This window comes from Leucoraja erinacea, chromosome 24, assembly GCF_028641065.1.
Source record: "Leucoraja erinacea ecotype New England chromosome 24, Leri_hhj_1, whole genome shotgun sequence".
Taxonomy (NCBI): Eukaryota; Metazoa; Chordata; class Chondrichthyes; order Rajiformes; family Rajidae; genus Leucoraja; species Leucoraja erinaceus.
In genome coordinates this window covers 26,368,884-26,422,926 of record NC_073400.1, presented here as the reverse complement: position 1 = coordinate 26,422,926, position 54,043 = coordinate 26,368,884, and the positions used below count along the sequence as shown (strand labels likewise).

At 46.7% G+C, this 54,043-nt stretch overlaps 2 protein-coding genes across 3 annotated transcripts in view; both read right to left on the bottom strand.

Moving 5' to 3' along the window:
* Positions 1–1,551: 1,551 nt before the first annotated feature.
* elk4 (ETS transcription factor ELK4) lies at positions 1,552–36,011 on the bottom strand. Of its 2 annotated transcripts, none has more exons than XM_055654868.1 (5): positions 35,464–36,011; positions 16,300–16,524; positions 12,112–12,960; positions 7,628–7,744; positions 1,552–3,817 (listed from the first exon to the last, which is right to left on the bottom strand). In XM_055654868.1, the coding sequence occupies exons 2-5, from the start codon at positions 16,504–16,506 to the stop codon at positions 3,719–3,721; spliced, it is 1,272 nt and encodes a 423-aa protein (XP_055510843.1). In that variant the 5' UTR covers positions 16,507–16,524; positions 35,464–36,011; the 3' UTR covers positions 1,552–3,718. The 2 variants fall into 2 exon arrangements, with proteins under 2 accessions (XP_055510843.1, XP_055510842.1); XM_055654867.1 differs by having other exon boundaries at positions 16,300–16,521.
* Positions 36,012–54,034: 18,023 nt separating this feature from the next.
* LOC129708843 (uncharacterized) overlaps positions 54,035–54,043 on the bottom strand; it is a 3,646-nt gene continuing 3,637 nt past the window's right edge. Inside the window, exon 2 of the mRNA XM_055654866.1 lies at positions 54,035–54,043. This exon is cut by the window's right edge and continues 2,309 nt beyond it. The gene's annotated coding sequence lies outside the window, so the exon portion shown is untranslated.

The window sequence follows — 54,043 nt, the reverse complement described above, 5'->3', positions numbered from 1 at the left end:
TATCGCTAGTCACCCGGTGAGCCTGTTACCGCGCTGTGTCTCTAAACTAAACCAGACATGTTACCCTGTTAACTTTCCACCAGTTCGTTGATTCACGTGTGACCACCACCTATGTCCCAATGTCCTTCATCCATGCAGCTAGCTTGCCCTCCTCCATAGGTTTATTGGCCAAAAAAATCGATTTCACCATGATTTACAATTCATTGCCAGCCGAAGATGCTTCTTGGTTGGATGGGGTTATGGTCATCCATTGCTGCATCTTCACATCCCAACAGTATCCGCCAATTCTAATCTACAACAAATATTTTTTTGGAAGGGGGGGGAAACCTGATGCCATCTGTAACGCTGATGACATTTGCTTTGATTCGGTGTTCAGAAAGTGTTTTTTTACGTGGCTGATTCCTTTGTGCAGCGCGGCCCCAGCAGTATTGAGGGTGGATCGGGCAACACGTTCTGTTCTCGTGGCCTCGAACAAAAAGCAATGAGATGAACAATCAGTTTTTGGGGTTTTTGTTTTAAGAACTTTTGTCCCTTGAAATGGGGGAAGGACAGGGAACAATTCCATGCCTCGTCCCCAAATTGTACCAAAGGGACCTCTTCCAATCCATTTGAGTCCAAGTCAGCGAAAGGGGTTTTGGTTTGGCATTCCATGGCGACTTTACCCCAAGAAACCAGAGCAGGCAAAACCCTCCAAGAATTGTTTAGCGGTTTGGATTGAGTGGTACAAAGCAAGTTGTGGCCATTTGACATTGGGGCCATTGGGATGATGGTCATTCTCCAATGCACTCGAAAAGCATCTTATTATTCTCCTCTTAGATCGCATTGAAGGTGAACTTCAGAAAAGCATCATTCAGGACTTTAACAAATAAAATGCCATTATTCCCTTTACCCTGTATCTGTACACAGCGGGCGGCTCGATTGTAATCCTTCTGAACCTTCTGATGTTGTAGTCGGCAGGGCAGGACTCTGCATATCGCCAACTTGGACAATTTTAACTTTTTTTTAAAAATCAAGCCAATGAACCTACAAACCTGTACGTCTTTGTAGTGTGGGAGGAAACCGAAGATCTCGTGTACAGTCTTTCCGCTGACTAGATAGCACATAACAAAAAAACTTTTGACTGCATCTGGGTACACGCGGCAATGAACTAAACCAAACGTGGATACAGACCTCCACGTATCCAATAGGCGGACATGAACCAAAGGGGGTGTACTCTATTGAAGTAAGCCAGCATCAGCCGAGATCCACAAATAGAGAGAGTCGCCATTCAAGGTCTTCTTGGAAGGATTCACAATGCACAGTGCACAAATCACATACTAAATCACTTCTGGTAATTGTCCCATAGAAACATATCGCTGTACGTGAAGGGATTCCACTCATCTGGGGCCAGGTGTGGACGGCTCGATTGTAATCATGTCCTGTCTTTCCGCTGACTGGTTAGCATGCATCAAAAGCTTTTCACTGCACCTCGGTACACGTGGCAATAAACTCAACTGGATCAACAGAAACTGCTTTGGAAGAGTGATTATTTGGAGGGGGGGGGGGGGGGGGGGGGGGGAATGGCTTCATACTTTCGCACGATTCCCTCGCGCGATATTAGTGTATATCTGGAACCTGTCGTTTGAACGCAAGAGTGTTTTAAATCTTGCTTATGGACAGAGGCAGAGCGGGAACCAGCCTGGACTACGACTCGTGGTGGAGGGAATTAATGCATCGAAAGGTCCCAGATTGAGGGTGAGACGCACTGGGTCAGAGCCAAGGACACTGCTAGTATATTTGGTCAGAGCGGGGAAACGTGGCGGTGGGTTTGGAAATGGAAAGGCAAATAAACCAAGAACGGGATGGAGGATAGAAGAGCAAAGGGGAGAGCCGGAGGGACATTGGGGATGGAGGGGTGAATGCATTGGAAGCTAGAAGATGGGGGGAGGAGCCCATTGTGAGTGCGGCACATACTATATCAAGGGGGATTAGGGAACAGAGAATAACATGGGTTCTGGAGCAAAACACAGTCGATATTCAGAAATTTAGAAGAAAAAAAAACTGGTGAAAATACTCAACATGTCAGCAGCATCAATGGAGATAGATAGCGCTAATATTTCATCGAGCAGAAGCTTGAGGGCTGGCTGCACAGTGGCGCAGCGGTAGAGTTGCTGCCGTACAGCGCCAGAGACCCGGGTTCGAGCCTGACTATGGTGCTGTCTGTGTGGAGTTTGCAATCTTCTCCAGTTTCTCCCACAGTCCAAATGCGTTCGGATTTGTAGTTTAATTGGCTTCTGTAAATTATCCCTAGTGTGTAGGATATGACTCTCTCTCTCTCTCCCTATTAACGCTCCTGACGTGCGGCATGTCTCCAGGAGTTTCTGCTTCAATTGTCCGAGGTTAATGCTGTTCCTGGAAACGTGGCGTGATATTCCGCTTTTGCATATCTGCCCTGTCTACTGTGTGACCTTCCACTGGCTATTTGGCAAATGGAGTTCTCCAGCCTTGCACAGCAAGGTTAGCTGTATGTCTGTCTGTCTGTCTGCTGCGAAAGTGGCGTTGACGAATTACCAGGCGAGGGAGCTCACATCGTCCGCAAGGCTTTGAGCAGAAGGATCCCAGCGCAGACTGCAGACAGGCACCAGTTTGTCAGCTCTGGTTTCTTAAACGCATGGGGGTCCTCAGACAGACATGCAGAGGAGAACTGCAGCAATGATATGTGCAGGAAGGAACTGAAGATAGATTGGTAAACGAAAGTGCTGGAGAAACTCAGCGGGTGCAGCAGCATCAATGGAGCGAAGAAAATAGGCAACGTTTCGGGCCGAAACCCTTCTTCCAACTGATCTTCAGACTTCTTCAGATACATGCTGGCTTAAGCCGAAGACAGACACAAAAAAAGCTGGAGTAACTCAGAGGGCCGGACAGCATCTCTGGGGAGAAGGAACAGGTGACGTTTCGGGTCAGTCTGAAGAAGGGTCTCGATCCGAAACGCCGCCTATTCCTTTTCTCCAGAGATGCTGCCTGACCCGCTGAGTTACTCCAGCTTTTTGTGTCTATCTGCAGCCATGTTATGTGGTCGGGCAAATGTCATCCAGACTCCTGAAGTCAGTGGCATGTTTGAGAATGACTGGGCGTCAAGCACAGTTGCTCAACGAGGGAGGCGTCAGTCTTGTCGTCAACTCCTCTTTGTCTTCCAGTTATCCACGATCTTCCTCTCCAAAACCCCACGAACGAGTGAGTGAATGAAAGCCCGAGAGCAGCAACAAAGATCTAGATACCCCGTCACCGGCTACTTGGAGATACATTCCTCCACCGCACACGAACGGTCTGCGCTGCGGGAACTTCGAAACACAATGAAGGGACTTGGCACAAGGACACAGTGTCGCTGAAATCACGAGATATGCAAAAGTTGTCTCCCTCTTATCGCTTGTATCGATGAACCACCGGGCAACGTCACTGTTGTTCGAAAAAGTGAAATCACTAAAGCAAGCGGATCCCAAATCGGATCCTGAAAGAAACAAAGTGGATATTGTCACATCGGCATCTGGCCAGGATTAAGGCCATTCCCCTCCATGATCACCGTTGCCAAACGAGGAACTCTCAAAGACCGGGATGCTGGAGATAGCGGGTTACGTTGGCAGTTGTCACCGCTGGATCTCGCTGTCTTTCACGTAGTGAGTGAGTGGACCCTCCGGTAGCCTTGGCGGAGCAGATTGTCCAGTTTTGACCCTTCCCCCGATCAGGCCTTTTGAAGATCTGGAGACAAGGAGGTTGGCGTCGAAGAGCCGTCCACACTCGAGAATGGGATCTGCATGTGGCTGTTGCCTATATTAGGAAACTGGAAGAAAAAATATATATATAATGCTTGCATTTTTGGGAGGCATAGTCGCACGGGCGTCATTTACGCGACATCGTTTACGCGTCACGACGCACGACACGCGCGTCGTGAAGCGCCCGTGATGCGCGCATGGTATATGGTGACGTAGGCAGTGACGCGCGGTCGCACGCGGCGCCCCAGGATTTTGGGATGTACAAAATCTTTGCACGCCATCTGCATGACGCGCAAAGAACGCCCAAGTGGGACAGGCCCTTAACATTTACATCTTCAACAGAAACATGCATTTATATGACGTGCGTTAATATAGTCAAGACATCAGGAACATTTAATGCATGTCAGGATCAACTTCAAACAAAATTTGATATGGTTCAACCATGTGATCTGAAGGCTTTCATTTGGACTAATGTTGATTTGGACTAATGTTGCAAACTATTGTTGCAGAGTGTTCTGTTCAGTTCTGGGCACTGTGTTATAGGAAAGATGTTGTCAAGCTGGAAAGGGTACAGAGAAGATTTAAGAGGATGTTGCCAGGACTAGTGGGTCTGAGCTATAGGGAGACTGGGTCTCTATTCCCTGGAGCGCAGAAGGATGAGGGGTGATCTTATAGAGGTGTATAAAGTCATGGGAGGAATAGAACAGGTAGATTCACAGAGTCTCTTGCCTAGAATAGACAAATTGAGGACCAGAGGACATAGGTTTAGGACATAGACATAGGGAAGATTTAATAGGAATCTGAGGGGTAAGTTTTTCACATAAAGGGTGGTGGGTGCATGGAACAAGCTGCCAGAGGAGGTAGTTGAGGCTGGGACTATCCCAATGTTTAAGAAGCAGTTCACCAGGTACATGGATACAACAGGTTTGGAGGGATATAGGCCAAACGCAGGCAAGTGGAACTAGTGTAGCTGGGACATGGTGTTCAGTGTGGGCAAGTTGGGCCCCAAGGGCCAGTTTCCACGTTGTATGACTCTCAGACTCAGAATTAAAGGATGTTCTTTTAGGAAGGAGATGAGGAAACATTTCTTTTGTCATAGGGTGGTGAATCAGTGGATTTTCTTTTGCCACAGCAGGGATAAGGATTAAGGCAGAGATAGATAGATTCTTGATTAGTACGGGTGTCAGATGTTATGGGGAGAAGGCAGGAGAATGGGGTTAGGAGGGAGAGATAGATCAGCCATTATTTAATGGCAGAGTAGACTTGATGGGCTGAATGGCCTAACTCGACTCCTATCACTTATGACCTTATGACTCAAAGGCAACAGCGAAAGTATTCTGGCTTGCTCCTTAGGCTAGGCTCATACCAAGACGTGGAAATTCAACTCACAGATTCAGGTCTGAACCTACCTATCTCTTAGCGACAATTTCTCTCTTATTGCAACTATCCAAGTCACAGAGAAGTTGATAGAAAAATAAAATCGGATAGTGAGCTGGACCCACTGACTTCCAGTTTATTCCGAAGAGGGGTTTGAATATATTCTCCAGGATAGTCTAAAAGTTATACTGAATAAATCGGGGAATGGGACCAATTGGAAAACTCCTTCTAACAGCTACCATGGACTCAAGAGTCCAAATGGTATTTTCTCTGTGTCGTATGTTTCTATGTCAGGGGATCATAGATTAATAAAACTGATTTCTACTTTTTTTGTTTCTTAACAATGGTGGCACAGAGGCGCAGCGGTAGAGTTTCTGCCTTGCTTGATCCAGACCACGGATACTGTCTGTACGGAATTTGTGCATTCTCCCTATGATTGAGTGGGATATGTCCGGGTGCTCCGGTTTCCTCTCACACTCCAAAGACGTGCAGGTTTGTAGGTTAATTGGCTTCAGTAAAGTATGTAGGATAGAACCAGATCGTTGGTTATGGCATGGACTCGTTGGGCTGAGGGCGTGTTTCCATGGTGTATCTCCAAGCTAAGCTAAATTGAAAGACTCACCTCAGCAACAGATCACTACGAACCACCTGGAAATGTTCAACACTAGAGGGCGTAGTTGTAAGGTGAGAGAGGGAAAGTTTTTATTTACACAGGGAGAGGTGGAGGCCTGGAGTTGGTAGTAGATACAATAGTGGCGTATAAAAGGCTTTTAGACAGGCACATGGAAGTGCAAGGAATCGAGGGATATGGATCATGTGCAGGCAGATGAGATCAGTGTAACTTGGCATCATGTTTGTTTCGTTTAGTTTAGAGATACAGCGCGGAAACAGGCCCTTCGGCCCAACGGGTCCGCGACGACCAGCGATCCCCGCACATTAACACTATCCTACACCCAACTAGGGACAATTTTGAAAATAACCAAGCCAATGTAACTACAACTTGTAACTCTTTGGACTGTGGGAGGAACCGAAGATCTCAGAGAAAACCCACGCAGATCAGGGGGAGAACGTGCAAACTCCGTACAGACAGCGCCCGAAGCCGGGGTCGAACCCGGGTCTCCGGCGCTGCATTCGCTGTAAGGCGGCAACTCTACCGCTGCGCCACCATGACCGCCCGTGAAAGCCCTGTTCCTGTATTGTACTCTTCTATGCTTTCCTCTGGCCCTTTTCTAATTGATTTTTGCACTAATGTCTTCTTTTTCAACAAGTTTAGTTTAGGTTAGAGATACAGCGTGGAAACAGGCCCTTCAGCCCATCAATCGCCATACTCTAGTTCTACCCTACCTACTGGTAACATTTTGTTTTACACAAAGGGCGGTAAGTGTAATGGAACGAGCTGCCAGAAGAGGCAGTTGAGGCAGGTACTATCTCAACATTTTAGAAACCGGTACATGGATAGGATGGGTTTAGAGGGATATGGGTGAAAGGTAGGCAGGTGGGACTAGTGTAGATGGGACATGTTGGCCGGTGTGGGCAGGTTGGGCCGATGGGTCTATTTCCTAACTGGATGAGTCTACAATTCTATCTCACCATGTTAACACATCTTCCTGCCATTTACTGCACGAACTCAAGGACCACAAGGGTTGTCGGACATTCGGCTAGGTATTATTTGATGATGATTTTGGAAACCTAGTCATCCCTTTGCCCCTCCTTTCCAACATCTCTAACAGCTCAAACTACTGTGTGATGAAGAGGCAATCCAACCAAGTCAATGGGTTTGGTTGCTGATAAGATTTTAATACAAGTGCAGTCTTGAGGAGCCAAAACATCTCAACTTGCCACCATGTACATGTAGCGACTTGTGGTCCTTGTGCTAAGACAGGTGTGGCACGGTGGCGCAGAGCCAGAGACCCGCGTTCGATCCTGACCATGGCTGCTGTCTGTACGGACTTTGTATGTTCACCCCGTGACCTGCGTGGGTTTTCTCCGGGTGCTCCGGTTTCCTCCCACACTCCAAAGAACTACAGTTTAGTAGGTTAATTGCCTTTGGTAAAATTGTAATTGTGTGTGTAGCGTAGTGTTGGCGTGTGGGGATCGCTGGTCGGTGTGGACTCGGCGGGCCGAAGGGCTTGTTTCCACAGTGTATCCCTGAATTAAACTAGGAGGACAATTGGTACGTACACACACATATACTCACACACGCGTATACACACACACACACACGTACATACACACACACACACACACACACACACACACACACACACACACGTGCACACATGTACTCACACACGCGTATACACACACACACGTGCATACACACACACACGCGCACACACATACACACACATGTACTCACACACGCGTATACACACGCACATACACATACGCGCACACACACTGAGTATTCTGGCCTGAGGTATCAGTGCACTGTAGATCTCAGTGCTACGGCTTTGACCATTTTGCTTCAATCGATCAGTAGACTCACCGCCGGTACTTACTTGAAATAAAGTGCTGGCTCCTGTCATCCGAGCTGGGCTGAGGGTGGCCACAGGGCTAAGAGTGCTCCAGAAGTGTATGCTGGAGAGCAGCGGGCTAGGAGTCAACAGGAACGGAGTCTGAAACAAGAGGCACAGGATTAGAATCATCACAATCAGCACACCATGGATCACAGGCTTCATCCTGTGATGGTCAAGGCTTCTGCTGTGTTAAAATCTAAAGTTTAGTTTTGTTTAAGTTTAAGTATCGTTTAGTTTATAGATACAGCGCGGAAACTGGCCCTTCGGCCCACCGAGTCCGTGCCGACCAGTGATCCCTGAACACTATCCTACACACATTAGGGACAATTGTTTTTAACAATTTTACCAAGCCAATCAGCCTTTGGAGTGTGGGAGAAACCAGAGCACCCGGAGAAAACCCACACAGGTCACGCGGAGAACGTTACAAACTCCATTCAGATAGCACAGCGAGCGAGGCCGAGAAAGTGAATACAAGCTAGGTTAATCTTATTTTTTAAACCGTGAGTTGTTTTAAAATAAATTTTATCTTTAAAGATGGCGAAAATGAAGCAGTCAGTATCAAGCGTTGCAGAAGTTGATGTTGAGTCGACCTCAAAAAGTGCAAAAGTGACGGTTGGGGAACTACATTTTGGTGGTGGAATATTCTGTTTCACCCTGATGTCACTGGATGGTGGTGGAATATTCTGTTTCACTCTAACATTGGGGGGGGGGGGGGGGGGGGTGGGGTTGTGACGTCACTGGAAGGTGGTGTTTTAAAAGGTGGTGCTTTTGGCTATCCATTGTGATTGGACGTCTTTGAGTGGCATTGTGACATCATCATTTGAAGTTGCCGTTTCTGCCTTTTTTTTCTCATTTCAACGATTAATAACTTTGGAAATATAGTTGGGAATGTGACGGGGAGATGTTTACCCCCACAACGGGGAAAAATGTGAGTAGGGTGTGTGAAAATGGGAAGGCTGTGGCCTAGCGTTTGGAAGAAGATAGGAATTAACCAGATTGGCACACACACACACACACACACACACACACACACACACACACACACACACACACACACACACACACACACACACACACACACACACACACACACACACACACACACACACACACACACACACACACACACACACACACACACACACACACACACACACACACACACACACACACACACACACACACACACACACAATGAAGACTTTTGGTTATATAGAGATTCAAGTCAGCAATCTTGGCAGCAAGCCCAATGTTGACTTCAACAAGGGAGTGAGGGTCGGGCAGGAAGAGGCAAGGACAGATTACCCACTGATTTTATGGACTAGAGACTTGGGTTAATAAATTGCACCTTCAAATTAAAAATAGGTTTCGTAGCTTATCCGTTAAGTTAAGAGATGCAGCGTAGAAACAGGCCCTTCGGCCCACCGAGTCCACGCCGACCATCGATCACCCGTTCACACTAGTTCGACACTATCCCACTTTCCCATCTCCCTCACAGGGCAATTTACAGAGGCCAATGAACCTACAAACCCACACATCTTTGGTATGTGGGTGGAAACCGGAGGACCCGGGAAAAACCCACGCAGATCATAAGCAGAACATACGAACTCCGTACGGACAGCACCCGTAGTCGGGATTGAACCCGGGCCTCCGGTGCTGTAAGGAAGCAACTGTACCCCTGTTCCACCGTGCCGCTCCTGGGCCATTGCACCGCCCACCATTAGTTTACAACAGCTTAATACATTTTTCCAAAGATTGCTCTTGAAATTTCTCCCATGTATAGGGTTGGGTTTTTTCACAAACGCTTGCAGCTTGGGTGTAATCTCGTTATTGCGTGTGCATGGATTTTGTTTCTCTAGACTGTTTTGAAGGGCTCTTTAGATGATTTATGTTGTCAAAGGTACTGTGTAGGAACAAGCTGTTATGTCTTTCATCAGAACTCTTTCTCAATCCTGGCAAAGGATCTTAAATCTTAACTAATTTGAGGAAGGACATCCTTGTGACTGAGGCAGTGCAGCGTAGGTTCACGAGATTGATCCCTGGGATAGCGGGACTCATATGAGGAAAGATTGAAAAGACAGTTAATCTTGCCTGTATTCACTGGAGTTTAGAAGGATGAGGGGGATCCTTTGTAGAAACATATAGAATTATAAAAGGACTGGGGAAGCTAGATGCAGTAGAAATGTTTCCAGTGTTGGGCAAGTCCAGAACCAGGGGGCCACAGTCTTAGAATAAAGGGGAGGCCATTTAAGACTGAGGTGAGAAAAAACTTTTTCACCAAGAGAGTTGTGAATTTGTGAAATTCCCTGCTCCAGAGGGCAGTGAAGGTCAAATCACTGGATGGATTTAAGAGAGAGTTAGATAGAGCTCTAGGGGCTAGTGGAATCAAGGGATAAGGGGAGAAGGCAGGCACGGGTTATTGATTGGGGACGATCAGCCATGATCACAATGAATTAGCGGTGCTGGCTCGAAGGGCCGAATGGCCTCCTCCTGCACCTATTTTCGATGTTTCTATGTTTACTCTTTTTCTCTTTTCACGGAGGCTGCCTGACCTATTGAACTTTTAAAGCATTTTTCTGTTTTTTTATTTCAGCTATGCAGTATCTGCAGTTTTCTTTTAATTGACATTGTTGTTCAAAAAGTTTATTTTCAGTTTCTGGGTGCAGTGTGCTCCTGATCTCTGCTCTGGGGGTGGGGTGGGGGTGGGAGGGGGGAGTGCGGAGAATGAACCAGGTAACTCAGACATCAAGCCTAACAAGCTTGACCAAGGTGAGATCAAATCATTGAAGCATGAATGGAACCACGGAGGCATGGTGGCGCAGCGGTAGAGTTGCTGCCTTACAGCGCTCACAGCACCAGAGACCCAAGTTCGATTCTGACTGCGGGTGCTGTCTGCTCCGAGTTTTTAGTGACGTTCTCCCCATGACCTGCGTGGGTTTCCCTGGGTGCTCCGGTTTCCTCCCACACTCCAAAGACGTGCAGGTTTGTAGGTTAATTGGCTTCAGTAAAAAAAATTAAATTGTCTCTAGTGTGTAGGATAGTGCTAGTGTATGTGGATCGCTGGTAGTTGTGGACGAAGGGCCTGTTTCTGAGCTGTATCCTTAAACTAAAGTAAACCAAAGCAATGTCAATGGACAACTGTCTTTCAATGCAACAGCCCACCCTTCTCCCACAGTCATGTTTGTGCCACTAAGAATCTTGAAAAGGAGCATGCAATCTACAACGATGTGTCTGACACTATCCTAAACTGATATCTATTGAAGGATCCTGATGGATTTCATCCCAGGGCCATAAAAGAAGTGAGCAGTGGGGTAATTAATGCATTGGTTTTAATTAGTTCAGCACAATGCCGCAGCGAAGAGCTTCAAGGACGGTCTCGACACCCGAAGTCACCCGTGCCTTCTCTCCAGTGATGCTGCCTGTCCCGCTGAGTTACTCAGGCTTGTTGTGTCTTTCTTCCTCACACCGCCAGAGACTCGGGTTCGATCCTGACTACGGGTGCTGTCTAAGTGGAGTTTGCACGTTCTCCCCGTGACCGCGTGGGTTTTCTCCGCGATCTTTGGTTCCAAAGACGTCCAGGTTTGTAAGTTATTTTGTTTGGTGTACGTAAAAAAATGGTCTCTAGTGTGTGTAGGGTGGTGTTAATGTGCGGGGATCGCTGACCGGTGCGGACTCGATGGGCCGAAGGGCCTGTTTCCGAGCTGTATCCCTAATCTAAAGTAGTTCTAGTTTATGGACACACTATCCTGGCTTATGGATAGACAATAATTTAGCTAATGGAATGACACTACCATAGCTTTTGGATGGACTACCCTAGCACATGGAAGGACAATATCCTAAATTATGGATAGACTCTACCCTTGTTTATGGATTGACAATCCAAGACTAGGGTGTGACGGTTCCCTAGTGCATGAACGGACAACACCCTAGCTTATTATGGGCAGCCAGTATCCTATCTTGCGTTATTCCTATAGAAACTTACAAAATTCTTAAGGGGTTGGACAGGCTAGATGCAGGAAGATTATTCCCGATGTTGGGGAAGTCCAGAACAAGGGGTCACAGTTTAAGGATAAGAGGGAAGTCCGAGATGAGAAAATCATTTTTTACACAGAGAGGGGTGAATCTGTGGAATTCTCTGCCACAGAAGGTAATTGAGGCCAGTTCATTGGCTATATTTAAGAGGGAGTTAGATGTGGCCCTTGTGGCTAAAGGGATCAGGGGGTATGGAGAGAAGGCAGGGATGGGATACTGAGTTGGATGATCAGCCATGATCATATTGAATGGCGGTGCAGGCTCGAAGGGCCGAATGGCCTACTCCTGCACCTATTTTCTATGTTTCTATGTTGCGTTCGAGAGACTGATGTACCCGACCACTACTCCCACCCTCTTATGTCCTTGATGAGACTATCATCAGAACCGATGCATGTAAAACTCTGCTGTGAGAATGGTCGGGCAGGTTTGCTGACCTGAGTTAGGTAGGCTGGCGTGAGCGATGAGGCTGGCAAGGGGGGGCTGGGTAAGGCGAGGGGGCTGGGGTCACTGCTGGTGATGACCAGTGTGGGCGTGAGTTCCAGCTCCCTGGGCTTCTTCGACCGGCCCTTCTGGTGCCTGGCCTCCGCGCCGTCCAGCGACAGGTCCTCGCCGTCCGACGAGGTCACGGGCCCCGGGGCCGGGCCGTCTGGTGGCTCCGCGGCCAGCTCCGCCTCGACGGGCAACTGGGAGGGAGCGTCGAAGGAGGAAGCCAAGAGCGGGGAGCCGGGGCTCAGGGGGAGAGGCGCCGAAGGCGAGTCGGAGGAGACGGGCGGGGCGGCGGTGAAGGAGGTCACCACGGTCGGCACGGAGAGCGTCTCTTCAGCCGCCTCTGGCGTGGGCGGGGCCACCGTGAGGGCGGGGATCACCGAGGCCTCCGCCCCGGGCGGCGGAGACAACCTTTTTGGCGGGTTGGTGACAAACTTAATGACCGTCACGGGCTCCTGACCCGGGGGCTGCTTCTTCTCCTCCAGCATCTTCTCCGCAGGGTTCTCCACCTTGATGGACTTGAAGATGTTCGGGTTGGCTTGCAAGGAGTTCAAGGTGAAGGAAGAATAGAGACCTGAGCGGATGTAATCGTTGCGGCTGGAGACCTTGGAGGAGGACGGAACTCCTTTCTCCAGGGTGAGGTTCTCCTTGTCCTTCTGTGGTCTACTCATCTCCGGCAGGTTGGATTCGACCCCGCTCTCAGTCTTGCCCACCACATTGCCATCCATCTTCAGAATCTCCGGGTAGCACACGAACTTGTACACAAACTTCTGCCCGTTCACCTTTTTAATAATGTTCTGTGGATTGAGCATTAATAAAAAAACAAAAGAGTGAATAAAATATACATCTGGCTGTTTGTCAAATCCCAATTAGCCCCTTGTAAAAACATATGGTTGTAAATTCGGAGTTAACCAGACCACGGCTGTTATCAGGCACAGTGGCGTAGCAGTAGAGTTGCTGCCTTACAGTGCTTGCAGCGCCGGAGACCTGGGTTCGATCCCGACTACAGGTGCTGTCTGTACAGAGTTTGTACATTCTCCCAATGACCGCTTGGGTTTTCTCCGAGATCTTCGGTTTCCTCCCACACTCCAAAGATGTACAGGTTTGTAGGTAAATTGGCTTGGTAAATGTAACAATTATCCCAAGTGTGTGTAGGATGGTGTTAATATGATCACTCATCGGTGGCGCTGACCCGGTGGGCCGAAGGGCCTGTTTCCGCGCTGTATCTCTAAACTAAACTGAACCATCCTACCTCAACCAGGGAAAGGTCCTGAACTACAATCAGGCTATCTATGATCAGACATTACTGGCTTTATATTGCACTAAACGTTATTCCCTTATCATGTATCACTACTATGAATGGCTCGATTGTAATCATGTGCAGTCTTTCCGCTGTCTGGTTAGCGAAAACCAACAAATGCTTTTCACTATACCTCGGTACACGTAACAATAAACTAAACTGAAACTGAATCATTTACGTGGAAAGTAGTATGACATGTAATTAAAAGGGATAGACAGAATATGATGGGGAGCAGCGGTAGAGTTGTTGCCTTACTGCAGCAGAGCCCTGGGTTCGAACCCGACCACGGGCGCAGTGTGTACAGAGTTTGTACGTTTTCCCTGTGACCATGTGGGTTTTCTCCAGGTGCTCCGGTTACCCACTACACTCCAAAAACGTGCAAGTTCGTAGGTTAATTAGCTTCTGTAAATTGTCCCTAGTATGTAGGGTAGAACTAGTGTGCTGGTGACCGCTGGTTGGCGTGGACTCGGTGGGCCGAATGGCCTGTTTCCATGCTGTATCTCTAAACTAACCTAAGGTGGGACTAGTGCAGATTAGGCGTGTTGGTCACCATGGGCAAGTTGGGCTGAAGTACCTGTTTTCACACTGTACCGGATCATAAGCTCATAACTTCGAGGGGCAGAATTAGGTCATTTGGCCCATCGGGTTCACTCCGCCATTCAATCATGGTTGATCTATCTTTCCCATTCTCCTGCCTTCTCCACATAACCCCTGACACCCCAACTAATCAAGAATCTGACAAACTCTGCCTTAAAACTATCAATTGACAGTCTCCACAGTCGCCTGTGGCAATGAATTCCACAGATTCACCGCTCACTGACTAAAGAAATTCCTGCTCATCTCCTTTCTAAAGGTACATCCTTTTATTCTGAGGTTATGGGCTCTGGTCCTAGACTCTCCCACTGGTGGAAATGTCCTCTCCACATCCACGCTATCCAAGCCTTTCACTATTCAGTAAGTTTCAATGAGGGTCCCCCTCATCCTTCTAAAATCTAGTGAGTAGAGGCCCAGTGCCCTCAAATGCTTAACATATGTTAACCCAATCATTCCTGGGATAATTCTCATAAGCCTCCTCTGGACCCTCTCCAACGGCAGTGCATCCTTCCACAGAAATTGGTGCCAAAACTGCTCACAATACTCCAAATGTCGTCTGACCAATACCTTATAAAGTCTCAGCATTACATCCCTGTTTTTGTATTCTAGCCCTCCCAAAATAAATGTTAGCATTGTATGGAGTTTGTACGTTCTCCCCGTGACCTGCGTGGGTTTTCTCCGAGATGTTCGGTTTCCTCCCACACTCCAAAGGCGTACAGGTTTGTTGGCTTGGTACAAATGTAAATTGTCCCTAGTGTGTGTAGGGTAGTGTTAATGTGCGGGGATCACTGGTCGGTGCGGACTCGGTGGGCACTCTAAAACCAAGGTGGCACGAGTGCAGATGGGACAAGTTGGCCAGCATGGGCAAGTTGGGCTGAAGGGCCTGTTTCCACCCCGTGCAACGCTGTTTACAAGAATGATCCCATGAAAGAGTAGGTTGACCTATGATGAGCGTTTGTCGATACTGGGCCTGTACTCGCTGGAGTTTAGAAGAGTTTAGAGAGGACCTCATTAAAATGTACAGAATAGTGAAAGGCTAGTGAAAGAGTGGATGTGGAGAGGATGTTTCCACTAATGGGAGAGTAGAAGTCATAGCCTCATTATGAAAGGACATTCTTGTAGGAAGGAGATTAGGTTAAATTTCTTTAGTCAGAGGGTGGTGAATCTGTGGAATTCTTTGCCACAGAAAGCTGTGGAGGCCAAGTCAGTGGATATTTTTTAAGGCAGAGATAGATAGATTCTTGATTAGCACTGGTGTCAAAGGTTCTGGGGAGAAGGCAGGAGAATGGGGTTAGGAGGGAGAGATAGATTAGCCATGATTGAATGGCGGAGTAGACTTGATGGGCCGAATGGTCTAATTCTGCTCCTACCACATATGATCTTATGCTCCGATGAAATTAAACAACAGAGCAGATAAAATACAGCACTTTCTTGCATCCGTATATATATTTTGTGTATGTTACGTAAGTAGATACATATATTTAAACAAACAAGCAGAGAACAAAAGGTGCATGTTTGATGTATAATATTTTAAAAGGAAGGTAATTCTGAATGAGTGGTTAAAATTTTGTGATCTCTGATTTTCCACCTCAAAAAGTAGCCGGCTTTCCTGGAGTATATAGTGGTAGCTAGCATTTCGGGGGAGAAAAGATCCGTTTATACTGATATTTAATTGATTTGTACTGCAATCAAATGGTCTTATAACAAGGCTGTTGCGTTAATATTGTAACTTTTCCACACATTGTGTGGGTTAAATCCATTCTTTGAATCAAATAAAATTATAAAATAAACTTAGAAACATATAAAATTATAAAAGGACTGGACAAGCTAGATGCAGGAAAAATGTTGGGCAAGTCCAGAACTAGGGGCCACTGTCTTAGAATAAAGGGGAGGTCATTTAAGACTGAGGTGAGAAAAAACTTTTTCACCCAGAGAGTTGTGAATTTATGGAATTCCCTGCCACAGAGGGCAGTGGAGGCCAAGTCACTGGATGGATTTAAGAGAGAGTTAGATAGAGCTCTAGGGGCTAGTGGAGTCAAGGGATATGGGGAGAAGGCAGGCATGGGTTATTGATTGGGGACGATCAGCCATGATCACAATGAATGGCTCGGCTCGAAGGGCCGAATGCCCTCCTCTTGCACCTAGTTTCAGTGTAAATCAATTCTTGATGGGCCGAAGGGCCTAATTTTACTCCTATCATTTATGACCTTATGACTATTATAAGTAGAAATAACGGCAGTACCTTGTCATAATAATAGCGCAACGCTCGGCTCAGCTTATCGTAGTTCATGTTGGGTTTGTTCTTGCGAAAGCCCCAGAGTTTGGCCACGTCCTCGGCCTTCAGCAGCTTGAACTCTCCATCGTTCGACGTCCAGCGGATCAGGTGGTTGTTCTTGGGCTCCAGGAGCAGCTGCAGCAAGAACTGCCACAGGGTGATGGTGTTGTCCATGGTTGGTACTGCCACCTGCTGAACACGCACAAGGGCCTGGTTAGCAACCTATACTCACACACACACACCTCAGCACTCGAACGAACCAACAAACGCCACCTGCCTCCATCTCTGCAGGGAGATATGCCTGAGGGGACTGGGGCACAATAATCAGGTGTATGAGGACACTTTTTCCAGTGAGATTGAGTCATAGTAACCATACCTTTCTTCATAGGTAGATTAAAAATGGTGGAAAAACTCAGCGGGTGAGGCAGCGTCTATGGAGCGATGGAAATAGGCGACGCTTCGGGTCGAGACCCTTCTTCAGACTGATGTGAGGGTGGTGGGGGCGGGAAGAAGAAAGGAAGAGGCGGGGACAGTGGGCTGTGGGAGAGCTGGGAAGGGTAGGGGAAAGAGGGAGAAGGCAAGGACTACCTGAAATTGGAGATGTCAATGTTCATACCGCTGGGGTGCAACCTTTCTTTATGAGCTTTCTTCATGAAGACCTTTCTTCATGATCACTGGGTCAAAATCTCAGAGGTCATAGAGTGATTCAATGTGGAAACAGGCCCTTCGGCCCAACTTACCCACACCAACCAACATATCCCATCTACACTAGTCCCACCTGCCTGCATTTGGCCCATATCCCTCTCAAACTGTCCTTCCAAAGCACTGCTGTAGGACTTGTCTCAAATATCTCCTCCGGCAGCTCGTTCTATACATCCACCACACTTTGTATGAAAAAGTTGCCCCTCAGGTTCCTATTAAATCTTTTCCCCCCTCACCTTAAACCTATGTCCGCTGGGTCTCGATTCCCCTACTCTGGGCAACAGACTCTGTACGTCTACGCGAACTATTCCTCTTTTGATTTTGTACACCTCTGTAAGATCGCCACTCATCCTCCTGCGCTCCAAGGAATAGTGTCCTAGCCTGCTCAACCTCTCCCTATAGCTCAGGCCCTCTAGCCCTGGCAACATCCTCGTAAATTCTCTCTGCACCATTTCTAACGTGAACACCAAGTTTCGGGCCGAGACCCTTCTTCAGTGCCGGCTCTGACTTGTTCTGTACCTTTTCACTATGTCGCTCTTCCAGGGAGATGCTAAATGCATTTCGTTGTCTCTGTACTGTACACTGACAATGACAATTAAAATTGAATCTGAATCTGAATCTGAATCTTCATACCTCTAGTTTCCCTCTCCCCCGACTCTGAGTCTGAAGAAAATACATCAGGAGGTGCAACACCAGAGCCAATAAAATCATGGGAGACCCCTTCCACACCTGCAATGGACTGTTCCAGCTGCTACGGTCAAACGCCTCCATTGCCATGCTGTGAGAACGGAGAGATTGAGAAGAAGCTTCTTTCCCAGAGGCCATGAGGACTGTAAACTCCTATCTCACCAGGAACTAACTTTACTGAACCACTCTACTGCTTTTTTTTTTTTAATTGCTGTTTTTTTCCCTTTTTCCTTCCGCCCACAATATTTAATATGTAAAAGAATATGTGATTCTGTTCCATTCTGTTGGTAGTTTGTCTGGTTGTTTGTTTGTTTGTCTTTTTGCACAAAGTCCGCGGGCATTGGCACTTTTCATTTCACTGCACATCTCGTATGTGTATGTGACGAATAAACTTGACTTGACTTGACTTGACTTGACTTGGTCTCGCCCCGAAACGTCACCTATTCCTTTTCTCCAGAGATGCTGCCTGACCCGCTGAGTTACCCCAGCATTATTGTGTCTGTCTGTAGTTCAGTTTCATTTAGTTTACTGTCAAGTTGTACACTGTCCAGTCAGTGGAAAGACTACACATAATTACAACCATGCCGTCCATGTATCTGAGATAACTTTCCGTTATCAGTCTGAAGAAGGGTCTCGACCCTAAAACGTCACCCGTTCCTTCTCTCCAGAGACGCTACCTGTCCCCGCTGTGTTACTCCAGCACTTTGTGTCTATTTTCCATTCTCACAGCAAGGTTAAAGCTCGCTGTGATTGCAGCTATTTGGCGCATGCATATCCATGTCCCATCTTACTAATTACCCTTGATACAAGAGTGTAGAGTCCTGGATATGGCATCCGAGGAACAGTCTACATTTAAGCACTTGGCAAATCCTCAAATATTGCACAGTTCAAGGGCAAATATCTGGCGTCCAGCAGCTATTATTGTTGTGCGGGTGACGTTGGAGTAAACATGGCCAAACTAAATATAGACCGGGTTAAACAAAAAGGTTATGTTGTGGCACGATTCATGGAGGACTCTGACCCCTCTACTTTCCACTGTGTCAAACAGAGCAGAACTCAGAAAGTGTTTGGGGCGGCACGGTGGCGCAGCGGTAGAGTTGCTGCCTCACTGCGCCAGAGCCCCAGGTTCAATCCTGACAAGGGGCGCTGTCTGTACGGATTTTGTACGTTCTCCCCATTTACGACCTGCGTGGGTTTTCTCCAGGAGCTCTGGTTTCCTACCACATTTTCTCAAGGAAACTTACTTTTAATGTATTTAGTTTCTAGTTTAGAGATACAGTGCGGAGGCAGGAACTTCGGCCGAACCGAGTCCGCAACGGCCACCGTTGACATGTGCATACTAGCACTATAATCCACCCACTCGGGACAAGTCAATTAACCTACAATCCTGTCCACGTGGTCACAGGCAGATCGGACAAACTCCGTACAGACAGTGCCTGTGGTCAGGATCGAACCTGGGTCTCTGGCACTGTAAGTCATCAACTCTACCACTGCGCCACCAATCCTTCAGCTTGATGAACATACTCTTGGTGGAAAGGATGGGGCGGGCGAAATCATTGCGGGGGGAGGGGGGGGGGGGGCGATAGGCTAGTGTCAGGGGGGAGAAAGGGAAAGTGTTTGTAGAAGTTGCCTAAAATTGGAGAATTAATTGTTCACACCAGTGGGTTGGAAGCTGGCCCAGTGGAATATGCGCCACTGTTGCTCTGGGACTCTGCCTAGTTCAGGGCAATTCCCCCTCCCCCTGGAGCAGCCAAAACCCCTTCAAATTTGCCCCCAGAGTCTCCAAGAACCGAGGTAAATTGTACCCAAGAAAGTTCCTGGGAGGCAACGGAAGAAGGGTCTCGACCCGAAATGTCACCCATTCCTTTCTCCAGTGATGCTCTCTGACCCTCTGAGTTACTCCAGCTTTTTGTGTCTATCCTGGGTGGCAATGATGTCCTCATCATTTCCTAGGTCATTTAATGTATTAAGAGTCAAACAGTGTGAAACAGGCCTTTCTGCCCACCTTGCCCACACCGACCAACTTGTCCCGTCTACATGAGTCCCAATATCCCTCTCGACCTGTCCTATCCATGTACATGTCCAAGTTTTTTTTAAACGTTGTGATAGAACCAGCCTCAACAACTTCCTCCGGCAGCTCGTTCCATACACCCACCTCCCTTTATGTAAAAAAGGTTTGCCCTGTGGTCCTTATTAAATCTTTCCCCCTGATATTAAAGCTATGTCCTCTGGTTCTTGATTTCCCTACACCAGGTGATAAACAGTGCAGTGGCCCAATCTATTCCAATTGGTATTGGTGATAAAAACAAAATTGAAAACTGAAAATAAAGGGCATTTGGAGCAGGTGGTCACACGATGGAAAATCTAGTGTCTCTATCCAGAATTAGCAATGTAATCCTACTCAACTCTCTCTCCCTCTCTCAAGCCTGAATTAATCTCGGATGGTGTGGCACAAAATGCTGGAGTAACTCAGCGGATTTGGCGGCATCTCTGGAGAAGGTAGACACAAAATGCTGGAGTAACTCAGCAGGTCAGGCAGCATCTTTGGAGAGAAGGAATGGGTGACGGGTCGGTTCGAGACCCTTCCAGGTCGAAACTGAGATTCAGGGAAGAGGGAAACATAGAGATATGGAAGGGGAAGGTGTGAAAACAAGAGATCAAAGAGGATGAGTTTGAGGAAAATGTCAAATGGATCATTGTTAGCTGAGGGTAAGGTGACAGCGAGGCACACAATCAGTAAAATTTAATCAAGAGGACAGTGAAACTAGTCGGAGAACTAAGATCGGGGAGGGATGGAGAAAGCATGGGTTACTTGAAAGTTGGAGATGTCAACTATTGGCTTGTAAGCTGTCCAAGCAAAATATAAGGTGCTGTTCCTCCAATTTGCGTTGGGCCTCGGGCTGACAGAGAAGAGGCCTAGAAAGGTTAAACTGGGAATGGGAGGGAGAGTTAAAGTATTTAGCAACAAGGGAGATCAGGTAGTCCCAGGCGGACAGAGCGGAGGTGTGGAATTCTTTAAACCATGTCACCTCACTTTTGCTCATGATAGTCGCATGTTGGCTGGGTAAATCAGTCTGGGAACTGATCCTTGTTTCCATTTGTTCTCCAATACTGAAAGAGCCAATATTCATCGGTCATCTCCTCATTCCTTAAGGGGGCAGTGAACGTTATCCCTGAGGCATTACTAATGTTGGGATAACCCAGCACTTCACTGCAATTATAAAGAAAGCCCATCAACGCCTTTACCTCTTCAGAAAATTGAGGTGTGCAGCAGAGAGCATATTGACTGGTTGAATCACGGCCTGGTTCAGCAACTCGAACGCCCAGGAACAAGTTTGCAAAAAGTGGTGAACACTGCCCGGTCCATCACGGGGGTACTGACCTCCCCACCATCGAAGAGATCAACAGGAATCTCTGCCTCAAAAAGTCAGCTAGCATCATTAGGGACCCACTCCCCCTACCAACCCTCACGGTCCCTCAGATCCACATCAGCCGGTCTCCTCTCCATCCACAAGTCCAACCTCCGCAGTTTTGGGAACAGAGCCTTCTCCAAGGCAGCTCCCAGGCTCTGGAACTCCCTCCCCCAACAGATCCGCAATTCCGTGTCCATCACCATCTTCCAGTCCCGCCTCAAGACCCATCTCTTCACCTCTGCATATCCTTAGCCCCACGTCTCCCTCCCTTTTCATCTGTGCATTAATTGCCTCATATTGTGTTTTGTATTGAATTCTGTCTTTACTTTGTGTACTAGTCATGTCTCTACTATTTATTTCATTCCCCTTACATGTTTTTCCTCTACCTGCTAAATTTTTGTAAGGTGTCCTTGAGACTCTTGAAAGGCGCCCATAAATAAAATTTATTATTATTATTATCACCTTGGCCATTCTCTCATTTTACTCCTGCCATCAGGAAGAAGGTACAGGAGCCCGAAAACAGTTCCCAACAACCATCGGGCTGTTAAACACTACATCTAAACTCCGAACTACAAACTGCCTTGTAGAAACAAATATCTGATCGACCAAAGATAGCATAGACACAAACTGCTGGAGTAACTCAGCAGATCAGGAGAACAAGAATGTGTGACGTTTCAGATGTGAAGAAGGGCCCTGACCCTAAACACCACCCATCCTTTTTCTCCAGAGATGCTGCCTGACCCGCTGATTCCTCCAGCACTGTGTCTTCAGTTCAAGATTGCATCATCTGTAGTTCCTCCAGCCTCCTGCAAGAAGTCCCAGCTGTTATCAGGCAACTGAACCATTCTACCACAACTAGAGAGCAGTCCTGAGCTACCATCTACCTCATTGGTGATCCTTGCACTATCTTTGATCGGTCTTTACTGGCTTAATCTTGTACTAAACGTTATTCCCTTCATCATGTATTTGTACACTGTGAATGGCTCAATTGTAATCATGTATAGACACAAAATGCCGGAGTAACTGAGCGGAACAGATAGCATCTCTGGAGAGAAGGAATGGGTGACGTTTCAGGTCGAGACCTTTCATTATTGTCGTTCCGCTGACTGGCTAGCACGCGGAAATGCTTTTCACTGTACGTGCACGTGTCAGTGCACGTGACAATAAACTAAACTGAACTGAAGTCGGTGTGTATTGGCTGTCAAATAAGCTAATGACTTCCTCCTTTTCCCTGCTTTCTCCTCTGCTTAATTGCCTCCACCCCACCCTACCAAGGTAGGTAGGACACACTGCGTGGACAGGAGCCAGACCAGCAGAACAGGCAAACGCAAGGGAGAGTAGATTCAAAGCAGATGGGTCTTGCAGAGACAAGTCCCAGTATTAAACTGGCAGCGTTTCAAAAGGAATCATGCAGGAACAAGACTCAGTCTCTGTGTATGGATGACTAAATATGGTGGCATGGTGGAGCAGTGATAGAGTTGCTGCCTTACAGCGCCAGAGACCCGGGTTCGATCCTGACTACGGGTGCTGTCCGTACGGAGTTTGCACGTTCTCCACGTGACCTGCGTGGGCTTCCTGCAAGATCTTCAGTTTCCTCCCACACTCCAAACTAGTACAAGTTGGCAGATGAATTGGCTTGGTATGAATGTAAAACTGTCCCTAGTGTGTGTAGGAAAGTGTCAGTGTGTGGGAATCGCCGGTCGGCGCGGACTCGGTGGGCCGAAGGGCCTGTTCCCGTGCTGTATCTCTAAACTAAACTAAACTATTGACTTCAGGGCACCTTGTGGACGGGGTACAGGAACAAGAGTTGTAATTCATCAGTCCCTGCCATCTGTGGAATTCATTGCCATAGAACGATGTGGAGGCCAATGGAAGCAATGGGGGAAGAAGGGGGGAGAAGGGGGGGGAGAAGGGGGGGGAGAAGGGGGGGGGAGAGAAGGGGGGGGGAGAAGGGGGGGGGAGAAGGGGGGGGGGGGGAGAAGGGGGGGGGGGGAGAGGGGGGGGGGGGGGGGGAGAAGGGGGGGAGAGAAGGGGGGAGAAGGGGGAGGGAAGGGGGGGGAAGGGGAGGGGGGGGGGGGGGGAGAGGGGGGGGGGGAAGGGGGGGAGAAGGGGGGGAGAAGAAGGGGGGGGAGAAGGGGGGGGAGAAGGGGGGGGAGAAGGGGGGGGAGAAATTGGGGGGGAGAAGGGGGGGGGGAGGGGGGGGGGGAGAAGGGGGGGAGAAGGGGGGGGAGAAGGGGGGGGAGAAGGGGGGGAGAAGGGGGGGAGAAGGGGGGGAGAAGGCAGACAACGTTTAATAAAGTTTAGCGGGCATTTAACATTACCAGTCGGTTTACTTACCTTTTTTTTCTCAACCAGCTTTACCTTCGACTACCTTCGATTGCCGTCGACTACCTACGATAGCATTACAACCTACCACGACCTACCTCGACTAAACCTACGAGTAAAAAAATATCGATTTTTTCCATGGCGACCTTTTTTTACTCAAGGGCATTTTTCAACAAAATGCAGCGACCTAGCTGAGGCCTCGAGTACGCGGGGACTACCCTTGAGCATGAAGGAGAGTTACAAAGACCTCCTAGGACCTCGTGTCGACCATGCTGCGAGTATGAGTCGAGGGCAAAGTGTTCTAAACTCGCAGTGGGACAAGCCCTTAAAGGTACAAAGGCTGAGCAGCAACATGGTCCGACGAGTGATGTCAGACTTGAATTGCTGGATTTATACAGGCAGAGTTACAAATTTAGCGAGATTTCCAAGCCACTCTGAGCAGATCGCAGCGTCGATGAGTCCAGACTTGGGAGGTCAGAGGTTAGAGGACGAACATCTTCGTAGAGTGCTGCTTTGACAAGTGTTATCTCAAAGGACGAGGTGCAAACAAGGCCACATGTTATCTACCATGGACCTCATCTACTGTACAGTGGGGACAACCAATGGCCTTATCTTTGTCAAAACTAACATTGAAAGTGGTTATGCTGATGGCGCTAATAACAGCCCAAAGAGTCCAGACACTACAAAAACTACGACTGGGCTACATGACCAGCAACACGAATGACATAACATTCGTTGTTAAGGACCTGATCAAACAGAGCAGGCCAGGAATGCCAAGGATGAAGATCCAGTTCCTGGCATATCCAGAGGACCAACGATTGTGTGTGGTAACACATTTACACCACTACCTGAGAGTCACGGAGCACCTCAGAGGCTCAGAACAATCGGTCCTCATCAGCCACAAGAAACCACACTGAAAGGTGTCAACACAAACTATCTCCAAATGTTTAAAGGAGGTAATGGTGGAAGCGGGAATAAATACTCATATCTTTAAATCTCACTCCACCAGGGCTGCATGTACGTCGGCAGCAAGAACGATGGACGTGCCCCTTGATGACATCCTAGCGGCTGCAGGAGGGGTGAACGAAAGAACGTTCCAGCGGTTTTATAACAAACCCATTATCGGACCAGGGGTATTTGCTCGTGCCATCTTAAGTTCTGTTACCTAGTTTTCCCACAGGTTCGGACAGGAAGCTAATAAAACATTTATTTTTCTTTATTTTAAAGCATCAGTGTCTTTACTAACTACGTTATGTCTGAATGCTTTAATAATACTCTCATCCATGGTCAATCCATTCAGTGTGTGACGCCTGGATTCGTAACCGGCGTGAAATCACAGAGCTTTGAAATCTTCACGTAGTCACTCACGTGACTCTGAAGTAAAATAGTAAGATTAAACGAGAAGTTACCAGTTTGAAGTTTGATCTCGATTTTATGAGGAGGTACGATGAGCGTTTACGTGCCCTCCACTCCCACCCTCATATTATCAAGGTCATATGGAAGTTCTAGTTTATCACAATCTTACTAATCTCGATTTAACACCGCTGCTTTGAAGATTGACGCGCACGCAGACGAACGGCCCTTCTTCACGTAATCGCTCATCGTAACACCTGCTTTGTTGTAGATTTCTTTATGCAGCTGGATATTCCATTTATATAATCTGCAATAAATCCCCATAAACTGTAACCAGGAAAATAACCCCATGCATTTTTTCCCCCCGGAATTTGCATTTGTGTGGAACGTTGCAGTAGATAATAAAGATAAGCCAAGGAGCAGCAATGTGTATATTATTGTTCAACTCCAATCCCCGGCTGTGGGACCAGCTGCAACTCATTGAGATCAGGGCGTTTCCCAGAAACACAAATGAAAACAAGCTTGGAAGTAAAAACAGAAAATGCAGGAAGCACACAGCTGCTCTGGCAGCATCTGTGGAAAGGGAAACGGGTCAGCATGGTGGCCCTGAGGATGTTTTGCTGCCTTGCACTCCAGAGACCCAGGTTCGATGCCCGACTACGGGTGCTGTCTGTGCAGGTTTGGCTGTACAGGGTATTGGTGAGACCACACCTAGAGTATTGCGTACAGTTTTGGTCTCCTAATCTGAGGAAAGACATTCTTGCCATAGAGGGGGTACAGAGAAGGTTCATCAGACTGATTCCTGGGATGTCAGGACTTTCATATGAGGAAAGACTGGATAGACTCGGCTTGTATTAGCTAGAATTTAGGAAATTGAGGGGGGATCTTATAGAAACTTACAAAATTCTTACAAAGGGGTTGGACAGGCTAGATGCAGGAAGATTGTTCCCGATGTTGGGGAAGTCCAGAACAAGGGGTCACAGTTTAAGGATAAGGGGGAATTCCTTTAGGACCGAGATGAGGAAAACATTTTTTACACAGAGAGTGGTGAATCTTTGGAATTCTCTGCCACAGAAGGTAGTTGAGGCCAGTTCATTGGCTATATTGAAGAGGGAGTTAGATGGGGCCCTTGTTGCGAAAGGGTTCAGGGGGTATGGAGAGAAGGCAGGTACAGGATACTGAGTTGATTGATCAGCCATGATCATATTGAATGGCGGTGCAGGCTCGAAGGGCCGAATGGCCTACTCCTGCACCTATTGTCTATGTTTCTATGTACAGAGTTCCTACGTTCTTCCTGTTTCTGTAGATTTGAGTATAGGAGCAGGGAGGTTCTACTGCAGTTGTACAGGGTCTTGGTGAGACCACACCTGGAGTATTGCGTACAGTTTTGGTCTCCAAATCTGAGGAAGGACATTATTGCCATAGAGGGAGTGCAGAGAAGGTTCACCAGACTGATTCCTGGGATGTCAGGACTGTCTTATGAAGAAAGACTGGATAGACTTGGTTTATACTCTCTAGAATTTAGGAGATTGAGAGGGGATCTTATAGAAACTTACAAAATTCTTAAGGGGTTGGACAGGCTAGATGCAGGAAGATTGCTCCCGATGTTTGGGGAAGTCCAGAACTAGGGGTCACATTCAACTCAGTATCATGATCAGCCATGATCATATTGAATAGCGGTGCAGGCTCGAAGGGCCGAATGGCCTACTCCTGCACCTATTGTCTATGTTTCTATGTTTCTCTGGGATCTCCGGTTTCCTCCCATATTCCACAGGTTTGTAGGCTTGGGATAAGTTTAAATTGTCCTAGTGTGTGTAGGATAGTGTTAATGTGCGGGGATCACTGGTCGGCACGTACTCGGGTGGGCCGAAGGGCCTGTTTCTGCGCTGTATCTCTAAAGTAAACTAAGAAACCGAATTAACGTTTGGTGACGAAGGCTGTTTATCAGACCAGGGGAAGGGGGAAGATCAAATGGGGGAAAATTGTGCAGCCAAAACAGGCCACATCCAGCCATGCAGCACTCAAACATCAGTCTAGTTGCTTTGCTAAAGGTTAGCTGCAGGAGGCACAACTGAGGCACTAAGGTGGACGGGAGAGGAGAGGGACGTCATGACCAAGGAAGGCAATGGCTGGAGGCCCCAGAGCAGCCTGGAGCTCGCCTGGGACGGGCCTCGCTCATCAGAACTAGAGTGCAGATTGGACTTTGGCAATGGTGCCTCTTGCATGCGGGCTCAATAGGCAGAGTTTGTACGTTCTCCCCATGACCGCGTGGGTTTTCTCCAGGTGCTCTGGTTTTCTCTCACACGTACAGGTTTGTAGGTTATTTGGCTTTAGTAAGTTGTAAAATTGTAAATGTGTGTTGGATAGTGCTAGTGTACAGGGATCGCTGGTCGGCGTGGACTCAGTGGGCAGAAGATCCTGTAATTCTAAGAAAAACTAAACAAAACTAAACTATTTCTGTACACTTTGCTAATTGGAGATGTGCTTAGATATGACAATACTTTACTGGACTATATGTAAGAAAATAATTTCACTGCGTGTTGTTTGCTGTAGAGATGCCGCCTTACAGCTTTAACAGCGCCAGAGACCCGGGTTCGATCGTGGCTACGAGTGCTGTCTGTACGGAGTTTGTACCTTCTCCCCTTGACTTTTGTGGGTTTTCTCCGAGATCTTCGGTTTCCTCCCACACTCCAAAGACATACAGGTTTGTTGGATAATTGGTTTGGTGTAAATGTAGAAATTGTCCCTCGTGTAGGATATTGTGAATGTTCGGGGATCGCTGGTCGGCACGGACTCGGTGGGCCGAAGGGCCTGTTTCTGCGCTGTATCTCTAAACTAAACTAAAACTAAATAAAAACACCGTTAACATGAAACCCACAATCCTATTGCAACGCAAAGTCTTCAAAAGCATCTCATGGACTAGAACGCACTTTGGAATATCCAGCAACAGTACAATATAAATCCTGTCTTGCTCAATGAGAGAATAATCTGATGTAATAAGTTAAGATTGGCATTAAACAATTAACATCGCATTAAAATAATCCAACAATCCAGTTGGACGCTGGTCAGAGTCCAAGAGTCTAAGAAAACAACGTTATCTCTTTGTAGAAACAAGGAACAAGGAACAGGAGAGTCCCTACCTTGCTTTGTCCCTCCCCACCTCCTCTAGCTTTCTCCCTCCCCCCACAATCAGTCTGAAGAAGGGCCACGAGCAGAAGCGTCACCTATCCACGTTCTCCAGAAATGCTGCCTGACCCGCTGAGTTACTCCAGTACTATGCGCCTTTTTAAGGTTGTGTCATTACGGGTTTCAAATTGGTCCTGTGCCGCCGAGAACGAACCTGTTCGCCTTTGGGACGTAGAAGGAAATCGGAGCACCCGGAGCAAATCCATGCGTTTGTAGGGAGAACTGACAAACTCCGCACAGACAGCACCCGTGGTCAGGATCGAACTCTGGTCTTTAGTCAGAGGGTAATTAATCTGTGGAACTCATTGCCACAGAGGGCTGCGGAGGCCAAGTCGGAGGATATTTTTAAGGCAGAGATAGACAGATATTTGATCGGAACGGGTGTCATGGGTCATGTTGAGAAGGAAGGAAATTGGGATTAGGACGCAGAGATCAGCCATGAATGAATGGCGGAGTAGAGTCGATGGGTCGCATGGCCTAGATCTCCTCCTATAACTTGTGAACTTGTCTCTGGCGCTGTGAGGCAGCAACTCTACCGCTGCGCCACCGTGCCGCCTTGAAATGGGCATTTTGTTTGTGTTTTGTTTTAAAAACACCTGGATGCCTGGAACTCTTGCCAGGGGTGGTGGTGAAGGCAGATACAATAGTGGCGTTCAAGAGGGAAGTGCAGGAACAGAGGGATATGTATGGGCAGATGAGATCAGTTCAACATGGCATCATGTTCGGCTACCACTGAAGGGCATGTCACACTGCCTTGATGTACTGTCCTATGTTCTATGTGCTATGGGACATCGAGAGGAGAGTTTTGGACAACCAACAACATTCAGAGTGAGAAAATGTGAAAGTGACAAGCAAACCATTGGAATTATCATATGGAATAACAAAATTCAAGCTAATTATTGAGATATATACTTTGCCATTTGGTCAGTGGATATTTTTAAGGCAGAGATAGATAGATTCTTGATTAGTACAGGTTATGGGGAGAAGGGGGGAGAATGGCAGTTAGGAGGGAGAGATGATTGAATGGTGGGGTAGACTTGATGGGCCAAATGGCCTAATTCTACTCCTATCACTTATGACATTATGACCTTGGGAAAAGCACACACCCATTCATATACACACACACAAAAATGTAGAAACAAAGAACTGCAGATGCTGGTTTATACTAAAGACAGACACAAAATGCTGGAGTATCTCAGCGGGTCAGGCAGCATCTCTGGAGTAGAAGGAAAACACTGATCTGTTTTGTAGTAAATGCCTACTATGTTCTGTGTGCTGAAGCAAAGCAAGAATTTCATTGTCCTATCAGGGTCACATGGCAATAAACTCACTTGAGCTTAAGATAGATAGATAGATCCTTTATTGTCATTCAGACCTTACGGTCTGAACGAAACTATGTTGCCTGCAGTCATACACAGAATCAATAATAACAAAACATACAATAAACACCAATTAAACATCCACCACAGTGAGTTCACCAAGCACATCCTCACTGTGATGGAGGCAAAGTCTTAGTTTCCATCTCTTCCCTCCTTGTTCTCCCTCTGCGCTGAGGCGGTCGATCCAGGCCGGAGATGCCGCTCTCCAGTCCAGCGGACCTCCGTGGTGATGTCGCCGCTGCCGATAGCCGGAACGCCATCCCCGCTCCGAGACGGCCCGCCACAGCATCAGCTCCGGGCCGCTGCCCCAGCTCCAGGCCGATGCCCCAGCTCCAGGCCGATGCCCCAGCTCCAGGTCGATGCCCCAGCTCCAGGTCGATGCCCCAGCTCCAGGTCGCCGCCCCAGCTCCAGATCCTGCAGTCTCCGCACCGGGCCGCTGCATGGATAGGTGACATTTCTAGTCGGGAAAAGGCTCTGAAGAAGGGTCCTGACCCGAAACGTCACCCATCCGTGTTCTCCAGAGATGCTGCCTGACCCGCTGAGTTACTCCAGTGCTCTGTCTCTATCATTCATACACAAACGGTGTTTGGATTTGAGTGACTTCCTTGCTGGCTCAGAAGCACACCACGAGGCAATGAAAGCCAGATGCAATTACATTTGCAGATTGCATGGTGCACCAAGGCTTTCCTTTCAGTGCCTCACAAGCTAGTCAGCTGGGAAATCACTGAACTCTCAGGATCTACAGCGCGGTTGTGGTTTGCCCAAGATGGCTTCATCCATTGAGGAGAATTGATGTAACACTGACAGGATTCTAAACTCCATACTGTTTGAATACGGCTCTGCATCCAATTAAACGTTTGTTCTGCTAACTGTACTCAGCCTGAAAACATCCAGGCAGGCCTGCAGACTCTCAAACTCTGTAACGGCACGGTGGCACAGCGGTAGAGTTGCTGCCTCACAGCGCCAGAGACCCGAGTGCGATCCTGACTAGGGATGCTGTCTGTGTGGAGTTTTCACGTTCTCCCTCCGACTGCATGGGTTTGCTCTGGTTTCCGCCCGCATTCCAAAAACGGGTAGGTAAATTGGCCCCTGTAAAATTGCCCCTGATGCGCAGGGAGTGGATGCGAAAGTGGAATAACATCGAACCAGTGTGAGCGGCTGATCGATGGTCGGCGTGGGCTCGGTGGGCCGAAGGGCCTGTTTCAAAGCTGTACCGTTCAACCAATTGCACACAGTCGTGGCAGGAGTGTAAAGAATGATGCCTTTGTTGTACAATGACTGCTGACCCAGTATTAGTGAGTGTAAATCTGTTGGCTTCTCATGTGAACACAACAGGGCCACTCAATTCAATGTTTCAATCCAATGACATTTTATTGTCACATATGCCGAGGTCCAGTGAAATTCTTTGTATAATTGCATTCAACCCGGTAAAATCACACAGCTGACAAAGTTTTGACAAAGTTCTTAGTTCTTATCTTGTGCAGCGGCAAACCAGGCCTCCCTGGCCGTGCTCTATGTTCTTGTCGCCCCCTCCCAATGGGTCTCCCATGGTCGTTGGCACCCCCCACCGTTCCCGCTTCCCCTCCCCCTCCGTTCCCTCTTTGGTCTTGGCAGCTCCCCACTGGGCAAATATCGGTGTGCGCACATTGAAAAAATAATAATCATTGTGGATGCTTTCAGGGCCTGTACCACTTACGTGATTTTGTTTGGGTGACTGCCGGCACCCGTCATAGTCACAGCAGGTCACCGAATATTTTCAACATGTTGAAAATCCAGCAGCGACCAGAAAAAGGTACGACTCTTTGGGCGACTACGCACGACCAAACAGGCGTCACCCCGCAACATGTCTGGGAATTGAGTCTGGTGCCAAACTGTCAACTCTGTATACTGTCTCGGTGTACCACCCACCGCTGTACACTAGCACTGTATCTGAGGTGCTTTTCTAAGATGTATCCACATGTTCATGTATAGTGACACTTGTACTGAACTGTATACAAACATGAATTTCACTGTTCCTCAGTCAGTGCATGCAACAAATAAGGAACCATTGAACCATTGTAAATGGGTGCGTGATGGATGGTTGGCAGAAAGGGTCACTTTCTGTGCTCTGTGACTGTAGAATCTGCCCCTTGGCACCTTCTCGAAGGACTCCTTGACTCACACACGCACTGGAGTGAAAAATGCTGATTTCTCTTACAATGCAATGAACCACAAGCTCTTCTTAGGTTCATAAGTTATAGGAAACAAATTAGGCCCATCGAGTCTATCTTTCCCTCATCACCCCATTCTCCTGCCTTCTCCCCATAATCCCTGACACCCATACTAGTCAATAATCTATCTATCTGTGCTTTGAAACTACTATCTATCTTCGAAAATATCAAATGACTTGGCCTCTACAGCCATTCTATGGTAATGTATTCTGCAGGTTCACCACCATCTGAAGGTACGTCCTTTTATTCTGAGACTGTGCCTGCCGGTCCTAGACTCTCCCACTAATGGAAATATACCTCTCTACTTCTACTCTATCTAGGTCTTTCACTGATTGGTGAGTTTCATTGAGAGTCCACCCCCTCATCCTTCCAAATTGAGATTATCAGCAAAGGTACTTTTGCAACGTTTGAGAGACATTTGGACAAATACATGCATAAGACAGGTTTAGAGACTATATGGGCCAAACCCAGGCAGGTGGGACTGGCGTAGGTCGGCGTGGGCAAGTTGGGCCAAAGGGCCTATTTCAACGCTGTATGACTCTGATGTTTAGAGGGCCAGATAGAAGCGAACACGCTAAGATACAGAGCAATCATGATCTCACTCAATAACCAAGCAGAGCTATTGGCCCTGTTCTCGCTAGAGGTTAGAAGGATGAGGGGGTACCTCGTTGAAACTTACCGAATAGTGAAAGGCTTGGATAGAGTGGATGCAGAGAGGATGCTTCCACTAGTGGGAGAGTCTAGGACTAGAGGTTGAAGCCTCAGAATTAAAATACGATCCTTTGGGAAGGGAGATGAGGAAGAATTTCTTTAGTCAGAGGGTGGTGAATCTGTGGAATTCTATGCCACACATGGGTATTTTTAAGGCAGAGATAGATAGATTCTTGATTAGTATGGGTGTCGGGAGTTATGGGAAGAAGGCAGGAGAATTTCAGTATAGGAGTAAAGAGGTTCTTCTGCTGTTGTATAGGGCTCTGGTGAGACCACATCTGGAGTATTGTGTACAGTTTTGGTCCCCTAATTTGAGGAAGGACATCCTTGTGATTGAGGTAGTGCAGCGTAGGTTCACGAGTTTGATCCCTGGGATGGTGGGACTGTCATATGAGGAAAGATTGAAAAGACTAGGCTTGTATTCACTGGAGTTTAGAAGGATGGGGGGGATCTTATAGAAACATATAAAATTATAAAAGGACTAGACAAGCTAGATGCAGGAAAAATGTTCCCAATGTTGGGTGAGTCCGGAACCAAGGACCACAGTCTTAGAATAAAGGTGAGGTAATTTAAGACTGAGATGATAAAAAACTTTTTTAACCAAAGAGTTGTGAATTTATGGAATTCCCTGCCACAGAGGGCAGTGGAGGCCAAATCACTGGATGGATTTAAGAGAGAGTTTGATAGAGCTCTAGGGGCTAGTTGGGTCAAGGGATATGGGGAGAAGGCAAGCACGAGTTATTGAATGGGGACGATCAGCCACGATCACAATGAATGGCGGTGCTGGCTCGAGGGGCCGAATGGCCTCCTCCTGCACCTATTTTCTATGTTTCTAATGGGGTTAGGAGGGAGAGATAGATCAGCCATGATTGGATTGCGGAGTAGACTTGATGGGCAGAATGGCCTACTTCTGCTCCTATCACTTGTGACCTTATGAGAACCAAAGGCTGAATGATCAACATCAGCCAAACCCTTTCCCTTTCCTTTAACTAGGGTTACACATTTAGCTCCACACTTTCACACGCAGAAACGGAAACAACTGTTCGCCAATAAATATTGATAACTTTCTGCCCATTCTTTAACCATGTTTTATTTTGTTCATTTGTATCTATTATTTTAAGGCAGCGAACAGCTACTGTACAAGGACTATAGCAATAAACATTTAGACAGGTACATGGATAGTGTAGGGAGGAAATGCATATGCGGATGTGTTTAAGAAGGAACTGCAGATGCTGGAAAATCGAAGGTAGACAAAAATGCTGGAGAAACTCCGCGGGTGCAGCAGCATCTATGGAGCGAAGGAAATGGGCAACGTTTCGGGCCTGAAGAAGGGTTTCGGCCCGAAACGTTGCCTATTCCCTTCGCTCCATAGATGCTGCTGCACCCGCTGAGTTTCTCCAGCATTTTTGTGTACCTGCAGATGCGGATGCTGGTTTACACCGAAGATAGACCCAAATTATGGAGTAACTCAGCGGGACAGGCAGCATCTCTGGAGAGGTGGAATGGGTGACGTTTCGGGTCGAGACCCTTCTTCAGACTCAAAAAATATCATGGATAGGACAGGTTTAGATGGATGCTGGCCAAACGCTGGGACGTGGCACTAGTGCAGACGGGACGTGTTGGTCGGTGTGGACAAGTTGTGCCGAAGGGCCTGTTTCCACGTTGTACGATTTTAATGACAGGAACCGCGTTAAACTGCGGGAAACTGATCATCAACCTTACAGTTGTATTACGATATTACACCTGACACGGCCTTTAATATATGGACACTTGGCTGCAACTATTAACTGGAGAGAAATGGGTGACGTTTCTGGAGTCTGAAGAAAGGTCTCGACCTATTCCTTTTCTCCAGAGATGCTGCCTGACCCGCTGTACAACTCCAGCATATTGCGTCTATCTATCTTCGGTGTAAACCAGCGTCTGCAGTTCCTATTGACTTCCCGCCCATTCACTTTATATTAGCGCCAGCTCCCATTTTATTATCTTCACTGTATTAAAAAAAAAAACGTGGTGATATGTACTGTTAAAAATAATGTTTGTGTGGGTGTGTAAGATAATCGAGCTGCCAGCCTCGCTGGCGCTGATTTCTGCCATTACTTTTCAGCGTTTTCCCACCCACTTCATCATGTCAATGCCTGGCACCGGCTGCGAGTCCCAGCGCTTGGGCGCCGAGTGTCAGGTGAGGCGATTGTCTCGGGCACCAGGTCGAAAATCAGGCCAACTTTGACATAAGGGAGTTTCAAATGTTATTCCCTTGCTCCCCCATTCCCTAAAACGACCCACACAACGCACAATATCCCGCGTTGGCATGACCACGGGTGCATGTGAATCTCAGTGGCGTTTACAGCCATTTTAGAAACTCACAGACAGCCAGCTGTGTGTGTGTGTGTGCGTCTCTGTCTCTCTGTCTCTCTGTCCCTCTGTCTCTCTCCCTCTGTCTGTCTGTCTGTCCCTCTCTCTCTCTCTCTCTGTCTGTCTCTCTCTCTTTCTCTCTCTCTCTCTCTCTCTATCTGCCGGTCTTTCGCTGCCTGTGTGTGTGTGTGTGTGTGTGTGTAAGCTTCGCTGCCAGAGTCCAGCTCCTGTCTCATACCACGCCCATTCACTACCAGTAGCTGTTGCCAACCCTAAAATCAGATCCACCACACCTCCAGTGTCAATGTGTAACCCTAAAACCCAGGGAGAAACTACAAATCCACCTTTTTAATAACGAGAGGGAAGTAACCAGGAGACAACAAGATGAAATACAAACCTGCAGATCTGTATTCGGGCCTGCAGAAGGCCCAGATATCAGAGTGAGGGGTCCGAGTTAATAAATCTAGCTCGCCTATTCAAACATGATTGTATCATCCTGTTTTTAAAAACAATCGCCCGCATCCTCTCACTTTATTTTATGCTCTTTAATCAGTCATTCGCCAAGCCTCGAATTAACCACTTCACCACAAGCAAGGGAGCCCACAGCTTCACCACAAACAAGGAGTCGACAGCTGAGATCGATTTCGCTACATTCGCCAGCTCGATACATTTTTAATACAACTGTCACCCCGCTCTTCGACAAAAAGATACATTTTTGTCACAAGAGGCGGCAACAAACGGTAGATGGAAACATTGTTGCAAGGCGTCGAGTTGCAACAGCGAAAAACGGACACAAGGCACAAGACACTCACCCCAACTCCAGCGAGTTCCTGCAATTATTGCGATCGCCAGTTCCGAGGTGATCATGCTATTTTGAAAATAGTAAAGTCAAATTCGAATTAGATTTCGCGGCCACAGAAAAGCCTCTGCGGTCGTTTTGTAGGAGGCTGTGGGGGGAGTGGAGAGGAAGAAGAAGGAGCGATTGTGGGTAAAGGTTGCATTTCCTCTCTGTGTTTGAGACTCCGGTCGCCCTCTCTGCTCCCACCGCTCAATGTCAGCCTGGTCGGTTTCTCGCCGTCTCCAGTTGCAGGTTAATTTCACGTTAATTTCCCCTCGTTGATTTCACGGCGCCCGCTGTCTCCGGGGGGTTTTCACCAGCGCGGGAGAGAAGGGCTTGGAGGCTTCCTCGCTCCTACTCCCTGACTACGACAATCTAGTCAGGACTTTAAGGATTCTCCTCCCACCTTTCTATTTTTATTTTTGTTTTGCTTCACGCTCTCCCTCTATCCCTCGCCCACACAGGAGGGGCACGGAGTCTCCACAATCTCTCCATCGCTCAACAACTCTCCACTGAGTTGTTTTCTGCCAGGTTTCTCCCCGCCCCTCTCTTCCCCGCCCCTTTCTCTCCACTAATCGACCCCCGCCGCGGTTTTTAGGAGCTGTCAGACGACTGCGGGATTCCGCGGTCTCCTGAACACGCCCCCTGTTTCACTCGTAGCGTTACGATGGAGATTCGTAACCAACAGATACCTCGGCTGTTGTACTATTAAGACCACTGTCGCTTGCGACCCCGCTGTCGGTCGGTAGATTTGAACTTGTTACAAGAACATTAAGCAAGAGTGAGTACACGAGAGGCTGCAGATGCTGGTTTTCTGGAGCATTAAGCACGCCGCTGGAGTAATAACATGTGCAGGAAGGAACTGCAGATGCTGTTTCACACCGAGGATAAGCACGGAAATGCTGGCGTAACTCAGCGGGACAGGCAGAAGAAGGGTCTCAACCCGAAACGTCACCTATAGAAGGATGAGAGGATATATTATAGAAACATTTAACATTCTTAAGGTACACAAACATGCTGGAGAAACTCAGCGGGTGCAGCAGCATCTATGGAGCGAATGAGATCTCCTTCGCTCTATAGATGCTGCTGCACCCGCTGAGTTTCTCCAGCATTTTTGTGTACCTTCGATTTTCCTGCATCTGCAGTTCCTTCTTTAACATTCTTAAGGGATTTGACGGGCTAGATACAGGGATAATGTTCCTGATGTTGGGGTAGTCCACAACTAGGGGTCATAGTTTAAGAATAAGGGTTCGGCCATTTAGGACTGAGATGAGGAAAAACATTTTTCACCCAGAGAGTTGTGAATCTATGGAATTCTCTGCCACAGAAGATAGTGGAGGCTAATTCACTGGATGTATGAAAGAGAGTTAGATATGGCTATTAGGGCTCACAGAATCAAGGGATATGGGGGAAAAAGCAGGAATGGGGTACTGATTTTGGATGATCAGACATGATAATATTGAGTGGCATTGCTGGCTATAAGTTTAGTTTAGTTTAGTTTAGGGATACAGCACAGAAACAGGCCATTCAGCCCATCGAATCCACATCGATCAGTGATCCCCGCACACTAACACCACCCCACACACACTAGGGACAATTTATACTGAGCCAATTAACCTACACACCTGTACGTCTTTGGAGTGTGGAAGGAAACCAAAGATCTCGGAAGAAACCCACGTGGTCACGAGGAGAACGGACAAACTCCATACAGACAGCACCCGTAGTCGGGGTCGAACCCGGGTCTCTGCGAGGCAGCAACTCTACCGCTGCGCCACCGTGCGACCTGCTGTTAATCCGAATATAGACACAAAATGCTGGAGTCACTCAGCGGGACAGGCAGCATCTCTGTAGAGAAGGAATGGGTGACGTTTCAGGTCAAGACCCTTCTTCAGGCTGAGAGTCAGGGGAGAGGGAGTCTATAGATATAGAAGGGTAGGGTGTGAAAATGACAGATCAAAGCAGACAATGTAAATGTTCAAGGAAATATAGAATGGGTTTATTGGTAGCTGGGGAGAAGGTGACATCCCTCTGTAACTCCCTGGTCAATTTGTCCCTACCCACTCAAACCACCCCCTCTCCTGGCACTTTCCCTTGCAACCGCAGAAAATGCTACACTTGTCGCTTTACCTCCCCTCTTGACTCCATCCAAGGACCCAAGCAGTCTTTCCAGGTGAGGCAGAGGTTCACCTGCACCTCCACCAATCTCATCTATTGCATCCACTGCTCTAGGTGTCGGCTGCTCTACATCGGTGAGACCAAGCACAGGCTTGGCGATCGCTTCGCCCAACACCCCCGCTCGGTTCGCAATAACCAACCTGATCTCCCGGTGGCTCAACACTTCAACTCCCCCTCCCATTCCAAATCTGACCCATCTGTCCTGGGCCTCCTCCATGGCCAGAGTGAGGCTCACCAAACATTGGAGGAGCAGCACCTCATATTCCGCTTGGGTAGTTTGCACCCCAGCGGCTTGAACATTGACCTCCAATTTCAGGTAGTCCTTGCTTTCTCCTTCTTTCCCCTCCCCTTCCCAGCTCTCCCACTGTCTCCACCTCTTCCTTTCTTCTTCCCTCCCCCAGACCCCCACATCAGTCTGGAGAAGGGTCTCAACCCGAAACGTCACCTATTTCCTTCGCTCCAGAGATGCTGCCTCACCCGTTGAGTTTCTCAAGCATTTTTGTCTGCCTTTATATTTTGCTTGGGCAGTTTACACCACAGTGGTATGAGTATTGATTCATCTAACCTCAAGTAACCCTTGCTTTCCCTCTCTCTCCGTCCCGCCTCCAACATAGTTCTCCGACTAGTTCCACTGTCCTTCCCCTCAGCCAACAATGAACCATTTTACATTTCCTTATCAAAATCCGTTTTGATCTGTCATTCTTACACCTTAGCCCTCTATATCTCTGGACTCCCTCTCCCCTGGCTCTCAGTCTGAAGAAGGATCAAAGCAGACGATGATCAAGGACATGTACGATGGTTCATTCCAACATTTTGTGGGGGGGGTTTTTTTGTCAACCAGGCAGCAGCCTTGCCTCAATAATGTTCAGGCATTGGTGCTTAAAATAATCTTCTGAAATACCTCCCTCAGATCTCATTTTTCCTTGGAGATGTTAATCCTAAAATAGCCGGGAGTTTGAGTGAAAAGTAAAGAACAGTGAATTGTGAAACGTTTCTATAAATCTCTGTGACGCCCTTGTTATTTTAATACCTCTATGTCAGAAGTGCTGTAGGATTATGCAGAATTGTAACAATGGATATTTGACAGGATAATTAGATTGTGCTGATTAGATGAGAAAGAGGAACATTAAACCCAGCTTGTACTTACATTGCTAAGTTTTTGTTATATAAGTTTAATGTAATTCTAAGTAAACCCGCATGAAGAAAGGACAGCACGATGGCACAGAGGTAGAGATGCTGCCTTATAGCACCAGAGATGCAGGTTTGATCCTGATTACAGATGCTTGTCTGTACGGAGTTTGTACTTTCTCCCCGTAGGACCTGCGTGGGTTTTCTCCGGGTGCTCTGGTTTCCTCCCACACTCCAAAGACGTGCAGGTTTGTAGGTTAATTGGCCACGGTAAAAGCTGTAAAGTGTCCCTAGCATGTAGGAGAGTGATCGCTGGCCAGTGCGGACTTGATGGGCCGAAGGGCCTGTTTGCACGCTGTATCTCTAAAGTCTAAAGCAAAGTCTAAGATTATCAAACCAACTTGTTGTGCCATGGATAGAAAGTTAGAAAAGCACCAAGTTTCATCACAGAAGTATAGTCCATGCCTGACACACCTTCAACAGTATAGAGTCAGACAGCACAGAAGCAGGCTCTTTAATTCACATGCACATGAATGCACAATGCATGGAGGGCTATGGATCATGTGTAGGGGATTGCAATTTGTTCATCTTAGACCAGAAGATGTAGGAGCAGATTTAGGCTATTTGGCCCATCGAGACTGCTCCGCCATTCGATCATGGCTGATCTATTTCTCCCTCTTAACCCCATTCTCCTGCCTTCTCCTCGTAATCGCCGATGCCCTCGCTAATCAATAACCTATCAATCTCCACTTTAAAAATGCCCATTGGCTTGACCTCCAACATTGTCTGTGGCAATGTACCCTAAGTTCATATAGGAGCAAATTTAGGCCATTTGCCCCATTGAGTCTGCTCTGCCATTCGATCATGGCTGATCTATCTTTTCCCTCTCAACCCCTTCGCCCCTCAACACCCTTACTATCAAAGAAACTGTCAACCTCTGATAAGTTCATAAGTTCTAGGTGTACAACTATGCCATTGAGCCACAAGTCATTTAAGGACTGAGATGGCACAGGAGCCAGGTAACTTTCTGTGGATCTGCAATTGTTTATTCCAATCGCTCCACTCTTTAAAACCACGACTATCTACACACCGTGGAAGGCTTTGATTATGTAGTGTCTTTCCGTGACTGGTTAGCACACGACAACGTTGTTCACTGTACCTCAGTGCATGAGACAATAAACAAAACTAACATAAACTGAAGAAGGGTCTCGACCCGAAACGTCACCCATTCCCACTCTCCAGAGATGCTGCCTGTCCCACTCAGTTACTCCAACATTTTGTGTCTACCTTCAATTTAAACCAGCATCTGCAGTTCTTTCCTACACATAAACTAAATTAAATGCTATTTCCGTATATATCTGCCTCCACCACCACCCCTGGCAGCACACTACAGGCACTCACCACTCAGTCACTTAAGGTTAACATCAACGTAAATAAAGTTCAGAGGGTGGTATTCGGCAGAATATTTTAAATGCATTAACAATGCTCTGTCTGATTTCAAAGTTGGTTTGCAGTATTCCTTTAAAGAAAGGTGTACTGAAAAGAATTTGGCAGGAACTAGCAGGATATTGATGGGAACAGATTTGCCTACCAGTTTTACGACGTGAGTTGGCAACCGATCTAATCTCACAGGTATTAACTAATCCAGTTTTGCTAGTTTGGCATCGAATCCCATTTTACCTGTTTCTAATGCTACAGGTCATCTTAAAATTACCTTTATATTATCACAGACCACAAGAGAACACAGGTTTCAGGTGAGGGGGGGGGAAGATTTAATAGGAACATGAGTGGTAACTTTTCCACACAAAGGGTGGTGGGTGTATGGAACGAGCTGCCGGAGGAGATAGTTGAGGCAGGGACTATCCCAATGTTTAAGAAACATTTAGACAGGTACATGGATAGGACAGGTCCATTTTGTAATTTTGTCAGGATTAAAGGAGGTGCCGGAAAATTGGTGGTGGGCCTGTAATTTAAAGAGAAGGTTAGTGGGGAAAAAGGAAGTAGAAAAACTAAACAAAGCCAACCTGATAACCGTACTTTGAAAAAGAATGCACAATTTATAAATCAGTGGATGCTTTATGATCCATGATGAAATGCAGACAGGATTAAAACACTGGTTATTGAATTTCAAAGCTTCAAAATTGATTCCAAACAAATGATGCTGTCAAACGTGTAAAAGAAGGGAGAGAGAGAGAGAGAGAGAGAGAGAGAGAGAGAGAGAAAGAAAGAAAGAGAGAATGTTACATTTAAATCCATGCTTATGTCGCTGATACTGATTCACCTGAGTTTTCCCCTTGATTCAAACTCGAAGAATGTCCGTAACTAGTCCGTAGGAGTCCGTAGATATATATATATCGTGGCGGCCCGCTATGCCAGCCGTAGGTACTTGTGGCATCAGGTAAGTCGGGACATTTTTTCCAGCCCGATAAAAAATGTCCACAAGTAAAGAAATGGTCGGGGTGAAAGAAATTGCCACTTTTTACTCGTAAGGAGGGCATCGAAATAGTCGTGGGAATTTGTAGACGTACTTGTAGGAGTTCGTGAACATAGTCGTGGAAGGTCGTAGGAGTTCGTAGATTACCACAATCGTGATTTTTTTTTTTATAAACTCGCCAGAGGTTTTGAATTAAGTCGTGAAAGTGGGACAGGCCCTTAGTCAAGAATCTAGCTATCTCTGCCTTAAACATATCCACTGACTTGGCCTCCACCGCCGTCTGTTGTAATGCTACTGAAGGTTATGAAATAAAATTCTCTTTTGAAAGCCATTCATTTTTATTCATTGTGGTTCTTTTCGACCATTAACACACCACCAAACTCTTCAACAGTTTCAAAATTGAACCACTACAAATTTTGCTTACACAATCTTTGTACACAAGTTAGACACACAAAGCTGGAGTAACTCAACGGGACAAGCAGCATCTCTGGAGAGAAGGAAAGGGTGACGTTTCGGGTTGAGACCCTTCTTAAGCCTTGACCTTCACTCAATTGTCCACACAGGTATTGGACTACTCAACTTCGAGTCATAGAGTCATATAGCGGGGAAACAGGCCCTTCAGCCCATCTTGCCCTCACTGACCAACATGTCCCAGCTACACTAGTCCCACCTGCCCGCATTTATCCCTTCAAACCTGTCCTATCCATGCACCTGTCTAATTGCTTCTTAAAAGGTGGGGTGGTCCCTGCCTCAACTCCCTCCTCTGGCAGCTTGTTCCATACACCCACCACACTCTGTGTGAAAACGTTACCCCTCAGATTCCTATTAAATCTTCCCCCCTTCACCTTAAACCTATGTTCTCTGATCCTCGATTTACCTACTGTGGGCAGGAGACTCTGTGCATCTACCCGATCTTGATGGGCTGAATGGCCTAATTCTGCGCCTATCACTCATGAACTTATGAATGACATATCCAAGAGCATAGTAATGCATATACTGGAAATCTGTAATTAAAACAGAAAAAAAATGGAAATATTCTTCAGGTCAAGTCAATAGACAATAGACAATTGGTGCAGGAGTAGGCCATTTGGCCCTTCGAGCCAGCACTGCCATTCAATGTGATTATGGCTGATCATCCCCAATCAGTACCCTGTTCCTGCCTTCTCCCCATATCCCCTGACTCCGCTATCTTTAAGAGCCCTATCTAGCTCTCTCTTCAAAGCATCTCAGGAGAGATAAATATTTAAAATACCAGGCTTAGAGAGATACGGATCAAAAATGGGTAAATGGAACCAGCTTAGATGGGCATTTTGATCGGCATGGAATGGTAGGGCTGAAGGGCCTGTTTCTACGCTATGTGACTGACAATAATCCAGTTAAAGAAAAATACTGTACATGAATGCAATTGTGCCGTTACGCATTGCAAGGATAAAGGATAAAGGGTACGACATTTATTGCAGAGATATATCATTGAAGTCAAATTAAGTCCGTATAACAGGGGGCACTAGCGGTGCAGCGCTATAGTTGCTGCCTCACCAGCGCCAGAGACCCAGGTTCGATCCTGACAATGGATGCAGCCTGTACAGTTTACACGTTTATCCCTGTGACCACGTGGGTTTTCTCCGGGTGCTCCAGTTTCATCCCACATTCCAAAGATGTGCAGGATTGTAGGTTAATTGGCTTCTGTAAATTGTTCCTAGTGTGTGAGATAGAACTAGTGTACGGGTGGTCGCTAGTTGGTGTAGACTCAGTGGGCTGGAGGGCCTGTTTCCACACTGTATCTCTAAACTAAACTCTAGTTCAAAGGTCTCCAATGAGGTCGATGGGAGGTCAGGATCGTACTTTAGCTGATGAGAGGACTGGTCAGTTGCCTGATAACAGCTGGGAAGAAACTGTCCATGAATCTGGAGGTATTGAATTGCGTTGCTGGCTTGAAGGGCCGAATGGCCTACTCGTGCACCTAATGTCTATTGTCTATTGTCTATTGACTATTGTCTATTGACTATGATCCTGATGGAATGATGGAGTTTGTGACCAGTTCAGCATTGTTGGTGCTGTTATTATTTCTTTAGATGCCACAGCTGCCTGGATTAATTTAGCCGAGCAATCCAGTGAGGAAAGAGGCCTTTCGGCCCACCAAGCCTGCATCGACCTGCGTTTCCCGTACACCAATACTATCCTGCACAGACTAGGGACACTTTACAATTTTACAGAGGCCAATTAACCTGCAAACCTTGTGAGAGGAAACCAGAGCACCTGGAGAAAACCCACACGGGTTTTTTTTCAGGGAGAAGGTACAGACTCCGTGCAGAGAGCAGCTGTGGTCAGGATGGAACCCGGGTCTCTGGCGCTGTAAGGCAGTGACTTTCCCGCAGCGCCACCGTGCCTTCCCAAGTTACTGAGTTATTCAGCATCGTGTGATCATATGTGGATTATCCAGTATCTGCCATCCTTTGTTTCTGCTCTCCGCCCGTGGTGGAACTGCAAGTACAAACATGTAGACAGCCGAGGAATTTTGCTTCAAAGCAATCGCAGAGCGTGCCAGTTTCCCTCCCTAGCTTGTCTTCAGTTGATGAATCAGGTCCTTTCTGGCATGATTTGCCATCTCGCAGTTTTATTTGGTTTCATTTAGAGATACCGTGTTGAAACAGGCCCTTTGGCCCACCGAGTCTATGCTGACCAGCAATCATTCTGCACTAGTTCATAAGTTCATAAGTTGTAAGAGCAGAATTAGGCCATTCGGCCCATGAAAATCTACTCCGCCATTCAATGATGGCTGATCTATCTTTCCCTCTCAACCCCATTCTCCTGCCTTCTCCCTGTAACCCCTGACACCCATACAAATCAAGAATCTATCAATTTCCACTTTAAAAATATCCTCTGACATGGCCTCCACAACCTTCCGTGGCAACAAATTCCAGGATGGACATAGACAATAGGTGCAGGAGTAGGCCATTCGGCCCTTCGAGCCAGCACTGCCATTCAATGTGATCATGGCTGATCATCTACAATCAGTACCCCGTTCCTGCCTTCTCTCCATACCCCCTGACTCCGCTATCTTTAACAGCTCTATCCAACTCTCTCTTGAAAGCATCCAGAGAATTGGCCTCCATTGCCATCCGAGGCAGGGAATTCCACAGATTCACAACCCTCTGTGTGAAAAGGTTTTTCCTCATCTCCGTTCTAAATGGCCTACCCCTTATTGTTAAACTGTGGCTCCTGGTTCTGGACTCCCCCAACATCAGGAACATGTTTTCTGCCTCTAGCGTGTCCAAACCTTTAATAATATTATATGTTTCAATAAGATATCCTCTCATCCTTCTAAATTTCAGAGTATAGATGCCCAGCCCCTCCATTCTCTCAGCATATGACAGTCCTGCCATCCCAGGAATTAACCTGGTGAACCTAATCTGCACTCCCATAATAGCAAGAACGTCCTTCATCAGATTAGGAGCCCAAAACTGCACACAATACTGCAGGTGTGGTCTCACTAGGGACATGTACAACTGCAGAAGGACCTTTTTGCTCCTATACTCAACTCCTCTTGTTATGAAGGCCAACATGCAATTCGTTTTCTTCACTGCCTGCTGTAGCTGCACCCTTACTTTGTACACACAAAGGACAATTGACAGAAGCCAATTAACCTACTAAACTGTACGTCTTTGGAGTATGGGAGGAAACCGGAGGTCCCGGAGAAAAAGCACCCGTAGTCAGGATCGAACACGGGTCTCTGGAGCTGTATGGCAGCAACTCTACCGCTGCGCCACCATGCCGCCCAAGAATTTCCCGGGAAGAAAAAAGTGCTTATGAGTTCAAGGCTGGGATAGACCTACTTGCTCGTAGGTCAGAGACTAGTTTAACGCCCATACTCCCTGGTAACGTTTCAGAAGACTTCAAGCTGAAGCCAATGCTTGTTTATTGCATAGAAATACCATGAGGGGATTATCAAAAACGCATCTGCCTTCCAAGGCAAATGCATTTGGAAAGCATGCAAAAAGTTCTGGGTGACAACAGATATTTCCACACAGCGAGGACACAAAGTGGTGGAATAACTCAACAGGTCAGATGGCATCTCTGGCGAACATGGATAGGTGACGTTTTGGGTCGAGACCCTTCTTCAAACTGATTGATGGGGGGGGGGGGATGGGGGGTGAAGAAGAAAGGTAGGAGAGGCAGGACAAAGCAAGGCAGGCAATAGGTGTATGTGTAGATTATCCCTAGTGTGTGTAGGATAGTGTTGGTGCGCGGAGATCGCTGGACGGTGGAGACTCGGTGGATTCAGGCAAATGGTGGATGCAGGATATAGGAAGATGGTTGGAACAAAGAGGCGGCACGGTGGCACAGCGGTAGAGTTGTTGCTTTTCAGCTCTAGAGAAACAGTCCAATCCTGACTACGGGTGCTGTCAGTTTTGTATCTTCTCCCTGTAACTGCGTGGGTTTTCTCCGGGTGCTCCGGTTTCCTCCCACATCCTGACAAAGTGCAAATTTGCCGGTTAATTGCTTTCTCCAAACTGGCCCTAGAGTGTTTGTGTAGGATTGATCTAGAGTACGGGTGACCGCTGGTCAGCATGGACTCGGTGGGCCGATTGGCCTGTTTCCCGCGTTGTACCCCTAAACTAAAACTATCCATGTTCTCCAGTGATGCTGCCTGACCCGCTGCGTTACTCCAGCACTTTGTGACCTTATTCCGTGCTGGGTAATTCATCCACCAATCTCAACCTGGGCCCTGATTACCGTCTTGTGATCTCTCCCAACTCTCCTTCCTAGTTTGCGTTCTGGCCAATTACACTGTGTGGGTTTTTAAAAATCTGTTACATATTTATTCGAGAGATGGTTTTGGCAAGTTCGCCTGTAATGGCTGGAAGCATTAAACTATGATGAGGGATGCTGTGAATGCACAATAATTACCTACTGCGATGCAAGGATAATAATCAGTCGCAGATGATTTCCCAGAGCTGCACAGTATGTGTTGCCGACCAATGTGTAGGAAGGAAGTGTAGATACTGGTTTAAACCGAAGATGCTGGAGTAACTGAGACAGGTAGCACCTCTGGAGAGAATGAATGGGTGACGTTTCTGGTCGAGACCCTCACCCTTCTTCAGACTGAGAGTCAGGGGAGAGGGAAACGAGATATATAGACAGTTTTGTTTGGAGATACAGCGCGGAAACAGGCCCTTTTGCCCGCCGAGTCCCCCCCGTCCAGCGATCTCCGCGCACCAACGCTATCCTACGCACACTAGGGATAATCTACACATACACCAAGCCAATGAACTTACAAACCCGTATGTCTTTGGAGTGTGGGAGGAAACCGAAGATCTCAGAGAAAACCCACGTGGTCACAGTGGGAATGTACAAACTCCGTACACAGACAGCACCCGTAGTCGGGATCGAACCCGGGTCTCCGGCGCTGCTACTCTACCGCTGCGCCACCATGCTGCCCTGTGATGTAGAGAGATATAGACCAAATGAATGAAAGATATGCAAAGAAGTAACGGTGGTCACCGTTTGTCTAACGTTACGATGGTCATCATTTAACATCGTTACTTTAATGCATTTCTTTCAATCATTTGTTCGATATCTCTCTACATCACTGTCCATATCTCTCATTTCTCTTTCTCCTCAGCCTGAAGAAGGGTCCCGACCCGAAATGTCACCCATTCTTTCTCTCCAGTAGTCAGGATCGAACCTGGGTCTCTGGCGCTGTGAGGCAGCAACTCTACCAACATTCAGGAAACGTTTCACTGCACATTGGCACAACCATACTAATGGCCACCTATGTAAGGATAGTAGATTACATTGAGCCAGTACACGAGAGTCGCTATGTTGCTTGCTCCACCTATTAACCTTCAAGTTCAGGGCTGTTAGAAATGTGGTATTTAACTTGGCCATTGACCTGTTGTCCTGATTGTCGGCCTGGCCTTACGGTGTTTTAGATTTCCTCCAACTAATGATGTCACGGTGGCACAGTGGCACAGTTGCTGCCTTACTGCGCCAGAGACCCGGGTTCCATCCTGACCAGGGGTGCTGTCTGTACGGAGTTTGCAGTTTCTCCCTGTGACCTGCGTGGGTTTTCTCCAGATGCTCCGGTTTCTTTGCACACTCCAAAGACGTACAGGTTTGTAGGTTAATTGGCATGGTTAAAATTCTAAATTGTCCCTAGTGTGTAGGAGGATAGAGCTAGTGTGCGGGGTGATCGCTGGTCACAGGGAGAACTGGACCAGCGTAGTACAACGTACAGACTCCACACAGACAGCACTGGTGGTCAGGATGGTACCCGGGTCTCTGGCGCTGTAAGGTAGCAACACTACAGCTGCGCCACTGTGCCACCATAAACATATGTGTGTACTTGTGTTGGAAGGAATTGCAGAATGCTGGTTTAAATCGAAAATAGGCACAAAATACTGGAGTAGCTCAGACTGAAGAAGGGTCTCGACCCGAAACGTTACCCATTCCTTCTCTCCAGAGATGCTGCCCGTCCCGCTGAGTTACTCCAGCATTTTGTGTCTATATATGTTTGTACATATTTAGTACGTAGGTTGCAGGCTAAACATCAAGAGAAGTGGATGAGAGTTGTAATTTATGAAGACACTTTCAGTAATGGTCGCACTCTAGTGGTTACTCTGGGAAGGGCAGAATATGTTACACACTTGGAAACAGCTCAGTATGAAATAATCAGAATGACTAAGTACAAGACAGATGAGATGAAAAAAAGCCTCAGCATTTACACATGCATATTGCATTCTAACAATCCCAGTGTAAAGACTTTGACACAAAACACTTTAGATACACCACAGGTAGACAAAAATGCTGGAGAAACTCAGCGGGGGAGGCAGCATCTATGGAGCGAAGGAATAGGTGACGTTTCAGGTCGAGACCCTTCTTCAGATTGATACACCACCTTCAGCCCTCCAGTGATCACCCGGCGGACTAGCACTATCCTACACACTTTGGATAATTTACAATTTTACTGAAGCCAATTAATTGACAAACCCGTAAGTCTTTGGAGAAAGGGAACAAACCGGAGCACCCAGAGAAAACCCACGCGGTCCGAGGGGGAACTTAGTAACTCTGTGTAGCTCCCATGATCAGGATCGAACCTGGGTCTCTGGCGCTGGAAAGGCAGCAACTCTACCGTGCCTCCCCGCTCTTTGCAACCTTACAAGGCTGCAACAGCAATAGTATATATTTTTAAATTTGTATTTTTTATTAGAAGCCGTGCACAGGAGTATAAACCGCCGCATATGACAAACATTTCGTGTACAACTTCTATTTTAAATTTAACAAGAAAAAGGTAGATCAAGAAAGAGAGAGAGAGTGAGAGAAGCAAGGAGCGAAGGAAGCAATGTGTGTCCCTGGAGAGGGAACATGCGGTTTTCACGGGGACTTTGGAGGTATTCCGTGGGCGCTGGTCACCGCGTGGGGTTGAGGGTATTGTGAATAATGATTGTAATGTTGTACTATAATGACACTTGATATAATGTAAGTTCGTTTTGTGTATGACTTGATCTGTTGTATTATTTGATGTGTTGAATAAAGTCTTTGAAAAGAAAAAAAAAAAAAAAAAAAAGGAAGCAATGATGTGTAAACCCCTAGAGTACCAGATGGGCAGGCCAGATAAAGACAAAAACCCATACAACTGTAAAAAAAAAAAAGAAAGAGAAGAAAAAGAAAACAAGAGGAATCTCTTGAATCTGTGGAATTCTCTGCCACAGAAGGTAGTTGAGGCCAGTTCATTGGCTATATTTAAGAGGGAGTTAGATGTGGCCCTTGTGGCTAAAGGGATCAGGGGGTATGGAGAGAAGGCAGGTACATGATACAGAGTTGGATGATCAGCCATGATCATATTGAATGGCGGTGCAGGCTCGAAGGGCCAAATGGCCTACTCCTGCACCTATTTTTTTATGTTTCTATGTTTCTAAGAGAGAAAAAATGGGACCCTTGTGTAGGGATATACCTGCTTCATATCTTACCACACCCATCCCCCAGTTCGTGAATCGGTTTATTTCCAGAGTTGTGTTGCACCATACTATACTTGTAATAAATCAATAAATGGAGACCATATCTTTAAAAATTGCTCTGATTTTCCTGTTAAGACGAGTCTCATATCTTCTAGATGTAGCGTCTGAGACATGCTTGTGATCCACATTTTAAACGTTGGGGTGGATGCATTTTTCCAAAATCTGAGTATACGTTTTTTTTTTTTGCCGTTATCAGGCCGTGGTTAAGGAAACGTCTTTGAAATATTGATAGCTCAGAGCAGGCATCTGTTGTTCCAAAAATAATCAATTCTGTATGGGGGCAGCAATAGTATTTTACACAGCAAAATGTGTTTAGTCTATTATTATTGTCACGTGTACCAAGGTACAGAGTAAAGCTTTTGTTTCCATGTTATTCAGTCAAAGGAAAGACTGAAGAAGGGTCTCGACCCAAAATCGCCACTCATTCCTTCTCTCCAGAGATGCTGCCTGTCCCGCTGAGCAATCCAGCATTTTGTGTCTACCACATCAATACAGTGCAAGGATAAAGGTCTAAAATAAGATATTGACCGTGCAAATATATATGCAAAGTTAAATCTGGAGATAATATGAAGATGTTATTGTTGTTATTGTAGATAATATATTATGTTGAGTTGCTCCAGCAATTTGTGTATGATATACATAAGATACCAGCATCTGCAATTCATTGTGTGTCTCTAAAGAAAATGAAAGGTCAGTCATGTAAAAACACACAGTAACACACACAGTAACCACAGGCTAATTTTAAAACGTGTAGCCAATTTAGTTCACATGCTTTCTTCTCAATGTTGAGCTTCTGGATAGAGCTGTTTCACGAAGTAAATAAATGCTCACAATATATTGTGGTACCCACAGAAAGATGATGAAAACAGGTTTATGTCAGAGTTGCTGCTTCACAGCACTAGGGTTCCGGGTTCGATCCTGACTACGGGTGCTGTCTGCACTGAGTTTGTACGTTCTCCCCATTACCTGCGTGGGTTTTTTCCAGGTGCTCCGGTTTCCTCCCACATTCCAAAGACGTTTAGGTTTGTAGGCAAATTGGCTTCTGTGAATTGTAAATTGTCCCTAGTGTGTTGCGGTGGTCGCTGGTCGGCACGGACTCGATGGGCCGAAGGGCCTGTTTTCACACTGTATCTTTAAACTAAATTAAATATAGGTCTGTACATAATGGAATATATTCATCTGTATCTACTATCGTGCATTTATTGATTAGTACAGGTATCTGAGATAGATCTGCCATGATGGGCCGAATGGCCTAATTCTACTCCTTATGACATTGATATCAGAGAAACAGATGTCATAGAAACATAGAAACATAGAAATTAGGTGCAGGAGTAGGCCATTCGGCCCTTCGAGCCTGCACCGCCATTCAATATGACCAAAACTGGACGCAATACTCCAGGTGTGGTCTCACCAAGACCCTGTACAACTGCAGTAGAACCTCTCTGCTCCTATACTCAAATCCTTTTGCAATGAAAGCTAACATACCATTCGCTTTCTTTACTGCCTGCTGCAACTGCATGCCTACCTTCAATGACTGGTGTACCATGACTCCCAGGTCTCGCTGCATCTCCCCCTTTCCCAATTGGCCACCATTTAGATAATAATACTAATAATAATGATAATAATAATGTCGACAAATATATTTTTCTTGTCTCTTTTGGGGGATCAAAGGGAATGACCTCTTGACCTCACATTACATGTACCCACGATACAACGATAAGAAAGACAGACACAAAATGCTGGGGTAACTCAGCGGGCTAGGCAGCATCTCTGGAGTAAATGGATAGGTGATGTTTTGGGTCCAGACCCTTCTTCAGACTGATCATAGTGGGCAGAGTGGGGGGGGGAAGGAACTGGAGGCAAGTAAAGGCAGGACAATCAGGGCCGGCAACAGATAACATGAGGCAAGGAGGTTCCATGATAAACTGATTGTTGGATAGGGGCAGGCTTGAGCCCAAGAGGGATATATAGTTGAAAATTGTGGAGCTGGTTAATGTACCTTTAGTGAGAGAGGGGGGTGGGGTGGATGGGTGTGCGTAGGAGGGGGAAGGGGAAGACCCAAAAAGTTGCCTATCCATTTTCTCCAGTGATGCTGATTTACCCACTGAGTTACTCCAGCATTTTGTGTCTAATTTCAGTTTAAAAAAAATCTGCAGTTCCTTTTTAATACAACAATAACATTTTTCTTTCTTTTTAAAATTAAAGAAATTTGAGCTGTGTTAGTGATAAAGACACCATCAGTAAGTATTGTAAATTGTCCCTAGTGTGTGTAGGATAGTGTGGCGGGGGTCGCTGGTCGGCGCGGAGTAGGTGGGCCGAAGGGCCTGTTTCCACTCTGTATCTCTAAACTAAACTAAATATCGGACTGGACACAATGGAATAGATATCTTCTATATCTGAAACCGTGCATTAATATCAGAGGAACATATTTGTTCACAGTAGTCATGGGTTTGTGGCCCAACAATATTTTTTAATCACTTCACTTACATAATACTTTACAAGAATTAACAAAGCATTCTATAGCCCATATAGGATGTTGTAGTTATAAATAAGGACAGGAAATACCAGGGATAGTTATCATGCTTAAGAAGGAACTGTTTGAATGAAATGTTTGAATGCTGCACTGACTGGCTGACATTTTAAATTTCGTTGTACATGGCCCATGTTACAATGACAATAAAGAAACTATTCTATTCTAACTATTCTAACTGCAGATGCTGGAAAATCGAAGGTAGACAAAAATGCTGGAGAAACTCAGCGGGTGAGGCAGCATCTATGGAGCGAAGGAGATAGGCAACGTTTCGGGTCGAGGCCTTTCTTCTTCTTCTTCTTTGGAGTTTTACGGCAGCCGGCATCCGCAATGTTGCATTGCTGCCACCTTCTGGCTTCATTCCACAGTACTCATGTCTTTACATTATATCCTTTTTATAAGCCCAGAGGCCCTCAAGAAATCAAACAACAACTTTATTCCTTTTCCTTTCCCTCCACACTCTAGAATGTTCGTTACTGATATTTCTGTCAATCCAATTTTCCTCATTTCAATGATCATAAATCCTCTTTCTGTCTCATATCTCCTACATGCAATTAGGGCACGCTGAACTGTTTCTGGCTGATGGCATTCCTCACACAGCCCAGTAGGGCGTTTTCCCAATATTTTTAATGTGCTGTTCAGGTGAGTGTGTCCTATCCTCAATCTTGTTAATACTACCTGTTCCCCCCTCTTCTTGCTGTAATGCCCACTCTGTTTTGTAGCGAATAGAGGTGTCTCCCCTTTGTCTCCTGTTCCCAGTATTGTTGCCATTCCTGATTTATTTTCTTCCACACAATGTGTTTTCCTTCAGATTTGGATAGTTGTAAGTTTACCTCTATGTTTCTTTTTTTTACAGCCTCCTTTGCTAATTGATCCACCTTTTCATTCCCTAGAACACCAATGTGTGCTGGGACCCACAACAAAGTCACGTCACTGCCCCTCCTTGTCACTTGGCTTAATAGTAGCATGATTTCATACACTAAGTCAGGCCGTCTATGGGATGCACCAGATTTGCTGATAATGAGTCGCTACATATTAATACTTTACATGGTTGCATCTGTTCCATCCACCGAACTGCCATCAAAATAGCGTACAGTTCCACTGTATCGAGGCCTTTCAACATAAATGGTCCTTTAAGGGCGGCACAGTGACGTAGTCGGTAGAGTTGCTGCTTCACAGCTCCGGAGAACCGGGTTCGATCCTGACTGCAGGCCCTGTTTGTGTGGAGTTTCTTCGTCCTCCCTCAGACCTGCGTGGGTTTTATCCGGATGCTCCGGTTTCCTCCCACACTCCAAAGATGTAGAGGTTTGTGGGCTGATTGGCTTCTGTAAATTGCCTCTAGTGTGTAGGATAGTGCTGGTGTACGGGGTGATCGCTGTTCGGTGCAGACACAGTGTGCCCAAGGGCCTGTATCCACGCTGTATCTCTAAAGTCTATACTACAGTAAACAATACTGTGTGCAACCTTGACATCTAATCTTTGTTTCCCAATTCAAATGCTAATAAACATGCTTAATTTATAGCAATTAGTGATATGGAGACACAAACACATCGTGCTTGAGTCATTATGCCTGCATTCAGTGCTAGTTCCCTCACCCTGTCCACGGGTCCAGCCACCAGCCTCCACCACCCACTGAGGCAGAGAATTCCACAGACTCACAACTCTCTGTGTGAAAACGTTTTTCCTCATCTCTGTTCTAATTGGCTTACCACTTATTCTTAAACTGTGGCCCCTGGTTCTGGACTCCAGCAACATTGGGAACATGTTTCCTGCCTCTAGTGTGTCCAAACCCTTAATAATCTTATACGTTTCAATAAGATCTCCTCTCATCCTTCTAAATTCCAGAGTATACAAGCCCTGCCGCTCCAATCTATCAACATATGACAAGTCACCTGTGTCTGTGCCAACACTAGAACCTGTGCCTGTACACTAGAACCATCCTACACACTAGCAGTTTACAATTTTGACCAAAGCCAATGAACCTGTATGTCTTTGGAGTGTGGGAGGTAACCGGAACATCCGGAGAAATCCCACGCGGTAATGGGGAGAATGTACAAACTCCATACAGACAGTAGTCAGGATTGAACCTGGGTCTCTGGCGCTGTAAGGCAGCAACTCTACCGCTGTGCCACTAAAAACTTCCTTTGTTCATTATATGGTGCGGGAAGATGCAATTTACTCAGACTCAGATTAATTAGATTCTATTCCACTTAATTAATAATTAAAACAAAATTATTATTTTTTAAACGGTTTTATTCATCACATTGCA

What these genes read in the sequence shown, in the direction of transcription:
- elk4 (XM_055654868.1), bottom strand. Translation starts at nt 16,506, where the DNA reads ATGGACAACACCATCACCCTGTGGCAGTTCTTGCTGCAGCTGCTCCTG. An exon ending in TGCGCTATTATTATGACAAG is followed by an intron (nt 12,961 to 16,299) that starts GTACTGCCGTTA and finishes CTCAATCCACAG; the next exon opens with AACATTATTAAAAAGGTGAA. An exon ending in GAGCCAGCACTTTATTTCAA is followed by an intron (nt 3,818 to 7,627) that starts GTAAGTACCGGC and finishes TTTTTCTTCCAG; the next exon opens with TTTCCTAATATAGGCAACAG.